This window comes from Sorghum bicolor, chromosome 1 (assembly GCF_000003195.3).
Source record: "Sorghum bicolor cultivar BTx623 chromosome 1, Sorghum_bicolor_NCBIv3, whole genome shotgun sequence".
In the NCBI taxonomy this organism is placed as follows: domain Eukaryota; kingdom Viridiplantae; phylum Streptophyta; class Magnoliopsida; order Poales; family Poaceae; genus Sorghum; species Sorghum bicolor.
In genome coordinates, this window is record NC_012870.2 from 66,642,463 (window position 1) to 66,709,479 (window position 67,017).

Below are 67,017 nucleotides of genomic sequence, written 5' to 3' on the forward strand. Positions count from 1 at the left end.
GGAAGACCCTAACGTTCCTTCTAGACGCCACGCCACGCTTGCCTTCGCTTCCTCCAACAAGTCGGGCAGCGCAACGAGTTCTTCACTAGATCCGCTGACTCGCGGGACCCACGCATCCATCCACGGCCTGACGCGCGGGGGCGGGGGGGCACACGCACACTCGTTCGCGGTGGTCGGGGCCCCTCCTCTCCTCGCCTGCTACGCGTCCACAGACAGGGCGCCACGCCGCTTGCCCGCTTGCCTTGTATAAAGTCGCGTGTCTTCTGCTCCGTTCTCGCATCTCTCGCCACGCTTCGCCAACTCGCCAGTCGCCAGTCGCCACAACACAACCACACCACACTCGCGGCCGCGGGCAGGAGCACGCGCCGCGCGGCGGAACAACTCACCGGCGGCGGTAGCCATGTCTGCCCCGAAGCTGGACCGCAACGCGAGCATCCGGGACCGCGTCGAGGACACCCTCCACGCGCACCGCAACGAGCTCGTCGCTCTCCTCTCAAAGTAAGCGCCGCCTCCCCTCCCCGATCGACCCCGATCGCCACCCCTCGCCGACCTCTGATTGTTTGCCTCTACTACCGCCGCGGCGGGTAGGTACGTGAACAAGGGGAAGGGCATCCTGCAGCCGCACCACATCCTCGACGCGCTCGACGAGGTCCAGGGCTCCGGGGTCCGCGCGCTCGCCGAGGGACCCTTCCTCGACGTCCTCCGCTCCGCGCAGGTGCGCCGCCGCCCATCGCGCTCCTTCTCCTTTCCTCGGCTTGACGATGAATATTTGTTTCGTTTTTTCCCCTCTGTGGAGGCTGTGCTGAGTTGCTTGGTCTTGGTGTGCGTGTATTTCGGCTCCGCAGGAGGCGATCGTGCTGCCGCCGTTCGTGGCCATCGCGGTGCGCCCGCGCCCGGGGGTTTGGGAGTACGTCCGCGTCAACGTGCACGAGCTCAGCGTCGAGCAGCTCACTGTCTCGGAGTACCTCCGCTTCAAGGAGGACCTCGTCGACGGCCAGTATGTGCTGCTTGACCCCGCGTCCCTGTCCTCTGCTTTTGCTTTCGCGGGGATTTCTAGTACCAGGTTTATTTTATTTTATTTATTTATTATAGGGGGTATTATCCAGTGGAGCGTTTACCTGCTTTTGCGGCTTTAGGTTTTCGCGTCTCGTGGGTTACTTGCTGTTCGATTTGCTCCCCACGCCCGGTGAATTAATTTGGTGGGGGTACTGTGGGGAGCAATTTTGGTGGTTAATTGTACTTGTGAGTGGTGTACATCACATAATTGTTGGTCAGGCGATTACCTTTATGAAGCTCAGTAGCTGGGCTTGTTGAGTTGTTGGGGTCCAGTCAAGTTGACACTCCAATTGGGTAAACATGACACTTTTGTACACATTCCTTTTAATGTCAATACATGTGTTTGAGGACAAAGTAAGCTCCGTAGTGTTAATAACTTTTCGACTAGGCCCTGTTTGGATCCATGGGTTAGAGTTAGATTTAGCTATTGGGGGCTCAAATAGCTCTAAAGTATCCAAACATGAGGGTTAGATTGGTGTTATTTGTATCTAACCCACACCAAAAAACTATCTCCCCAAAGAGGTGCTTATTTGGGCTATTTGGGGCTATTTGAGGTGGGGCCCATAGGAATTTTGCCGCACGGGATCACCTCCTGTCGCACGATCGGTTACTCTTCCCCACGCGTGACGCAAACCCGCAGCTGCGCCGCCTCCTCCCAGGAACCAACACCGCCGCCATAAGCCCGCCTCGCCGCCGTCTCCTAGCTGCGCTACTGCCTCCCATCGATGGACGGAGATGGCTTGCGTGGGGCTCACAGCCATCGTTGAGTGGCCCTAAACTCGCGGATCACAACCTTAACTTGCAACCACCGGCGGTAGAGGGGTTCCCGGGGCTTGGGCTCTACGGAGCCGTCCTCCAGGGCGACGGCGACAAGCTCCTTCCTGGCCGCGTGAGAAGCTCTGGCCTCCCTCCCTATCGCCCACCACGAGCCGGAGCCATGAGCAGAAGGAGGCCACACAACAGCCGACCACACAAAATCCGGCTGGGAAGAAGCTAAATGATTGGGAAAGTACATTTATTGTCAATCTAACCCTTGCATCCAAACACCTCTTTGGCTAGAGTTAGTTGAGGGCTAGTCATGAGCTAGAGAATAACTCTAGCCTCTAACTTAGTTGAAGTATCCAAACAGGGCCATTGTTTCCTAGATTGATGTATGCAATAAGCTAGATGAAGTACTTTTCAGGGTTGCCTGGAGCTTTGCTTCGACACATTCCTCGTACAGTATAAGCGAACATTTTCCTCAGACTGTTTTCATGTTTAGCCGTAGTTTTCTTATGTCACTTCAATATAAGAACGTCTTTAATGCCCTGTTTAGAGTATATATATATATATATATATATATATTGCCAAAAATTTAAACTGTATCCAAAATTGCAGGCACAACGATCCCTACATTCTTGAGCTTGACTTTGAGCCATTCAATGCCTCAGTCCCACGCCCAAATCGATCATCATCTATTGGAAATGGCGTGCAGTTTCTCAACCGGCACTTGTCGTCAATCATGTTTCGCAACAGGGATTGCCTGGAGCCCCTGTTGGATTTCCTCCGTGGCCACCGACACAAGGGTCATGTGAGATTTTCGATTTTTTAAACAAAAATTGGTCTGATGTTATGTATGGTGTTGAACTGTTGATACTGAAGCTATACATGTGTCGTTATAGGTTATGATGCTAAATGATAGAGTACAGAGCTTGGGGAGGCTTCAGTCTGTGCTGACTAAAGCTGAAGAGTACTTGTCAAAGCTCCCAGCTGAGACACCATACGCACAATTTGCTTATAAGTAAGTCTGATCTACCACAATGGGCTTCTTGCTCCTTCCTGTACTAGTGTAAGGCATTTTTTTGTTGCGTCTACTTTGGGGCTTGAGTTTGTGAATAAACTCTGAGTTGGCCAGATGTGTACTATTTTAGCTTGCAGTTTGCAATTTAATTTTCTCAGAGCTGATTTAAAAAGTTCTTGGATGAAGAATACTTTCAATAACAAAGCTCATGTTCATACTTACAGAATTAATTTTTTCAAGAAGGCATTTAGTTGCTCTTGTGTAAGCATTTTATGCTGCTCATTTTGGCATGCTATTAATCTGGCTTTTCATAACCAACACACTAGAAAAATAGTTGACTTTAACATACATTTTTTTTTTGTTGGTAACATTCAGATTTCAAGAATGGGGCCTGGAGAAAGGTTGGGGTGATACAGCAGAACATGTTTTGGAAATGGTTCATCTCCTTCTAGACATCATTCAAGCGCCAGACCCATCAACCCTAGAGAAATTCTTGGGGAGGATCCCCATGATTTTTAACGTTGTTGTGGTATCCCCTCATGGATACTTTGGTCAAGCTAATGTATTGGGCTTGCCAGACACAGGAGGACAGGTAATTAGGACATTGGCTGAGACGTTAACAAATCTTGAAACCAACCATTTTCCTGACCCTACACTTATTGCAAGTCATGAGTTTACTCTGTTGCTGTCCAGATTGTCTATATACTGGACCAAGTTCGTGCACTAGAAAATGAGATGGTTCTTCGTTTGAAGAAACAAGGGCTTGATTTTTCCCCAAAGATTCTCATTGTAAGTGCATTTTTATTTTAATTCTTTCATTTTTAGCATCTGTTAGGATTGTATATTCTCTCTGTAAATGCCGGGCTGTTCTGTTCATCAGTCCCATTCTTTTTTTCATGCTCTTGTATGCTGGTTGAGTTTTAACTCCTTACAGGAAACATAAGAGCTTTTAATTATGGGTTTTGCTGTAGTACTCTGAAATAACCGTGAGCTGTTAATTTAATTAGATCTAGATGATTATGATCACATATGACCCTAGGAGGTAATAGGCGAAATATATATATATATATATATATATATATATATATATATATATATATATATATATATATATAATCTTTTGAGATTACAAAAACCTTTCTTCAAGATCTAATTGTTGCATCATTGCATGGGTGATTTGTTGGATGTGACAAATCTATTTGTTCTGGAACTTTGGAACATGACTAACTATGATTAATGAAAGTATGTGTATGATGGCCTGCTGGTCATTTGGATGGCAGTGCTGCTGGCAGCACCGAACTTGAAATGAGGGCCTATTGTTGCCCTTCTTTTGTTCTCCTGTCACCAGGCTATTTGATTTTTGAAGCAAAAAAAGAAAAAAAAGAAAAACAATGTTAGCGTCATGTTCTAGTATAGATTAACAAGAAAAAAGTCAAAAAAAAGATGAACTCATAAAGCAATGGTGGCAGCATGTTCTTGTATGGATTAACAAGCAGAGTAGTTGCACAGAACACTTAGTTCAACTCACAAAATGTCAAAACAATGTTTTTTTTTCCGGTCACATGCACGGAAGTGCATGCACAAACTGGTCTAACCTTGCGGTGGGATGAGATGCCATCCACCTGAAATCAGGGGATTTGTTTATCTTTATTTGGTATTTCTCTTTCTGGTAGTTATTTTGTTTTGTAAATTTCAGAAATCAGTGGCCATGATTTGTTCAAGATATTACATTTTATGGGGTAACTAGATACTATAGCAAGGCTCATTAATTATTTATTCATTGTTTTCTTTCCCATGTGGTTAAGGTTACTCGGCTGATACCAGATGCAAAAGGAACATCATGCAATCAGCGGCTTGAGAGAATTAGTGGAACACAGCATACTTACATATTACGAGTTCCCTTCAGAAATGAAAATGGGATACTTAAGAAATGGATATCAAGATTTGATGTGTGGCCATACTTGGAAACATTTGCTGAGGTGAATATCATTGGTTTCTTATGGTTCTTACCTTAACATAGACCATGAGATGGCTCTGGATTGTCTTCTTTTAATGGAAAATTTTTTTTCTGACGAAAGTAGGTAGTTAGGAGCCTATATTTGATACTCCCTCTGTTCCAAATTGCAAGTCATTTTTGGTTTTGTAGATTCATAGTTAGTATGTAACTAGATATATATATAGGTGCATAGCAAAAACTATATGCCTAGAAAAGCCAAAACGGCATACAATTTACAATTTGGAATGAAAGGAATATATTAAGAAAAGGGCCCGAGACTCTAAAGGTAAAAATCCAAATAATTTCCAGCAGAGTTGCATAAAAAAGGACCACTTTTGCTTTTGCAAGCATCCATTTCTTATATGCAAAATTTCTCTGTGTACTGATTCTTTTTCTTACCTGACACTTTCTACTTAAATGATGTTTACCATTTCCTATTTGAAAAAAATCTGTATTTTCCTTTTTTTTAATACAGGATGCTGCTGGTGAAATTGCTGCTGAATTACAAGGTACTCCGGACTTCATAATTGGAAACTATAGTGATGGAAATCTTGTGGCATCATTGCTATCTTACAAGATGGGAATTACCCAGGTATGCCCTGTTAATAACTATACTTGAGGTCTTGCATTTGTTTCATCACTAACCATATCTGCATGTTCCTTGCAGTGCAATATTGCTCATGCTCTGGAAAAGACTAAATATCCAGATTCAGATATATACTGGAAGAAGTTCGATGAGAAATATCATTTCTCCTGTCAGTTCACTGCTGATATAATTGCTATGAACAATGCTGATTTTATCATCACCAGCACATACCAAGAAATTGCTGGAAGGTTTTATTCCACTTCCGGCCATTGTAGATTTTTTTTTTGTGAGCATTCACCAATTAATTAGCAAGCATACTGAATCATGTTTACCTCACTCATGCATTTACTGTTCTGTTGTTTGCAAACTTTTATCCTCTTAATGAAATACGTGTGAATGGCGATTGGAAAAAAAAAGTTAAGTTATTGTATTGATTGTAATTAGGGTAACATGCAATCCATGGCTTTCATGAATTAATCTTGCATGGATTGTGATCACATATGGATAATAGCTATTCTTAATTTCATATAAGACACTATACTTACTCTAATTTTTTCCTCTTCCTCAGCAAAAATACTGTTGGACAGTATGAGAGTCATACTGCTTTTACTCTGCCTGGACTGTACCGCGTTGTCCATGGGATTGATGTCTTCGATCCAAAGTTCAATATAGTCTCTCCTGGAGCTGACATGTCCATATATTTTCCACATACCGAAAAGGCCAAGCGGCTCACTTCTCTTCATGGTTCAATCGAAAATTTGCTTTATGACCCAGAGCAAAATGATCAACACATGTGAGTACTTTCTGTTATCCTGGTCCTTTTTGAGGCACTTTGAGTTGACATGGATGTCCTTTCCAGTATTCTCTTCTAATTTGAACTCTGAAATCTCTGCTGATGATATGGTTACCACTTTGGCCATTTGGTTTTTATTTGGTGGGATTGTGGATAGTGCTGACATGTGGCTATTCGATTATTTCTAACTGTGACAATTGTTTCCCTAATTCGCAGTGGGCATCTGGATGACCGATCAAAACCAATCCTCTTCTCAATGGCAAGACTTGACAGGGTGAAGAACATAACAGGACTAGTTGAAGCTTTTGCTAAATGCACTAAGTTGAGGGAGCTGGTAAACCTTGTTGTTGTTGCTGGGTACAATGATGTCAAGAAGTCCAAGGACAGAGAAGAGATCGCAGAGATAGAGAAAATGCATGAACTTATTAAGACCTATAACTTGTTCGGGCAGTTCCGCTGGATCTCTGCTCAGACAAACAGGGCCCGTAACGGCGAGCTCTATCGCTACATCGCTGATACTCATGGTGCTTTTGTACAGGTATGGCTCTGAATTATAATCTAGAATTCTAGATAGAGGTTCCATACTTGACAATGTATGGTCTGGTGGTCCAGCAGCTCACCTACCAACTCAAAATTTGTCATGTTAACTACAGCCAGCCTTTTATGAAGCATTTGGTCTCACTGTCGTGGAGGCCATGACCTGTGGACTTCCTACTTTCGCAACACTCCATGGAGGGCCAGCTGAGATTATAGAGCATGGAATCTCGGGCTTCCACATTGACCCATACCACCCCGAGCAGGCTGCTAATTTGATGGCTGACTTCTTCGAGCGATGCAAGCAAGACCCAAATCACTGGGTGAAAATATCTGAAGCAGGACTTAAGCGCATATACGAAAAGTCAGTGCTGGAAATCCTGTTTTACTCATGCCTCTAGGAGTATAGGAAAATATCTGAGGCATGGGTGCATACCTTTATTTTCCTCATTGGTCTCTAGTGTGATGCTTATTTTCTTTGTGTTGCCTACCAGGTACACATGGAAGATATACTCTGAGAGGTTGATGACATTGGCCGGGGTCTATGGTTTCTGGAAGTATGTGTCCAAGCTTGAGAGGCGGGAGACAAGGCGCTACCTTGAGATGTTCTACATATTGAAGTTCCGCGAGCTGGTGTGCTGTCTTCTCAACTCTCTTTGTTTACAAAGTTACAATATGAAATGAAATTTTGTCGCAATATGTTAGGAATGATATATGCCATGATATATATGCCGTCACAAAAGGTCTCTTGTAAGATTGATTGGCTTCTGTTTTCCGTGAATGCAGGCGAAGACCGTGCCGCTTGCAATTGACCAGCCACAGTAGCTGGTCCTCGCCTTGGTGCTCGTAGCTTGCTCAACTGTTACTGTGTACCACTTGGTACAAAACTGAACCTTATCGCAGGGAAGGACCTTCAGTAATTTAGGTGCGGCAGACGGCAGCTAATAAAATGTGCATATGCGCTCGTTTGTCTTGTGCTCAACTGAACCTTGTGCCTCCCTGGCTATACTGGCTCAACATCTAGGTTTATGTACATAAGGCAGGCTATGTGATCCACCTGTAGCGTCAGGCTACAGTTTTCTGTACTTTGTGGTGGGTACTATTTTCTGTAATACACTAATACTGTCAAGCTGTCGGCTGCAATTTGTCTTCAGGCAGGCCGCAGGCACTGGTAAAGTGCTGATAATACAGCATATTCTGTTGACAGTGAAGAAGCATGTTCATGGTATAGATTCCAATTTGCTATGTTGCTCAGCTTCTTGTTTGGGAAAATTGGGGCGCGTTTGGATGCTGTGGCCATACTAAATTTTGGCTGTTAGCCCGTTAACTGACGATAGTACTGCTGTATGGATTGGTGACAAATATTAGCAAGCCTGCACGTATGTGAGAAAATGATGTTGGAACAATATAGAAAACGCGCCCACACTTACCTGCCGTGGTCACTGGTCCGCTGTCCTCGGTACATTTTCTTCTCGCTGATGCCGAGCAGCATGCCTCGACTCGGCAATAGGACGATGATTGGCTGGGCCTTATCGGGGGCACGGGGCACGGCCTGTTAATTCCGGCCCAGAGAGCTTCGTACCCGTGCCGGCCTGGCTCGCAGCCTAGTGCCGTGCCTGGGCCAGACCCCCCCCCCCCCCCGCTGGGCCAGCACGACCACGGCCCGATATGAGAATCGTCCCGCTAAGGTCCACTCCGGAGCAATCCCAAACTGGCGCAGATCGTCGGGCTCCTCCTCTCCCAGTCTCCCGTCCCCACACGCCGAGCGAGCTCGAGTTCGCCGTCTGCAGCTGGAAGGCGCGGCGGTGGCGCTCTCGGACTCGGAGGCTTCTCTTCTCCCTTCCGCGTCTGCAGCTGGATGGCGCGGCGGCGGCGGCGGAAGCTACTTCCTCCCCTCCGCTCCTCTATGGGCCGGCACAGGCACGTCGTGCCTTGCGTGCCTGCGTGCCGGAGGTCACCTGGTGCCGTGCTTGGGCTGGAGTCTTGGCACGGCACGGCTAGGCAGTGGTGCCTTAGCGTGCCGTGTCCGTTCGTGCCGGTGCCCGTGTCGTGTCGGGCGGCACGAATGGCCATGTATCCCAATCTGAACTCCTAAAATTTTTTAGGATAGAATGATGGTTGTTTAGTTCTTATGATGACAACGGTACCGAAAAGAGGATTCACATCTGCGCCAGGCGAGAGCCGAGATATGAGAGTGTTCAAAATTTCGCTCGTGGCAAGGCTCTCTATTCACTGGACCTTGCTAAATGGGAGTGCCAAGTGCCAAGTGCCAACTGCCAACTGCCAAACGGTTCAAGAAAGAAGAGCACAATTGCAAGCTCTATACCCTCATGACTGAAACTAATCTTCATTCGTACTGACATTTTTCGCGGACGTATATAGTACAAACGCAACGAGTCGTTGTCAGTTCGCCAGACGGGGCAAAGAACCATAATAATAGACTATCATACGCTGCTGTCGTACTGTGGAACCTCTCCGCGGCCTTGACCTGCGCCGGCGGCGGCCACCGCGGCGCGGCAGAGCGGGCACGTTGAGTTCAGTCGGAACCACGCCTCGATGCACTCCGCGTGGAACCCGTGACCGCAGCCCGGCACGAGCCGAACAGCGTCGTCGCCGTCCCCGAGCTCCGCAAGGCACACCGCGCAGTCGACCTTCTCCGCGCCGAAGCGTGCCGCGGGGGCCACGCGCACCAACACCGATAGCGGCGACGTCGTGGTCGTGGTCGTTGTGCGAGGCGGTCCGTAGGCCGCCGTCGCGTCCCGATCAGGCGGGCAAGACGGCGGCCGAGCGGACGAGGTGGGTGGTGAAACGGTAGCGCCGCCGGTGGAGTTGCTTCTGGTTCTTCCGTGCTTCCTGCACTGCCAGATGAAGCGCCAGAGGAGGTAGAGCAGGATGACGAGGATGCTCAAGGCAGCGAGCGCGGACGACGCGCGGCTGCTGGAGACCCGCCCGTGCGGCGACGGCGCAGTGCCGGTGCCACCGCTATCGGTGTCCATCTTCGCGTCGTGTATCGGCCTAGGCTGTGGGCCACCCCCCGTTAGCTGACAAAACTAGCGGGTACGTCTGCGTACGCAGCGGCCCGCATAACCGGTAGTAAGCAGAGTGTAGAATGGAGACATAAATAGAAGTCTTGTGGGGTCCAGATCAGGTCATCAAGAGAAGTAGGAGTAATATCATATGATCGCGTCCATAAACGGTAGTTAGCTCACTATGAGTATTAAATTAAACACACCATGCCGTTAGGTTGGAATAAATGAATAATGCCGTCATTTGTTGCAAGGGAGTGTCATGCACATTTAATAGAGTGACAACTCAGCAAAAAGAGAATCTTTGCATGAAATGGAGAGGAGAGAGAATGAAAACGTTTCACCATGCTGAAACGCAGAAGCGTTATTTCCAACATCTTGGAAATAGTGTGAAACAGAGTGAAACCGGCGTTGAGGGCGACCATCGTTTCACCAGCGCCAGGAGCCGGATCCTGTGCGCCTTCCCTCTTCTTCCCGCGCCATCGCCGTCTTCCCGCGCCATCCCAATCTTCCCGCGTGCCACCAGCATCCAGTCCAACTCCCTCCATCCCGCCCTATCCACCCCATACCAAGCAGTCACGGCGTCTCAATCCCAATCCGCCCCCTTCTCAATCCTTCTCGCCCCCAGCTGTCCGCCGGTAGTTTCCCGTGAGCCGAAGCCCTGTCCGCCGTCCGCAGAGTCGGGGATGCGCCGTCGCTCACCGTCCACGGACCCCACTCCGCCAGCCATGGATCCGCCTCCGCCGGCCATGGATCCGCCGCCGGGAGGGGATTCTCAGCGACGCGGTTCTGGCAGAGGAGGGCAGACGCGCCAGACAAGTCTTGGACTGAAGAAGCCTCGACGTTCGTCGGTAGCGCCACCACCAATTTCTTCCTCAAATGCCCCACCTGCCATGCCTGCTGCGCCACCTCCCTCCTCAGTTGCTCGGTCGGGCGCCCCTGGTGTGCCTACTTCCTCCCCTTCTGCAGCGACTTCGTCCATACTGCCACAGCCACCGCAAGGAGCAGGATGGGGGACCATGTTCCCCAATTTTCCATCTCAACAGGGAAACCAACAAGGCTCAAATCCATGGTATATTTGATTTCAATCTCTGCAAATACTTGATTTCTATGTCTGCAAATTGTTAATTTGAGTAGGTTTTGGAATGCCTGGTGTTCAATTAGTTTACAAACTGTTCAGTTATTTGATTTTGAATATCTTTGCAAACTAGTTTACATAGCAGTGAAGAAAAGAAAGAGAATGCCTACTAGTACAGCTTGATGCACATAGCAGTGAAGAAATTTTTACTAGTTCAATTAGTTTGCATGCCTACTGTTGAATTAGTTTTCCAATGTACAGCTTGATGCCCCGAGCAGTGAAGAATTATTTTACTAGTTGGCTGCTTCTTTGTGTCAAAATTACAGGATGTATCCACCAGGTGGTTTTCAGTATATGCTGAATCAACAACACTATCCGCCGCGACCGCAAGTACCAGAAGAAAATTTTCATCTAGTTGGTCAGAATATGGCCTTCAACCCAATCTCTCCACCAGCAAGTGCCTACGGAACACCAGCACCACAAGCTACGAGACAAGGCACGTCAACTAACAATATTGTGATTGATGACGATGAAGACAGTGCCACAAACAAGGCAGTAAAAAAAAGATATTGGACTCATGAAGAAGAGGAGCGATTGGTAAGCTATGATCAGTTAACCATTTTGTAGACCACTGTTTGGTACCAAACTTCATTTGTTCTTATATTCTTATTATCGGTTTTGTAGGCAAGTTCTTGGTTGGAAGCTTCTAAAGACCCAATTCATGGAAATGACAAGAAGGGTGACACATTTTGGAAGGAAGTCACTGCTGAATTCAACAGGAAAGGGAACGGGAAGCGTACAAGGGAATTCAACCAATTGAAGATTCATTGGTCACGCCTCAAGTCATCGATTGGTGATTTCAATGACTATTGGACTTCGGTGACTCAGATACATACAAGTGGTTACTCCGACGACATGCTGGAAGAAGAGGCACAGAAGATGTATGCAAATAGGTTTGGAAAGCGTTTTCAGTTGGTGCATTGGTGGAAGATACTCAAGAACGAGCCCAAATGGTGTGCACTGTTTGAGAAGGAGAAAGACAAGACTGAGGTAGATGATATTCCAGAAGAACAGATGCGTCCCATTGGTAGAGAAGCTGCGAAGGCTGAGCGCAGTGGGAAGCACAAGAAGGCAAAAGGTATGGAAGTAGTTGTCGGCCTTGGCGACACCATTGAAAAAATTGCCAAGGTCCAGCAAGATAGGAAGGTGGAGCTCGAAAAGGCCACAGAAGCACAGCTTCTGATATCAAATACACAGTTGAAGGCAGCACTAGAGGAGAAGGAAGCAAAGATGTTAATGGTCTACAATACTCTACTTACTAAAGATACAAGCAACATGTCTGAAGGTGAAAAGGCTAACCATGCGAGGGCAATACACAAGTTAGAAGAGAAGCTATTTGGAGACTAAGGTGAGTTCTGAAATTGAAATCTGAAATTTATTAGTGTGAACTGCAATATTTATATTTATTAGTGTGAACTGCAATATATATATTTATTAGTGTGAATGGTTGCTCACGGCCACCCATTAGGCTTCCTGAAATTTATTAGTGTGAATGGCAGTTTCACATTATGTTTGAAAACTCATCAGTTTCTGGCTTCAGTTTCATATTTGCATGCCTGTTCACCTATATAACTACACGAATGCCTCCTCTCTTTTTCTGATTGAACACGAAGGACTCTTCACTTCTTCATATTTTTTCCTTCTCGTTCTTCATCTTTGAGGTGACCATATTTTATTCAAAACTTCTATTCTATTTTCTTATGCATCGATTGGTTTCCCTCCTCACCTTCTCTATTTCCTCATCTACAAAGATGTCTGACCACCCTGATGCAAGTCGGCGTTCTCTGAATTTGTTGGAGATAATGCTCTCGATGAAGCCACGACAGTCATACAGTCCACAATCGAGGATCTTCAAAAAGAGGCTTCTGACCATAGAAAGAATCCGAGGAGGCACATCAAGAGGCCACGAGAGGAAGCAAATCAAAAACTAGTGGATGATTATTTCGCAGAAAATCCTCTTTACCCCTCTAATATTTTTCGCCGAAGGTTTCGTATGTCTAGGCCGCTGTTTCAACGCATCGTTGATGCCTTAGGACAATGGTCTGAGTATTTTACTCAGAGGGTCGATGCAGTTAATCGGCAAGGACTGAGTCCACTACAGAAGTGTACTGCAGCTATTCACCAATTGGCTACTGGTAGTGCTGCAGATCAACTAGATGAATACTTGAAGATAGGAGAGACCACTGCAATGGAGGCGTTGAAGAATTTTGTGAAAGGTGTTAGAGAAGTATTTGGTGAGAGATATCTGAGGCGTCCCACTATGGAAGATACAAAACGTCTACTCAAACTTGGTGAGAGACGAGGTTTTCCTGGTATGTTTGGCAGCATTGACTGCATGCATTGGCAATGGGAAAGATGCCCAGTTGCATGGAAGGGTCAGTTTACGCGGGGTGATCAGAAAGTGCCGACGCTGATACTTGAAGCTGTGGCCTCACATGATCTTTGGATTTGGCATGCGTTCTTTGGAGCAGCGGGGTCTAACAATGATATTAATGTTTTGAACCAGTCTACTGTATTCATCAATGAGCTTAAAGGACAAGCTCCTAGAGTCCAGTACATGGTGAATGGGAATCAACACAACATTGGGTATTTTCTAGCTGATGGAATATACCCTGAATGGGCAGTGTTTGTGAAGTCGATACGAATCCCTATCACTGAGAAAGAGAAGTTGTATGCACAGGAACAAGAAGGGGCAAGAAAGGATATCGAGAGAGCCTTCGGTGTATTGCAGCGTCGATGGTGCATCTTAAAACTACCAGCTCGTCTATATGACCGAGCTGTACTTCGTGATGTCGTGCTAGCTTGCATCATCCTTCACAATATGATAGTTGAAGATGAGAAAGAACAACACATTATTGAAGAAAATCTAGATCTGAATGTGACACCTAGTTCATCAGCCGTTCAAGCACCGGAGTTCTCTCCGGAACAGGATGCTCCGTTAGAAAGAACTTTAGAAAAAGATACTTCTATTCGTGATAAGTCGGCTCATCGCAGACTTAAGAATGATTTGATCGAACATATTTGGAATAAGTTTGGTGGTCGTGCATCTAGCCGTGGAGTTTGAGAAAAAAATACATGTAATTGTTTTATATTTTGTATCATTTATATAAATATGCATGTGCTCTTGTTAATGTATGACTGCTAATTGTCAATTATTTTGGTTTCTGCAGGGTAGGAATCTGGCATGGATAAGTTATATAAAAAGTCATCTTGCGGAGTAAGGTTAGTTCTGGGAACTTGATCACTATACTTAATTGAAAAATGGGTGTATAGCTTGAACCACATAGTAGTATATCTCTATTAGAACATGTGAATGAGCTTGAACCTGAAAAATGGGTGCTGAGTACAATTTTTTTCGTTTGGATGAAGCTGATAACGCTGTATGTGTATATGATCATGTTAATGAACCTAAACCTGAACCTGAGCTCATGCCAAACTATTGTTTTCATTTACAGGATGAAAGCAACTTTGTGGTGAAACTACTGAAGACTATCTGCGTTTTCTGAATTTTTGTGACCTGAACTACTGAAGGCTATCGATTATCTTAGTTTAGTATATGCACTGCTGAAGGCTATCTGCTGGAGTTATCTGAACTTTTTCTTATATCGATCTTAGTTTACTATATCGTAGTTCCATTGGTAAATAACCTTGGCTATCTTTGTTTGACCTGAACTGCTTTATGCTGATGCCCATGTGCTCCAGTCACAAATTGTTGCTTCTATCGTTCATTTTTATGTGCGTTGGATGCCCATGTGCGTTGAACTGCTATATGTTCAGAAAAGTTTAGGCTGATGTCATCTCCAGTATCGAATGTGTGTGTACAAAAGGCTACATGGCAGCCGGTGCATATGATCTGATCGTTTTGCAAATGGTTCTAGTAATTTAATGCTTTAGTTTGTTTTGGAAACTGTGAGATGAAACAAAGCATTGTGGAGGGTAGTTTCATCAATTATTTCATCCCGCAAAAGCTGATGTGGCGTTTTGGAAATCGTGTAGTGAAACAAGCACCGAGACTGGCCTTATATTAGCCGCAGCAGCTACGAAAGACTATCCGGTCGATTTCGGTACCGCGGTGGCACACCATGCATGATCCTAATAAATAGGGCTTGAAGGTGCCCTAATCTAGGAAGCACTCCCACATGTGCTGCATGCCTGTCTGCCCCAGGTTTCACCCAAAATAGCACCATCTTATTGTCGACAATTAAAAATGGCAAACAAGGATCCTGCAATTTGTATATTTCAGTGCCTTAAGTACCAAGAGGCCTTGTTTACTTCCAAATTTTTTGTAAAATAAGAATAGTAGTACTTTCGTTTGTATTTGATAAATATTGTCCAATTATAGACTAACTAGGCTCAAAAGATTCGTCTCGTCAATTCCGACCAAACTGTGCATTTAGTTTTTATTTTTATCTACATTTAATACTCCATACATACGTCTAAAGATTTGATGTGACGGAGAATCTGAAAAATTTTGCAAAATTTTTTGGGAACTAAACAAGGCCCAATAAGTCCATAGACCTCACTACCACACACTTTGTATTCAATGTGGACTTTAGAGTTTTGATTTAGTTTTCCGAGCAATCAGGAAACTTGGTTTTTAAACTAACTTTCTCCATTATGTTGTAAAACTTTTGAAATGCCTATTCATCCCCTCCAAGGTGACGTCCTCGACCTTGTTCATGTACAACAAATTAATTTCACTATTTTATTGAGATAATGGTGTGAACATGAGGTTTTTAATTCTAGGTCCAGTGTTCGACGTGAAAATTATTTATATATTTGATGACACTAATCTATATAAAATAATGGTTAATCACATTGAATCATCTCAACAAATTTCAATCAATTTTGCTCAAGTTTTAAGGTCTAAACACAAGATTTTTTTAATTCTAAGTCCATCTTTTGACGTGGGGTCCACATACTACACAATATAGTGCACAATTATATTGAGTCATCTCTAACAATTGTCGGTTAAATTCACTATTTTAAGATGTGAACTCGAGATATTAAATTGTAGGGTCTAGCTTTTGACATAGAATCAATGTGGTACTTATAATAGTTTTTTTTATTATTCAATCATATGGGATGGGTTTGGATTTGAAACTTGAAAGCAATTGGGTTGGATTGGATTGTACAATAGTCCTTTTGTAATAGGATAGGATTGGACTTGGATTTTTTTTTCTTAAATTTTAATTGTATTTGGATGCTAATCCATTACCACGTCTAAGCATGGGGCGTCCAAGCCAAGTTGGAGATTTATAATCCATATTAAGTTCGATTTCACCTCAGTGTCCAAGAATATCGCGCACTAAAATTGTCATCTAGATCACATATGTACTCCTATTTTCAACATTCTATATATCAAGGAAAGTTAACGAGATAATCTTTCCAATAAAACCAGTTCCACTCCAAATTTGTTATTAGTCAATGCAAACAATGAAAACAAGTGCGTATACATACATAATCTGTGAGGGTGCCGTGTCACTATAGTTTTAGCTATTGGGCCCTGTATCATGTTGAAGTCCATTAGAGACACTGAGTCTTTGGACACTCCTAATACTATGTATTCAGTAGTCGTCATCTAATTTAGGGTTTAAATTTTACTTAGATTAATATATCATTAAATAGTTTATTTGTTTATGGGTTTGTGAGACTATCTCATGAGTTTAATCTATTGGTTGTATTCTTTCTTGTTCTTCGATTTGCAGGCTATATTAGCGCCTTTATGGAGAGATTAATTGGATAGCTAGTGCAGTAGTGCATGATTGATAACTAGCGAAGACGTTGTGTCATGATTGCAGAGTTAAGATCTTTGTGATTAGAAGTCGAACTCGAACCGTGTGTCAACTCTCCACCAATTTGAATGTTATTTTCACTTCACAGAAGATCAGATAGCTATAGTGTTCTCATCATTTAGTACGGTACATATGACCGAGGTGCATGCTAGGTAAGCACGTGGAGTACAGTTACGCAAACGGAGCTAGTCTCTCTCTTTGGCTTGACGGTTGACAACTTCACCCATTCTTTCTTTAATCGAGATGGAAGATACCATGACATCTCTTGTTGATTTTCTCTGCATAAATGCATAATGGGTCCATCATCCATGGACCATGGAGGTTTTACGTATTTCGTTGTGTTCCAGAGCTTGAAATTATTTTTATAGTTTCTATATATGACGATAAAATGGAAAAGGTCAGCTGCAAAAGCATCACTATCACCAAGTTATTTAAGTTATACATCTAGCAATCGAATATATAATTAAACTGGTAAAAGTCGCAAGTGAACCTAGCTTTCGTCGTCAGGACATATTACCATCAGTTCTGTCATGATTCGCTAATCTCTTCCCTCCCCTTACAAGAAAGTGGCATTTTACCATATGTGGAGTTTTTTATTAAAAAAATTGCAATATTGAGTACCATTTGGATTTAAAATACTCCATCCCTTCCAAATTATAAGTCACTTTGACTTCATTGGTATATCCATTTTGCTAGATGTATCTAGGTATAATATGTGTCTAGATTTATTTATTTTTTGATAAAGGAAGTTTTTATTAAAACCTCGAAAGCAATACATCGAGTTGATACAAAGCTAAAGAGAGCAACTTCCGATCTCTGCATAACATGAGGCATGCAACCAATATATATACGTCTAGATGTGTAACAAAATAGATATAAAAAAGTCAAAACTTATAATTTGGAACGAAGAGAGTATATATCAAACATTAAAGATTCATAACGAGAAGACATATAGAGTTATTGATAACTAAAGCCTATCGTAAGTTATGAATGAGAATGAAAAGACAGTACTTGATAGAAGCCTATTACAATCGAATCTAGTTATGTTAGAGCATCTTCGGGAGCTTGGTATAATTTACTTGTTAAACTAATTAATTTAGCAAGTTAACAAAAGAAACATTAACCTTAATTTTTGTTCTTTTTCAACAGTCTCCTATAATAACATTCTAAAAGTTATAGTAGTGCCCACATTTAATATTTTTTGGTTCATTATGTTGTTCATAAAAAAATGAAAAGAAAATTATATCTTTTGTCGGCACTGCACTGAAACGAGCACTAGCTCTGTATGGTCAGCAAGGCGTGCCTAGCTTCCATGCCTTCCGACCAATAATGCAAGTGATGAGCATATATAAAGATAGTAGGCTACGCATATGAGAAGGCAACATGCCATGCTTTCGAACCAAAGATCAATAACACTTGCAGAGGCAAGCACGGAACGATAACATTGACGTATAGGGGCGGCGGCAATAGAGACCGGTACATACCGACGACGGTCGGACCAGAGGACTGTACGAGAAATGACGTGAAAACAGATACAAGGAGGAGAGATAGGGAGTTCTCTCGACTTTGAAAATTTATGAGTTGAAGAGGATATTTGACAATTTTTTATTGGTAAGGAGCTATTTTACTAAACTACTGGAGAAAGCTTTTTTCTCTTTTTGCTAAAATATTAAGATAGAGATTTTTTACCAAACTCCTAGAGATATGCTCTTAGAATATGAATAAATGAGAGAGCAAAAGATAATGAACTTCAATTAGACGGGCCTAAATTAGTAAATTTACTGAAAACCCTCTTAGACTTATGGTTCTTTAAATTATTAGCCCATACAGGAGCACTCGCTGATTGCAACTTTCGCTTTCAATCAGCCAGCTACTTCTGTTGAGAACTTTTTCTCAAGGAAATATAAGGTAAGCCTTCCGGTTGTACATATTAAAATTAGGAAGAAAGGTATAACAAAAAGAGGAAGGAAAGAAATAGACAACAAAAGAGAGTGTATCCATCGAATATTCTGTGGAAAATGTTTCTTCTCTATTGTGATGGATAATCATCGACTACTAATGTTGAAGTATCTTAGGTTTGAACTGATTTCTAATTCAATATGTGCCCATTTCGAACTGATCATATGCTCCAAGACATCTGAAGGAGGCTGTCACACCCGGTTTTAAAGAACAAAACCAGGCTAGCCGTATGTGTGCCCAGGAAGTCCACACATACAACAACAGAAGCAATAGTATCAAAAACAATGTTATATAGCGAAAACATACTTATAATTAACACTTACATCAGAGAATCATGGAATGGTAACTAATCTTCAGGCTCAATCTTCACAGGGACGGTTGACTGGGGGTAACATATGCCTAGCACTTCTTGTATCTTGAGAACATCCTTTATGACTCCATCCTTCTAATCAACTCTTTCTAGTGGACTGGAGTGGTGGGAAATAGCAAGAGTGAGCACATATCGTACTCAACAAGTATAACCAGGGGTTCATGAGGCTCAAAAAGCTGACACTGGTTTGACTGCATTTAGCTTTTATACGTAGATATCATGTTTATATTTAGATAACAAATATCAAGGTAGAATAATTAAATCCCATAACCACATGATCAATGTACACAAGAATTAAGAATAACACATATAAACAACATAATAAACCATCATTTATTATCATTATTCACGTTCATCAGTGTCCATCTATTCCGTCAGTTTTCCGGGCCGCCCGTATCCGTGGGCACGGCTAGTATACCAGATTTAACACTCTGCAGAGGTTGTACATCTTTACCCATGAGTCGTGATTTACCCTTTCGCCCGAGGTGATCAGCCTCTTAACCCACTACCAAGGAAGGTCGGCAGGGTTCACTATGAAGTCTTTCAAAGGTTCGTCTAACAAGTTAGGGCCGCAAGGTTTCCTTTGCGCGCAGATATAGATACCCCCCTTCCAAATGGCACAATGACGCGCAGCCTATACACATAAGGACAGGGGCTCGCACTATACCCAAAACGGTTCAGCCCCTCCGCCCTTTCGGGTAACCTCTAACAAGCTAGAAAAGCTTACTCATACTTGACTAAAGCCAGAGCCATATAGCCCTCATGGTTGTACGAGTTGTCCCAGCTTTTGCCAAGGGATAAGTCCTTATGGAGGGTCAAGATCAATCCAGCAAAAGCCAGAGTTCTTTCCACCCTTTATATTCAAGTTGCTAGAAAGCTTATTTTATTGTTTATTGTATATTCAAATATTCATGTTACAAGATCATGGATTAATAATCAAGCACTAGCAAGAACTACCAAATGCATATCCCAAAATAGGTAACAAGGAATCCAGGATAACAATCATCTATGATTTTGCTAAGGTCATCAAGGTGAAAGCATGCATATGATATATATTGTATTAATTGTGTATAGGTAACAAGGATAGTCCCAAGTTATACTTGCCTTAAACACTTGCTCAATTCTCACATCATCAGCTTCATCACCTTCTGATCTTCAGCGCTCACAAGCGGTTCTCGTCTACTCGTAGCAAGCACCACACAAGGCAAACATACAAGCAACAAATAGAAGCAACTAAGACAATACACCACACAAGAGAAAATAGCGTACTAAAAGAGAATCAACGCTACGAAATCGCAAGAAGCACTAGAACCGAACCTATCGTTAAAAGAAATGATTAACGATAATTTTATATTATAAAAGAGAAGCTTACATATTTTAAGTAAACAAAATAATATATAAGTTATTAATTCAGAATAATGTTAACATATTTATTTTCAAAAGTCAAGCTAAAACTAATTATATTTTATTTATAAATATTTAGCTGTCATTTATACCAATTCAACACTAACATGTAAATACCAACTGACATATGAGATCATCTAAAATCTAATCGAATTTAACATACATGTTTGGACTGAATAGATTATAATTTAGAAACATAATTATGTGTAGAATTTAATCAGTTTAATATTTATATATGAAATACATAAATATAAAACCTATATTGATTTTTATTTATAAAACTAGATGCAAGTGTATTAATCAATTTAATATTTAACTATGTATAGAAAGCACGTGGCAATTAAACTAAAGCACTTATGTTTTAAGGTTGAACTAAATATTTTATAATGCAAAAGATATCATGGTTAATATTAGTTAAATTAACATTAATTTATGAAGGACCAAAATATAAATCTTTTATGCTTTTAATTAGAAACAGTGTAAGCATATATTAAATTAATATTTAACTTATGAAATTCAATGATTTACATGTTAAAAGTTCTACTCATATAGCTTATGGTTGACGTGATCGTAACGCAACAAGAACGGAGTTAAACTCAGATTGCTTTTAATTGGCAAGCTATTAAATAAATATTAATCTAATTAGTATTTAAGTTAATAAATTTATAATTAAATGACATGTTAAAAAAATTAGAATTACTGCATAGGGCGTATCGACATGAATATAATACAATTGAACTACTGCATAGGGCGTATCGACATGAATATAATACAATTGAACTACTCGAAACCGACCTAAACGAATTAACAACAGGAATTAAACGAACAATGACAAATCCGTAATTACTGTCATCTTTTACCTTGGCCATCTTGTTTCCCATCGTGGCCATGGCAGACCTGCAACTGCTGCTCATGCTCGTGGAGGGATAGAGTAGGGATTTTCGTAGGAGCAAGGCACACGGTTGGGCAACACGGCAGCCCAAGGCCGCACGGCACAGGGACCACGCGGGTTAGGATGTGGCCGGCCTCGCTGCCAGTGACGATGGTCGTCGACCGAACAGCCAGGCTGCGGCGGCGTTGCTGCTTCCTGCAGCGTGCTGGCTCAGGAGGGGACGCGGGGTGGTGACACAAGATCGGGAGATGGCCGTGATGGCCTGGGCCGAGAGTACGTCGGCCATGACCGCTGTAAAAACAAGGAAGAAAAGAAGCTCTCACGGTGAGTTCGCCGGAAAAGAGAGATGTTAGGGAATCCATCAAACGATATGAATTCGCAAAAAGCCAATAGCATGCCGGTGTAGAGAACCACGACACAAACCTCGGGATGGAAGCAGAATTCGCCATAGATGCGAAACATGGCCGAAAAAAACTCGCCGAACTTTCACCGGAAGTTCGTCGGAGCTCTAGCTTTTGAAACTTCGGCTTTAGATCTAGGACGATAGAAGCGGCGGCTCGAAACACCGGCCGTACTTTCGCAACCAGCGCGTCAAGGGCTACGCCGGCATATATATAGTGTTAGGGTTTTGGGTTGATGGAAAAACGAGATATTTTATTATTTTCGGAATTAATTAATTTCGTGAATAAAAATAATTCTAGAAAGTCCAGAATTAATATTTAAGGTCCGAAAAATACTCCGAAGGGTCCAAAAATTATGAGAAAATTCTTAGAGATATTTTAGAACATGAGGAACCCAAATAAAGTATTTATAGCTCATAAAAGATATCTAGGAGTATCTAAAAATTAGATTATGCTCACAGAAAAGTGGAACGAGTTTCAGGAAAATGCTGAAATAATTCCCGGTAACTTTTTAGAGATTGATTGACGGGTGAGGAACTGAAAGGAGTGATTTGGGTTACCAGAAAAGATTTTGGGAAACTCGAAACGAAAGCATAGGCTGTAAAACAAGGAATAAAGATGTGCCGAACAAGGAGCAAATCTATTTTTTTATATTTTCATGAGCACTCAAATACAAAACTAAATCAATTTTCATCTATTTTAAAAGGAGCAGATTTTAGGGTGTTACAATTCTGCCCCACTTAACAGGAATCTCGTCCCGAGATTCGAAGAGACTAGAGATAATGATAAAGGTGATCATCAAGGTTGCTTTGAGACTTTTGACAAGATGATTTAGGGATTAATGATTAACAAAAGTTGACAAACATATCAAAGATTGTCTCTCAAGATTAATTCAGGATTTATGACATGAGATCAAAGGATTGAAGATCAGCATATGTGGAGGAGAAATATCAACAAAGGTTAAAAAGATAGATAAAAGTTGATCACAGGGTCTTCACATTATGAGGTTTAAAGACAAGAAGTGAAGATTAACAAGAGTCTTCACATTATGAGGTTTAAAGACAAGAAGTGAAGATTAACAAGAGATAATATGAAGATAATGTACATCTTATAGTGCGCACAATTCCTTGATTTGAGATTCATGAGGTGAAAGAACTTGCATGATAAAAGGAATTCATAAGACCTAGTGGGTTGCAAGGAAGATAAGGAGCAAAGATGATCTACCGAAGATGCTACCCCACTTAACAAGAGCTTTGCTTAACTTCAGAGCTTTATCTTTAGGGCCCTCTTTGTTATAAAGATGAAAACAACACACAAGCAACACACCAAAGAAGACAAGCACACAACACATCATTGACTGTACACGTGTTTCTTTAACAATGGTGGTCATCCTAAAGGGCAGATTAGAGATGATAAAAGGCAATCGAACTTTTGAATGAAGTAGGATCAGAAAACTTTTAATAAACTTACATAGGACAAAAACAAGGGAGTAAGCAGTAATAGCTCAAAGGAAGCTATCAAGGAGGGGATACAACGGGACAAGGATTGAGAAATAGTCAAATCATAGAGTCAATGGATAAAAAAATAGTTTTATAGCAAATTAGACTTTTATAATCGACCAATGCTATCTAGGCATACGTCCTACAGTCAACATTGCTTTGATACCAATCTGTCACACCCGGTTTTAAAGAACAAAACCAGGCTAGCCGTATGTGTGCCCAGGAAGTCCACACATACAACAACAGAAGCAATAGTATCAAAAACAATGTTATATAGCGAAAACATACTTATAATTAACACTTACATCAGAGAATCATGGAATGGTAACTAATCTTCAGGCTCAATCTTCACAGGGACGGTTGACTGGGGGTAACATATGCCTAGCACTTCTTGTATCTTGAGAACATCCTTTATGACTCCATCCTTCTAATCAACTCTTTCTAGTGGACTGGAGTGGTGGGAAATAGCAAGAGTGAGCACATATCGTACTCAACAAGTATAACCAGGGGTTCATGAGGCTCAAAAAGCTGACACTGGTTTGACTGCATTTAGCTTTTATACGTAGATATCATGTTTATATTTAGATAACAAATATCAAGGTAGAATAATTAAATCCCATAACCACATGATCAATGTACACAAGAATTAAGAATAACACATATAAACAACATAATAAACCATCATTTATTATCATTATTCACGTTCATCAGTGTCCATCTATTCCGTCAGTTTTCCGGGCCGCCCGTATCCGTGGGCACGGCTAGTATACCAGATTTAACACTCTGCAGAGGTTGTACATCTTTACCCATGAGTCGTGATTTACCCTTTCGCCCGAGGTGATCAGCCTCTTAACCCACTACCAAGGAAGGTCGGCAGGGTTCACTATGAAGTCTTTCAAAGGTTCGTCTAACAAGTTAGGGCCGCAAGGTTTCCTTTGCGCGCAGATATAGATACCCCCCTTCCAAATGGCACAATGACGCGCAGCCTATACACATAAGGACAGGGGCTCGCACTATACCCAAAACGGTTCAGCCCCTCCGCCCTTTCGGGTAACCTCTAACAAGCTAGAAAAGCTTACTCATACTTGACTAAAGCCAGAGCCATATAGCCCTCATGGTTGTACGAGTTGTCCCAGCTTTTGCCAAGGGATAAGTCCTTATGGAGGGTCAAGATCAATCCAGCAAAAGCCAGAGTTCTTTCCACCCTTTATATTCAAGTTGCTAGAAAGCTTATTTTATTGTTTATTGTATATTCAAATATTCATGTTACAAGATCATGGATTAATAATCAAGCACTAGCAAGAACTACCAAATGCATATCCCAAAATAGGTAACAAGGAATCCAGGATAACAATCATCTATGATTTTGCTAAGGTCATCAAGGTGAAAGCATGCATATGATATATATTGTATTAATTGTGTATAGGTAACAAGGATAGTCCCAAGTTATACTTGCCTTAAACACTTGCTCAATTCTCACATCATCAGCTTCATCACCTTCTGATCTTCAGCGCTCACAAGCGGTTCTCGTCTACTCGTAGCAAGCACCACACAAGGCAAACATACAAGCAACAAATAGAAGCAACTAAGACAATACACCACACAAGAGAAAATAGCGTACTAAAAGAGAATCAACGCTACGAAATCGCAAGAAGCACTAGAACCGAACCTATCGTTAAAAGAAATGATTAACGATAATTTTATATTATAAAAGAGAAGCTTACATATTTTAAGTAAACAAAATAATATATAAGTTATTAATTCAGAATAATGTTAACATATTTATTTTCAAAAGTCAAGCTAAAACTAATTATATTTTATTTATAAATATTTAGCTGTCATTTATACCAATTCAACACTAACATGTAAATACCAACTGACATATGAGATCATCTAAAATCTAATCGAATTTAACATACATGTTTGGACTGAATAGATTATAATTTAGAAACATAATTATGTGTAGAATTTAATCAGTTTAATATTTATATATGAAATACATAAATATAAAACCTATATTGATTTTTATTTATAAAACTAGATGCAAGTGTATTAATCAATTTAATATTTAACTATGTATAGAAAGCACGTGGCAATTAAACTAAAGCACTTATGTTTTAAGGTTGAACTAAATATTTTATAATGCAAAAGATATCATGGTTAATATTAGTTAAATTAACATTAATTTATGAAGGACCAAAATATAAATCTTTTATGCTTTTAATTAGAAACAGTGTAAGCATATATTAAATTAATATTTAACTTATGAAATTCAATGATTTACATGTTAAAAGTTCTACTCATATAGCTTATGGTTGACGTGATCGTAACGCAACAAGAACGGAGTTAAACTCAGATTGCTTTTAATTGGCAAGCTATTAAATAAATATTAATCTAATTAGTATTTAAGTTAATAAATTTATAATTAAATGACATGTTAAAAAAAATTAGAATTACTGCATAGGGCGTATCGACATGAATATAATACAATTGAACTACTGCATAGGGCGTATCGACATGAATATAATACAATTGAACTACTCGAAACCGACCTAAACGAATTAACAACAGGAATTAAACGAACAATGGCAAATCCGTAATTACTGTCATCTTTTACCTTGGCCATCTTGTTTCCCATCGTGGCCATGGCAGACCTGCAACTGCTGCTCATGCTCGTGGAGGGATAGAGTAGGGATTTTCGTAGGAGCAAGGCACACGGTTGGGCAACACGGCAGCCCAAGGCCGCACGGCACAGGGACCACGCGGGTTAGGATGTGGCCGGCCTCGCTGCCAGTGACGATGGTCGTCGACCGAACAGCCAGGCTGCGGCGGCGTTGCTGCTTCCTGCAGCGTGCTGGCTCAGGAGGGGACGCGGGGTGGTGACACAAGATCGGGAGATGGCCGTGATGGCCTGGGCCGAGAGTACGTCGGCCATGACCGCTGTAAAAACAAGGAAGAAAAGAAGCTCTCACGGTGAGTTCGCCGGAAAAGAGAGATGTTAGGGAATCCATCAAACGATATGAATTCGCAAAAAGCCAATAGCATGCCGGTGTAGAGAACCACGACACAAACCTCGGGATGGAAGCAGAATTCGCCATAGATGCGAAACATGGCCGAAAAAAACTCGCCGAACTTTCACCGGAAGTTCGTCGGAGCTCTAGCTTTTGAAACTTCGGCTTTAGATCTAGGACGATAGAAGCGGCGGCTCGAAACACCGGCCGTACTTTCGCAACCAGCGCGTCAAGGGCTACGCCGGCATATATATAGTGTTAGGGTTTTGGGTTGATGGAAAAACGAGATATTTTATTATTTTCGGAATTAATTAATTTCGTGAATAAAAATAATTCTAGAAAGTCCAGAATTAATATTTAAGGTCCGAAAAATACTCCGAAGGGTCCAAAAATTATGAGAAAATTCTTAGAGATATTTTAGAACATGAGGAACCCAAATAAAGTATTTATAGCTCATAAAAGATATCTAGGAGTATCTAAAAATTAGATTATGCTCACAGAAAAGTGGAACGAGTTTCAGGAAAATGCTGAAATAATTCCCGGTAACTTTTTAGAGATTGATTGACGGGTGAGGAACTGAAAGGAGTGATTTGGGTTACCAGAAAAGATTTTGGGAAACTCGAAACGAAAGCATAGGCTGTAAAACAAGGAATAAAGATGTGCCGAACAAGGAGCAAATCTATTTTTTTATATTTTCATGAGCACTCAAATACAAAACTAAATCAATTTTCATCTATTTTAAAAGGAGCAGATTTTAGGGTGTTACAGAGGCAAATCGTCAGATAATATATTTTATACGCTCTGTATGGAAATTACAAGATAATTCCTCGAATCTTGGAAATTTCACAAATATACCACTGTTGTCAATCATAGGACAAAATTAAAGTTTTCACCATTTGGAGCGATTACAACAGTACGTTTACGTTTTTTCCTAAATTTGAGGAATACTTTTGAATTTCCATACAAAATTATTAAAAAAACTAGAAAAAAGCCTAAGTTACTCATCCCAAGAAAGTGTTTGTGTCTGAACAACCCTCAAACAAGTTTTGGTTTGATTTACTCCCAAATACACTTTTAAGAAGCCTTGTCTCATTCGAAGTGTATTTGTGTCTGAACAACCGTAAGTGTTTGAGCGTTGTTTAAGTAAGCCAGACAAAAACACTTTTAATAGAAGCCTTGTTTAAGTTCAAATTTTGAAGGGTGACAGTAGACATCATAATTTATGGCCCAATGATATATATTTTTGTCATTGTAATCATTTTAACATTTATGAATGTACCTGGTAACAATGCATATTATATATGATTCGTGTTATCAACTTTTATCATCCCCGCAAATGTTAACTTAAAACTCAACTTAAGGGGAGTAAATTGAACCAGAATTTTTGTTCAGGGGATTGATGCACATGGTTTACCGAGAGTTTTCCTAGAGCATAAGAAAAATTCAATCATCAGGCACATATAGATCAATAGAACTCCAACAAGGTGTTGAAAAAGGACAGTGGAGGAGAGATGCTCAAGTATCTCCTCACTGGCATTTGGACATAGAACAAAACTATAGCTTGGAAGGTCTATGTCAACAACTCTCTGGCATTTAATTTAATTCTTAACAAAAGCTACACAAGAAGACCTTCTGTTGGGATTGTCCGTAGTTTGCGATAGATTATTTAAATATCAGTCCTCATTAGTAGTATATATATAATAATGCCAGAGTCCTAATGTAATATTTTGCTTAGTCAGCGTGTGATGTCTCATTCGAAGCACTGCTGAGTTGCTGACAGCAAGAATAAATTGACAGCTTATGCACGTGAAATCATGTTGATATCTGAGGGTGTTTTAGGTGCTCGTTGGGTGTAGTATCTTCTCTGTGGCAGTTGACCATACTTTCTAAAATCGATGGAGGGATTCCCATGACATTTCTTGTCGGCCTGCGTTCTCTGCACATTATGACTTTATGAGTGGCTCCATCATCTATGGAATCGTACTTTCAGGCTTTTCAGTGTTCCAGCTCCAAGTTGTTTTATACTCCCTCCATCCCAAATTGTAAGTCATTCCAAGAATCTTGGAGAGTCAAAGCATTTTCATATTTGACTAAAATTATAGGGTGAAATACTAGAATTTTTTTTTATTTTTAGCCTATTTTTAAAACAAATTTCAAATTTAGACTGCTTCTTAAAAAATTTTCAAATCTAGGCCGTTTGGCCCCGCCACCATGCATGGCGGGGCAAAAACACTGCACCGCCATGCATGGTGGCGGGGTAGACCCTGCCACGTGGCGCTGCATGGCCGAGGTGGCTGACCTGGACCTCGCCATGATCGCTGGCGGGTTAGGGCTACCCCGCCATGGATCATGGTGGGGTACGTACCAAGCAATGCAATGCACACGAGGCAGAGAGCTGGACTTGTTTAGTTCCAAAAATTTTTGGGAAAGTCGATACTGTAGTACTTTCGTTTGTATTTGAAAAATATTATCCAATCATGGACTAACTAGGGTCAAAAAATTCGTCTCGTTAATTTCGACTAAACTATATAATTAATTTTTATTTTTATCTATATTTAATACTTCATACATACGTCTAAGATTCGATGTGACGAGAAATCTGAAAAATTTTGCAATTTTTTTTGGAAATTAAACAAGGCTGACAAGACATGTTTGTCCTGTGGTCTGCTCACGTATGAATTGAGCACATCATGGAGTCTAGGGTCACATCTGTAGTCTAAGGTCTTGTTTAATTTGCGAAATTTTTTTGGTTTCGCTACTGTTACATTTTCGTTTTTATTTGACAAACATTGTCCAATCATAGAGTAACTAGACTCAAAAGATTTATCTCGCAATTTACTGGCAAACTGTGTAATTAGTTTTTTTATCTATATTTAATATTCCATATATGTGCCGCAAGATTTAATGTGATAAAAAATCTTGAAAAGTTTTTTAGTTTTAGGCCTTGTTTACTTCCACCCAAAAACGCAAAATTTTTCAAGATTTTCTGTCACATCGAATCTTTAGACACATGCATGGAGTATTAAATATAAATGAAAATAAAAACTAATTGCACAGTTTGGTCGAAATTGACGAGACGAATCTTTTGAACCTAGTTAGTCTATAGTTAGATAATAATTACCACAAACAAACGAAAGTGCTACAGTGTCACGAAAATTTTCATTTCGAGAAGTAAACAAGGCCTTAGGGTCATCATGTCGCTTTGGACAAAGCCTAGCTCTAGCAGCAGCCGTAGTCATCATGTCCATAAAGCTGCGCCCACAGTTCAGGCATTGTTTAGTTCCCAAAACTTTTAAGATTTCCCGTCATATCGAATATAGTGGTATATGCATAATACATTAAATATAGATAAAAATAAAAACTAATTATACAGTTTATCTATAAATCGTGAGATGAATCTTTTGATTCTAGTTAGTTCATAATTAGACAATATTTGTCAAATAAAAACGAAAGTGCTACAGTAGCAAAATCCCAAATTTTTTCATAACTAAACAAGGCCTGAGTGGTCAGTTCGGCCACTTTTCCCGAGTCGGTCGTGCATGTTCACGTGACCAGACTTGTCAGCCTTGTTTAAATTTTTTTAGATTTTCCGTCACATCGAATCTTTAGACATATGCATGAAGTATTAAATATAAACAAAAATAAAAACTAATTGTACAGTTTGATCGAAATTGACGAGACAAATCTTTTGACCCTAGTTAGTCCATAATTGGACAATATTTGTCAAATATAAACGAAAGTGCTACAGTACTGATTTTCTAAATTTTTTTAAACTAAACAAGATGCGGGCACGGGCGCGGGTAGGGTAGGACAGAGGGAGAGAAAGAGCGGGAGCGGCGGCTTTTGGTGGTCCTGGGCGTGCCCCGCCATGATCCACGGTGGGGTGCGCAAACCCGCCATCGGTCACGGCGGCGGTGGGGTGCACAAACCCGCCATCGGTCACGGCGGGGTACACGTCAGCGTACTCTGCCAGCCATGCGCCACGTCACCCGTGCACCCTGCCGCCATGCATGGCGGGGTCATGTGTATTTGCCCCACCATGCATGGTGGCGGAGCCAAACGGTCTAGTTTTGAAATTTTTTTTCTAAGCGGCCTAAATTTGAAATTTGTTTTAAAAATAGGCTAAAAATAAAAAATATTCGAAATACTAAGATTTGTAATGTAAAGTGAGTATACTATGAAAATATAATTAAGAAAGAATCTAATGATATTTAGCTGGTATCATAATAATTATTATTTTATCATATAAATTTGGTCAAACTTTGAAAAGTTTGACTCTCCAAAATTCTTGGAATGACTTACAATTTGGGATGGAGGGAGTAGTAATTTATGCTTTGTTTAGTTCGCAAAAATTTTCAAGATTCATTGTCACATCAAATCTTTAGTCGCATGCATGAAGTATTAAATATAGATAAAAATAAAAACTAATTGTACAGTTTATCTGTAATTTGTGAGATAAATCTTTTAAGCTTAGTTACTTTTTGTTTGGACAATGTTTATTAAATAAAAACGAAAGTGCTACAGTAACCGAAAACGTAATTTTTTGCGAACTAAACAAGGCCATTATTACGCGCGCCGAAGTCAGAAAGAGCAGCTAGCTGCAACTGCAATACACGACCTTCTCAAGTTATCTAGCGCTTGAATGAATGCATAGAAGTCATAATTGGATCCATCAAAAGGACGTGTCGTCTTTGATTACAAAATTTTAGAACAATTTTTGTTTCCATCTAGCAGTACAAAGATAAGGCAAGCTAATGTAGAATAATATACGACTAAAGTTTTTTATATTAGTATGAAGATTGCTTCTACAAGATAACATTTTAACTGAAAATATTGAAAACTAGGTTGGACATACTCCCTCCTGCACCCTAACAAAATGTAAATTATAAATTTAGAGTCGGTCAGCCTTTTTTTTTTAACTTTGATCATAATTTATAGAAAACAATATCAACAATTATGTCTCCAATATAGGTTTGTATGGAAATGTATTTCATAATTAATATACTTATTTTGTGTCATAAAATTTTAGTAGTTTTTATAGATTTGAACAAGCCTGAACAAGTTTTACTTCTTGAAAAATAAGAATTGCATTTTTTTTCTTGGGACGGAAGGAGTACATTAATGCTGGAATCTGAGTAAATGCTTGGGACGTAGAGGGCCTATTTAGACTTCTCCCTCAAAGGCGGTTTTTTGCCTTTAAGGACACATGCCCTCACTCTAATGGATTCGCTTTGAGAAGTGTGCAAAAACACATCCCAAAGCATTTTCGCATTGAGATGTGTGTTTGCACACTTCTCAAAACGAATCCAATAGGTGAGAGAGTGAGAGCACATATGCCCTTGAGGGCAAAATAAACTTTACCTTTCTCCCTATGTTTGCTTGTCTAATCGTAATAAATTATAGTTTCTTAGGTAATATATGTGGTTGGATCGGAGCGTCTCTCCAGATCTCATTTTCCTTAAAATCTACTAAATAGGACTAAGAAAAATCTCTGGTAGAGTTCTTTTTTGGCCTTAAACACCCTTTATTGTTGGTCCTAGAGAAAGTTAATTACATTTGTTCAAGGAAATACTGTTTCATATCATCCATTTATCCTCAAATTCTCGTCCAATTTTGCTTAACATCAGATATCATTTTTCGTATCACAAAGTCATTACTAAGGCTAGCCAATGTATCCTCAACTCATGTTCTCTGTTTCAAGAAAAAAATGGCGCGTGTAGTTATGTGGAACAAATTAGACCGAAATCTACAGTTTAATGAAACAGTTTCTTACTGGATATATCATTTTGTTTGTGTAGTTTGATCGAAAGGTATATGTGCTTTTACTCTTTGTGCTAGAAAACAGAAAAGTTGATTAGTTGGGATTTTACAGGAGTTGTTCAAGATTTTCATAGGAATCAGTTCATTTTCACAGAAAAACACAGGAACAGAAAAAATTTCCTTGTGTTCCAGACAGGCCTAGAATAGGAGGAAAAAAGGCAGAAAGTGCTAATCATGTACAGTTGAGCACCACATATATACTGAAAATGCTGAAATTGCTAGTAAAACAGAAGTGAGATGACGGCACCATTTTCATTGCGATGCCATTACAGCTGTGGACTAATCAAATGACAGTTTCATTCATAGACGAGCCAGTGAAACTCCCATCACTGGTCTACTGCCATATGCAGCCCGCAGAGCAAGGTTAGCTAATGGAAAAGTCTACATCACCCCCTGAACTATGGGGTGGTGTCTACTTTACCCCTCAAACTATGAAATGGTCTAATTTACCCTCTGAACTATCCAAAACCATTCAAATCACCCCTAGGCGGTTTTTGACGGCAGTTTTGCAAAACCATGGTTACTGTAGCAAATCAGCCGTCAAAAACCGTCCAGGGGGTGATTTGAACGGTTTTGGATAGTTCAGGGGTAAATTAGACCGTTTCATAGTTCGGGGGTAAAGTAGACATCACCCCATAGTTCAGGGGGTGATGTAGACTTTTTCCGTTAACTAATAATATAGCGAGCATCCGGATGGGGTGATGTAGACTTTTTCCGTTAACTAATAATATAGCGAGCATCCGGCTGTAAGGTTTTCTTGCAGCCTTCTATGTATTTACTTATATAATAATTAGTTCATCCTTATTAATATATGGTCTACATGTCTTTTACACAAATTAATTTTTTTTGGTTCTTATGCCTAAGCTGGTTGTAAAGTTGCAATATATTTTTCTTCTCTTTTCTCTTCTTTTCTTTACCTTAGCATTTAGCCATGGTGGGCAGTTTGGCACTGCCGCTGCTGAGGGTGTCGATTGGCTAGTGTGTACTACGTTTTTTTTTTTTAACTCTTCGGGCTACTACCGCTTTTGGCCATGCAAGGGACATGATTTTAATCTCCACCGTAAAGAGAAGCAGGTGAGCATCATATGCAAAACAACACAATGTTATTGCCAAACACCGGCCGACTATATACATCGTAACCAAACATCGCCATACATATTGCATAAGGTGCGTTGTATTAGGCTAACATGCATTAATCCTTGCACAGGCAACCAAACACAACAAATAGCAGAGATTATATGTAACTTGACAACGTACCTTTTCATGTCAAACTAAGAAAGGAGTAACAGAAGTTTTAAAAGAACACTTTTGCAAACTACAAATGCCGCACACTATGTATATATGGACATGCATGTTTGGTTGACACATTGATGAGAAAGTTGTCTAATCCAAAACAACAATCTCTCAGACCTCCGATTTTGACGCCGGCCAGCTCGCTCGCTCAGCTTTGCACCACCACCGCCACCTGTTCCTGTGCCGAGGCGGCGGCCTTGCACGTCTCCACCGCGCCCTGCTGCTCCCCGACGGCCGCCGCGCGGCAGAGCGGGCACGTGGAGTTAGCCCTAAACCACCGGTCGATGCACGCGACGTGGAACCTGTGGCCGCACCCGGGCAGGAGGCGGCCCGTCTCCCCGTCGCCTATCTCCGCGAGGCACACCGCGCACTCCACCGACGGCGCGGCGGCGCAGCCATCGTCCGCTCCGGCTCCGCGGCCGCGCACGACGAACACCGGCAGTGCCGCGACGTCCTGCTGCCGCAGCGCTCCCGTCTTGAGACGGCCGGCATCGGAGGTGGTGGCGGTGGCGGTGGCGGTGGGCATCATGTCCTGCGGCCGCGCGGACACGGTGAGCTTGTACAGGCGCCAGAAGCACACCGCGAGGAAGCCCGCGAGGCCGAGCCCCACCAGCACCGCGTACAAGTCGAACCTGAGGTTGCTGTCCAAAGACGACGACGACGACGACTCCATTGATCTGTGGATCAGAGCTCGAATGCTCCAAAAGTATATACCTGCTTAATGCACGTAACTGAGAACCAGGAGGTGTTGCTGGAAGCTCGAGCACAGCTAGCGCGCGGTGGTGTTTGCATCTGCTCGACGGTGTGAGCAAATATATAACACGAATATCTCACTATTTTTATTCTTCGCAAGACGAAAAATATGTTATCTTGGGCAGTTGGGCTCGTACGGTGTGACGAGTGTGCACACCTCCAAGCATATATCCAGCATATTCGGCACATGGCGACAGGCCACGAGACGAAAAATATGTGGGATGAAGGGGTATTAAAATCTAGGCTCGATCACGCGTGTAGCGAGGATCCGCAGCAATGGCGACTTTCCATTCAAGCCATTGAGACTACCTATGTTTTTTAACCAGCACAGTAGTAGCATGTGTGAGAGAGGAACCGTACGTCCGGTAAGTGAACACAAACCCTACTCGTTTAAAGCCTCGGGGAAATTGCAATTTGAGGCCAAACAACATAGTATGCTCAAGGGAATGGCAAAGCTAAAGCAAAATAGAGAAATATATATATGTTTGCCTTGTGCGTGCATAAACTTCTGCAATAGGAGATCGGTAATGATATACAGTGGACGCCCGTTCTCGTCCGGACGGACCTGCATACGGAGAGAAACATCTCGACCAACTTATCCTTATCCGCTACTGCTCTGCGCTCCCTCATCCTCATCTCCAATCTGCCGTTTGCTCTCTCATCCCCACACCCCGCCTCACTGCCGCGACACACTCGACGGATGTTGCGCCCGCGCCAGCTTGCTGCCATCTCACCTGCCCACTGGCGCTCCCTCCCTCCCTTCCTCCCCATCCGTGACCTATATTATAACTCCGCGCTCTCCGATGACCTAGAAATCGATCTAGTCACCGGAGATGAGGATGATGACGGTGCGGGGCGGCAGCTCTGACGAGGTAAGCTGGTCCTTTTGTGGGTCTGAATCTTCTCCCTCCTCCACGTCCTCGCTCCGGTGAGCTCTGGTCCTATTCCCTCCTTCCAACGAGCTCGAAGTTGATGGGTCAGGGCTGCACTTCATACTCATCCCCTTGTTATTTTGTACGCTTTTTTTCTCTGTGTTGTAATGGTTTTTTTTATGTTGCAATAGATAATTTTCGAATGTTGTTGTAATAGGGTGATTCGTTTGTTGCACAAAGAGAGTCCTAATATTCGGATTGTTGCAATAGGGGTTTTTAATTGTTGAAATTATTTTTTTCAAATGTTGCAGAAGGTGATTATTGAGTTGTTTCTATTTTTTCTTGTTCCCTACTGCATGAGATGTTGTACTACATAATTTTCAAATGTTGCAGTATATAATTTTTTAATGTTGCAGTACATATTTTTTAATGTTGCACTACATAGTTTGCGTTGTTGTAGTATTTTATATTGCGATGATGCACTGCACAGTTTACAATATTTTTGCAATGTTTTAATTTTAAATGTTTTGTAGTTTTGGGACTAAGGAGTAATGGAGAACAGACGTGATAGGAGAACAGGGTGCGTTGGGGAACGGAGACGGGGGCACGGTGCAGAACAGAGGACAGGATTTGGGAAGGAAAATGGCGTACTCAATCTATTCCATTCCGATTTTGCAGGGCGGGCAGGTTTAGGAAGGAAAGCACCGTCGGTTTGGGAAGGGGAGCGGCGTCCGGACGCATGTCGCGCGCCGGACGTCAGGGCGCTAGAATAACCGATAGGAGATACATATATAGTGATTTTTTTGGTTAAAATCACTATTTTTCTACTTTTGAGGTATATGTATCTTTGCCCCTGATTCAAAGCCATAAAAATCAGAACCACCCATATATGTCACATTGATTTAGAGAGGCCCATAATTCAATTTGCTATGCAATGTCTCATTTGTAATTTTCATGATCTTTTTCCTCTCTTTCTTTGTTTCCTGAATCCCCCCTCCTCCTCTCCTCTCCTCTCCTCTCTTCTTTTGTCTTAACTGTATACTTTGTTTATTTCCTTTCTAGTAAATTACAGTAGGAGCTCCTAGCTGCTCCTGATTCCTAAAAAAAAGTAGTAAAATACGTCACTAACACATTGTTAAGACCTTTCTCTCCATGTTTATCTAGATCAGCACACTAGAAGAAAATAGAAAATACATATGCATAAGGTAGGAGAATTATTCTTTAGTTATCTTATTATTGATTATTACAATATAGCGCATACTTAGAGAACAGAGTAGGATTACAATTCCAGGTCATCCTTTCCTTTCGGTCTGGATTTAGTGTGTTTTACAAAACTCTTCTTGGACGATATCACGACATACAAGTCTCATTAAAAACTCTATCCGAAAACCTAGATCACATTCATAAGTTGAATTAGCATATATTGCCTCATAAAAAACTTTGTGTGAAACCTCATATAAAACCTCACATGAAAAAAGTACACTTGACCTTCTTGGTCCTGTATACTTCATGATGTTCTATTTTTCATGAATAGATATTGATCTTTATGATTTATGCACATCTAGGCCTTTCTCGCGCCACTGTCGCAAGGGAAGCCAAGGGCCACACGCGTCGCCACCCCTATCCATCGTCAAATTGATCGGATGGTGAGGGAGAGGGAGGTGACATATAGGCCGTGCCACCACTTTCAGCTAGGCTGCACCATCGCCACATGGTGGAGGAGGAGGGGGCTATGGGTGGAAGGGAGGAGGGGGGCACAAGAGTGAGGGGCCATTTGGTACGTATTCTTGGACAACTTTAGGAACTATTTTGTAGCATTTTCTACAAAACTAGGTGGTGCTCCTCACACGGAGTCGTAGGAAATCATGTTGAGACAAGTGCACATGCTGAAATAGGTAGCTTCCACTCACCCCGTCTGCCAATGCACATGCCTAGACTCTTTTCGCCTCGGTGCGGGTAGGTGAGGCCGCTCGGGCACGACGATTAGGCAATGCATGGGTGGAACAACAATGTAGAGGTAAAGGTGGAGCATGGGCTCGCTGGTGAAGGGAAGCGTAGGCTGCATGGTCATGATGGTGAGGAGGGCCTCAGTGCAGCTATGGAGGAGGAGGAAGGGCATCAGCGGATGGCAAAGCATGTGTGTGCTAGAGATGTTGTGCGCATGCGCGGCGACAAAGAGAGCTCCAGTGCGGTTGGGGAAGAGAAAGGGTGGCATGGGTTGGCGGTATACATGGCCATGTAGTCGTGGCTCGGCCCATGGCTCGTCCCGAGCATAGCCCGTCACGGTGGCCACCGGGCCCGGGCTGGCCCGGCCCGAGGGACCAGGCCGTACCTGGGCTGCCACCTAGGCACGAGGCATGGCATAAGCACGTCTCGTTCCAACAGTTGGCCCGGTAGCAGTCCGGTAAAAATAAACTATTGTGTAGTTTTGGCTTATACATATGTGTTGCTAATTGTTATAAGAGTAAAAATAATGAACAATTGGTGAACATGATGAAATATTTCAGTATTTGGTGAAAATATTAATGAAAATGAGTTGTTATCGGCTTGATGGGCCGTGGGTTGGTACGACACGACGTGCTAGACGGGCCGGCACGACACAAAAATCGGCCCACGACCCGTGCGTTGGGCCGAAGGCTAGGCACGAAGCCTGTAGAGGCACGACCCGCTAGGCATGACAGCCCGCAGTGGCCCGACAACTTACGACACGACATGGCACGACGTCAAGCCGTGTCGGCCTGGCCTAGCCTGTTGGACATATATAGTTGGCGGAGCTTCTTCTAGCCGGCGGCGAGAGAGAGAGAGAGGCTAAGGAAAGAAGAAGAGTTGTGTGTATGTGGTTAAGATGAGGAGAGAGAAATCATGGATAAAAAGAGAGAAAATATAAATAAAGGAAGAAAATGGAAAAAAAAGAGAAGGGTGTTATTATCATTTCACTTTTTTAATGTACTAGGAGGAATTGTTTTACTAAATGTTTTATCAAAACATCTTCAGCTTGACCGAAGAAGGTGCTCAAGGAGTCGAAGCAAAAAAGAAAAAAGAAAAAGAAAACAGAGTACCGTGAGAGAGGTTCAAGGTTAGAGCTGTGGTTGGCTGAAATAGCTTTATGGGTCTAATAGGGAAATCAGGGATAAAAAAGAGAAAATATAAATAAAGGAAGAAAATAGAAAAATAGAATAGTATTATTGTCATTTAAGTTTTTAATGTACTAGAAGAAATTATTTTACCAAATATTTTTTAAAAAAACACCTTCAACTCGAACGGAGAAGGTGCTCGAGGAGTTGAAGCGAAAAAAAGAAAAAAAACAGAGTTGTACCATAAGAGCGGTTCAAGGTTAGAGCTGTGGTTGGCCAAAATAGTTTTATGAGTCTCATTTCATTTTCATTGTTGGTTTGAGAAAAGCATCGGCCGTGAGAATTGATTATCACCGCCAATTCATTTGTCAAATGTTGATGATCTTTCCTCAGACGTCTCCCTTAGCGAAACTAATTCCCACAAACTCAGTTAAAGAATATAGTTAATATAGCGAGTTAATTAAACTAGAGCAACTAATCACCAAATCATTTTAACAGTTAGATTTATTTTGGCTATATTTGCTCATGTGAAATACGACCCGATCTAATTTGAGTGTCAGACACCCTGCCAGGCCGACGCTACTTGTAGCTCGTGTCGCACATCGCAGCCCACGACGGTACGAATGGTACCCCCGATAGCAGCGGCAGGAGAGCGGAACGGCAACGCGAGTGCGTAGGCAGCTTGTGTCAAGGTCGGGCAACTCTCTTTGCACATCGCGCTCACGGCACAGAACGCTGGTCACGGAGGGCGTCGTTGGCGCCGAGGACAGTCAAGTCCATATGCATGTAGTCGAAGTCGACGACGATCGGCTCCGTTGCTTGTCTGGCCCGCCCACGTATGCGCCTTTATTTAGATTCTAACAAAATATTATACTGAACTTTATTAGCTATAATTTTTCTATTGGTTGATAACAGTATTTTTCTTTTATAATAAATTAGTGAATAATACTTTAAGCCATAACTTTTTAAACAAGCTCTATATCGTCCTGTAGATCAACCTTGTCCGCGTTCACCTATGCGCCAGCTGCCTAGATGTTGAGGGGAGGGTGACGACGACCCGTGGTGGCAGCATCACTCTCCACTTTATTTTGTCATTCAGATAGTTGCACCTATAGTTTGCTCATTCTCCTCTCTCTTTTCTCTCTTTCCGTGCAATGATGCTCCTCAGTCCACACTGCATAGTAGTCCTCACCCTGCAGCCGCATCTTCTCTGCCGCCTAGAAGCCACTATGGCATCTCTCTTCCAAGTTCAGCAGTGGACCATGGATTTGTCAAACTTAATCTGCTAGAGTTCGGCTGGTGAGCCGTGAGCCAAAATTGATATGTTAGAGTTTGGTCAAAATTAAGAGTTGTGAGCCGACAATACAAATAGGATCGGATCCGAAATTTCATTCAAACTGGTTTTTAACATGTGACATCCGGAGCTTATTAAATCGTCCTCTCTCTCCCTCCACACCCTCCCTAGAATCCACATTCATCCTGGTGTGTTTGGTTTGAAGAATGATGTGATTCATTATCTTCTCACTCCTTACTTTTTGTATTTGGTTATGGAATGGAATGAGTTGATCCATCACCATCTCATCGCTCACAAGCTAGTATATGCATGAGAAATAGGTTGATTCCATCAAAATTTATGGGATAAACTCATAATATATCACCTCATGAGGCATAGGCGTGGTTCCACAAAACAAACACACTTAACTCTCAGCTTGTGGGACTATGGTGGGGGATGTGGACGTGTTGCAGCATCGGCGGGCTGCTTCGTGCATGGCATGGCGGCAACTGTAGACGACAAGCGGCTAAGGGTGTGGCTGCACAGGCGGCTACCGACGCATGACACGGGACCGCATGAGCGTGAGTGACTTTGGCGGTAGCAGCAGGAGTTGCATATGACGGCCGCTACTGACACACAGTATGGCAACTACGATCGGGTTCGAGGCAATGGCTAGTGACAGCAGTCACGGGGTGGTCAGCCGCAAAGCTTAGAAGAGTCTGGGTGTAGTCTATTTTTTTCTTTCTTTTCATGAAAAGAGTAATACTAATGGTTAAGGTATTGACAATGATAAATTAGAGAATCACTATCACTTTGTGCATTGACGGTTGGAAAAACCGGTAGTGACAAGAAACTATCACCCAGCAGTATGATCACTGATTATGTAGTAGTGACATGCACAAGCTACAAGAGGATGTGCATGAGGCCATAGAAGGGGAGGCAGAGACAGGAAAAACTTAGTGTGAACGATTCTCGTAGATATGTATGTTTACCTACTGTGGATTCACGATATGAGTACATCCAAAATCATCTAACACATGAGAAACATATTATTTTTTTAAATATTAAGTCGTGTATTAGATGACTTTGCAAATACTCATGTTATTAATCCGTAGTAGGTATCCATGGATGCTCCATGAAAACAGTTAACCAGAGCCAAGAGAGGTTTGGAGGCTTTAGATACAATAGAAACCATACAAAGACCATTAGGTGGGAGCGGTCCCATAGAGTAACCATGTACACCCACCATGGATTTGTAGTTTTTCTTTCTAACCTTACTCGTAAATGTAAGCAATAGTTCTACGTATTGGATGCATGGGAACGGACATGTGTCGTAAATTCATGGTGGCTATCCACATATAGTCGCTCTATGGGACCGTTTCCATTGAAAATTTTACCCATTGGACAAAGTTCTCTTTTTAAGCAGTAGAGATAAAGATTTGTGTGCTCTTGTAATTAGTCAAGTTCCACTAAGTCACTAAGAGCAACTCCAAAAGCTTAGCTAAAATTAGTAATCAAATTTCATTCTTTAGGCATTTTATAAAATAAAAAACTTCTTAAATAAATATATCTACAACAGTCTTGCTATTTTATAAAATTCAGATAGCGGTTGACTATATATGACCACCGAAAATCAAGGAATAACCAAGTTTCTATTTTACAAAACTAGATCATAGCACATATGTTGGAGTCTATTTCATGTTATGCAAATTCTAAAATAGTCTTTACAATAAAAACAAAAGTTATTGGAGTTGCTCTAATACCTAGCTAGGTACGCTCTTTATAATTAAAATAATCAACTTCCACTAAGCCACTAATCCCCTAACTGTATCCTGCAGCATGTCTGGAGATTCCTTCTAGATTCTAAAGAACTACTTGATTAGTAAACAAATGAAATGGATATTAAAGTGGCACCACATGATGGTTGTCATATACCTTGCTTGATTCCTGATCGTGGACTTTGTTACGTGTTCAAATTAACATGTGCATATGTCCAAAGTTGCCCTAATATTAGTAACTTTTTCCCCAAAGAAAAGAAAAGTGCAAATTGCCCGGCCGATAGAGTTTTTATGTGCCACTTCAAGTATGAAATTTAGTTCAAGCTTGCTGCCAATCAGATGCGAGTTGACTTACTAAAGTATAGGAATAATATAATAAATTGCTTAATTTCTTTCAGGCGGTCTTACTAATCGGTGAACGTTCGCTCGATAAAAAATATCCAGCGAACAAACTGACTGACTAGTTCTGTGACTTCCTATTCACAACCAGAATTTTCAAACAACCAGAATTTTTAACATCTCCTAGTGATGTAGGTTTTTCTTAGTATTTTAGCATTCAAAATTTAGTACAAACTTTTCCTACTAAATATCTCCTAGTGAGAATTCCCTAGTGTTATGACTATAGAGGTAGTGTTTTATTACTAATTAAAAACAATAGAAGAACTTCATTATTTTAATAGTGATTTTTTGTTTTTAGAAAGCTACAAAAATAACTTTAATTTTGATGTGTAACATTTTTTCGGATAAAACTTATCGTCATAGCACCTTATAGTAAGCATTCTAATATAAATTTGATATAATTTAAAGACCAACTTGTCAACATAATCCTTTGCTGGCACCGGAGAGGATATCACTGGAGCTTTGCATTAGCTGAATGGCTACTGACACAATGTTAGATATAACCGTTCAGCGATTCGGTGATATGATCCGGTGCTACCCGGTGGGCACGCAAAATGCACATCAAGTACATAAAGGTTAGTTTTTCAAGTGGGCTTATAAATACAAGGTGTGATCAGGCTAATTTGCTCTCTTGGCACTCCCAACTGATAACCACACATACTAGAGCACTCAAGAAACAGTTTTTACTTACATTTGCTTAATTGAGATTACATTTAGGTGAGATTGGTGTTGATATAGTGCACTTGCTTTGAGAGTTAGCATCTAGTGGGACTAGTGATCCTTTTCACTATGAGATTTTTGTTACCCTTAGTGTGGTTGTTGCCACCTAGACAACTTGATGTAGCAGGACTCCTAAAGCACTCCTTTGAAGATTGCGAGAGGAGGATTTGTTAGAGACTGTTGTGCTCATTCTTGCCAGAGAGGCAAAGAGTAACTCTAGTGGATATTGAGGCTTGTGGTCTACCTCGTGATCGTCTGGCTCATACACGAGTGCTCATGTTGGGCATGATCTTAAGGGATCATTGAGCTTGTAGAGGAAAAGTAATCTATGCACACGTCTCAATGGGGGCGTAGCTTATCGACAAGTCATTGAATCCAGGGAATATATCTTCATCCCTTTTGTATGGTTTGCTTACTCTACACATGTGGTTTACTTTATGCGTTTCAATTCAATAGAGTAGAGCTATTAGTCATGGTTCACTATAGTTTGCTTAGTTGTGTAGTTGAACTTTGCTAGTGTTTTTGCTTAGTATATTATTTCTACTTTGCGAGCTTAAGGTGTTATCCTTGCTGCTAGAATTGTGTGGGGCTCGTTGATTATCTTGTTAGACTAAGCCTGTCATTGTTTTTATTAGGGCCATTTTAGTGTCTAACTTGTATTGCCTAGCGTTGTGCTTTGCAAAAAAAGGTTATTCACCCCTCCTCTAGCCATCTAGAGATACTTACACACATCATCCAATACCTTGGCTTCACACTGTCCCACAACAGCTTATCACCACCCTAGCCATAGTCGGATGGGTGGAAACCTTCCTCCATTGTTCGATGGCAGCCATGTAGCCATTCTGCTGGCCACCACCAGCAACCTAGCTGGCCGGTGAATCACCCATAACCGTTTACACCATGAGTTGGGCCTATCACAATCATCACTGAGAGATCACTAAGCTCTCAACAATCGCTACCAAGTCGTCTAGGTGATGCTGATTACCAAGGGTAACAAACACAAACTCTCAAACAAGCCTAATGAGAAAGGTAGATATACACTTGCTACTCCATATACACGAACAAGGTCGATCACCAGTTCATGGACATTATAACTTAATACTTGTCTGAACAGTTATTCACCAAGTTTAGATCCAATCTTTGCGTCACTGGTCCTACAGCTTAGACTGCGGGCAGGTATTACATACGCAAATGATACTGTGCGGGCGTCCGCCCCGTCCGGACACCGCACACACGGACCTGCGGCCTAATTAAACCAGAATAGATGCTACCAACGCCTTGTTATTTCCGTCCATCTCCACATACACCACCGCTCGCTGCTCTCGGTACTTACGCTCGCTGCTGCGCTCGCTTCTACTCTCTAGGATAGACGACACCCTCGCATCGAGGCTGCTGCCACGCCTCCTATTTGCGCTCCCTTCCTTCCTCCTCCTACCAGCAACCTCCCTGCTCCTCGAAGACGAGGACGATGGCGGCGGCTCTGACGAGGTAGGTCGGTTCTTCTCTAGATCTAAGCCTCCTCATCCTTCTCCTCCTTCTCCTCATATGGATCTCAGCCCCCATCCTCCTCCTCTAGATCTAAGGGACACTCCTCCTCCTCCTCCTCCTCCTCCTCCTTCTACTATGGATCTGAGCCCTCGTCCTCATCATCTTCATTCTCTTCTAGATCTGAGGGACATAGTGGTGGCTAGGGGTCTGGTGAACTCATCATTCCTTCAGTAAGCTCGAAGGTGATGGGTCAGGGTTGGAGCAGAGCCCATCCCCTTGCTACTTTTGCACGTCCTTTTTTGTTTGTTTCTCCATGTTGCAATGGTTCTTTTTAGATGTTGTGATAGATGACTTTCGAATGTTGCAATGAGATTTTTGGGTTGTTGCAACAGATGACTTTTCGAATATTTTCTCTCCATGTTTCATGGTCAATTTTTGTGATGTTGCAATACTACCATTTGAGATGGTGCAACATATGTTGCAGTACATGTTTATTCAATGTTGCAGTACATATTTTTGCAATGTTGCAGTACTTTGTTTTTGATATTGCATCATATATTTTTTGATGTTGCAGTACATATTTTTCGATGTTGCAGTACATGTTTTTCGATGTTGCACTACATATTTTTGTGATGTTGCACTACATGTTTTTCAATGTTGCACTACATATTTTTACGATGTTGCAATTTTTATATTTTTGATGTTGCACTTGCGAACGGATTGCGTTAGGACCAGGGGATAGGGGCGCGATGGGGAACGGGACCCAATGAATGAACAGGGCGCGGTGGAGGACAGGGTGCCGTGGAAGAACTGGGTGCAATGGAGGAACAGGGAGGGAGGACGCGGTGGGAAACGAGAATAAGGGCGTCATGGAGAACAGAGTTGGGAGCGGAGGTGGAAAACGGGATGTGGTGGAGGAACAGGACAGAGAGAGCGCTATTTGGGACTTGCGTACGGACGCTGCCTACTTTATTTTCTTTTTTCCGTGTGATGCGGGTGGAAGCCTCAGCGTCCGGACACGCTGCTAGCGCCGGACGTCCGGGCACTAGCAATACCGTATTACATATGTGCTATATTTACATTGGTCATGTAACTTGCAACAAGTCAGTTCCTAACCTATACTTTAGACATGTTATATTTACATTAGACATGTATATATGAAAGGTTAGCTTTCTACATTTTTCGATCGATGCCGGCCCAATCCTTCCGTAGTTTTGTCCACGTTCTTCTGTGCAATTCCACCTCCGGTACTACGGTGACACCCAACAAGCTGAAAAATACCCATGATTAAAAAAATGTGGTCTGCAGGCATCTTAGCTTGCCACTCTGCTACCTGTTTTTTCTATTGGATTGTTGATCGTACCAATCAGAGATTCAGAGTCTTGAAACAAAAATAAAATTGAACGATACCGCATGATTAGTGAAAAGAATACTCCATTTATGTACGTATACACGTAATCCTTTTGTTGATATGTTTGTTAATGACTTCGGCATTTGGTCTTGCATCTTTGGTCATACTTTGTTTATAGGTAGTAGTACTGGAGGCGACCAACTTACACTATCCCAACTGGACACGCCGGCGCGAGTTTAGTTTACGTCCAAACTGATGAACTAATAATGTTATACAATGTGATCCTAGTTTAGACAGTATCTGCTCTTTGATTCTCTCCATTCTCCACTTGTCAAACTGGTCCTAATTAAAGTATGGGGGAAATTGATTTTCAGATAATTTATGGGTAGAGGTTACGATGTTAGGATTCTTTTTTTTCTGCACGAAGTGCTGAGTTGCAGAATAGTTGATTGATTCACTGCTCGACGTCAAAAGCAATATAGTCCTCCACATTTTCCGATTTCTACTCGTTTTGTGGATTACGTTCAAAAAAAAGATATAGTTGAAAAACGACAACAAATAGGTTTTGTTCTATTTGGCTTGTCTAAATTGTAATTTTACTAATCCATCAATCTATGCCCCACCATACGTACCCTACTATCTTATATATGTTACTTAATTATTAATATAAAACTTTGAAGATAAATTGAATTTAATAATTATCTTTACTCTATTGTATCCATTTCCTAACACAATATCTGCTTAGATATTGTAACACCCTAAAATTTACTCCTTTTGAAATATAGATAAAATTATTTAATTTTGTATTTTTGTGCTCATGAAAATATAGGAAAAATAATATTTTTTATTAAATTAAAATGTATCATAAGGCTTAGCAATACTATTATGCATACATGCTGGTACATATGTTTTGATGTGATGCTTGTTGCTCCTTTATGTGTTGATAGTAAGAAAAATATTTAAAATATGTTTCCTTATTCGACACGTATTTATCTTTTATTTACAACCAAATTCCTTGTTTCTAAGCTCAAATTTTTATTAGGACCTTTCTAAAATATTTTCTTTGTCACTCAAAGCACTTCTTTTAGTTCCTCGTTCATCAAGCACTCTCTACAAACTTTTCGGGAATTTTTCCATCTTCTATTCTCACTTTTCTCTGAGCATGATCTAATTTTTAGATGCTCTAAATAATCTTATCATGAGCTCCAAAAACTTTATTCGGGTTCCCCATGTTCTATAATATCTCTGAGAATTTTTCCCAAATTTTCAGAGCTTTTAGAGTATTTTCGCAGTGTAAATAGTAATTATGGACTTTTCTAGGATTATTTTATTAACAAAAATAATTAATTCCGAAAATAATAAATCCTTCATTTTATCTCAACGCTCAGCCCATGATTTCAAAGGTCAAATGTTTTTTTTACTAATGGGCTTTAATAATTAATTAGACCTATTAGTAAAGATGAAGGTTGCAAATCAATTAGTACCATATCGCTAGTTGACGTGGATGTGGGGAGTTTTTCTCCCTATATATATGTACCAACCCCTTAGGCAAAACACATCAAAGACTATCATATGGGAAGCCTCTAATTTGAGAATTCCTAAGGTAGTAAAATAAAATTTATATTTTCTTCTCTACAACGTGATCGCCATCGTCTCGCCTATACACGACATCTACGAACGATCGGCTGCTCCGGCGTTGCGTAGCTTCAAGAAAGCGTCACTGCCGGTGAACCTACTCCCTGTCCACCAACGTAAGCACCAATCACTTTATCTTTCAGTTTGGAAAATACAAACAGCTCGGTTTTAGATTAAAAATACGTTTTCACTATTTACAGAATTGCCACTGACTTTCTTTTTGCCATAAAATATTCATTGTAACTCCGATTTGACCCATTCAAATTGCGTTAGGTTCGTTTTAATGAGCTCTACTTGTTAGTAACATTGTTTTCTCAGTTTGAAACTTTTTATTTTCGTGACACTAATTAATTAATTAATTACTTTTCTATATAAAATCTTAGAAAATTCATATCTTCTTCGTTTTAGCTCTGATTTTCGTGATCTTTACGTCTATAAAATCGTAGCGATGCGTAGAATCATTTTATAAACTTTTCATACTGTTTTTATATGATTGGTGTACTGTTCTAATTGTAGCATTGTTTGCTTCGTGTATGTTATCTCCGTTTGTTGTGTGATCGATGATCGAGTTTAGACGGTGAATAATCTATGGTGATCAAGAGTGCTTCAGTGATCAAGATCAGAGCCTTGGACAACCAGTAAGACCAACAGAACCAAAAGGATAAGCAAGAGCAATTGGATTAAGGCAAGTATATCATTTGGATTTTATTTCTGTGACCCGTGATCCTGTGACTAGATTAATGTTAAGTAATAAATGATAAGAATGACTTTTTAGCAACTTGATGATTTGTCTGTACGTGATCACCCGGGATAACAGTGCAACCATGAGGGCTATATGGCTCTGGCTTTAGCCCAGCATGAGGACCTTTTTCTACCTTGTTAGCGGTTACCTTAAATGGCGTAAGAATGGCTAGACACGTTGGGTATAGTGTGGCCTCTGTCCGTGTGTATAGGCTGCGGGTTATGTGCCATGGAAGGGGGGCTCTATATCTGCCTGCCGAGTGAATCTAATGGCCCTAACTTGTTAGACGAAACCTTTGAAAGGCTTCATAGTGATCCCTGCCGACCTTCCTTGGAAGTGGGTTAAGAGGCTGATCATCTCGGGCGAAAGGGTAAATCATAACTCATGGGTAAAGATGTGCAACCTCTGCAGAGTGTTAAAAACTAGTATACTAGCCGAGCTCACGGTCAGGAGCGGCTTTGGGGACATCTACATTAAGGGTGATGAATCTTGTGTGTTAAATATGCTCATTATTTATTGTTTAATGCTTTACATTATTTATGTCACATTGATCATGAGATTGTGGGAGCTATACAATCTAGTTGTTATACTTGTTGAGTTCGACATGGACTCATTCTTGCTATTTCCCCCAAACCTCAGGAGAAGTTTAGGCTTGTGATCAACCAGTCAGTTTGGATCCTGTAGAGTGGAGTTAATACCCGAAGTTTGGAGTTATCTTCCGTTGTTTGCTCCTTAAGATTATCTCTTTTCTTTTATATGATGTACGTTATATAATCTATGCATTGTCTTTTGATATTACCCCTTATTTGTAGCTATATGTGAGATTTGGCTTCTAAGACTCACATATGGTGCATATCTGATTTTGTTCTTAAAATCGGGTATTACAGATATTCTATCTATAATCTATATATCTGGTTGTGTTAAAGTTACCAATTATTTCTACATATATTTTCATGTCTGTGTTGCACCTCTATGTGTTTTTAATATATATTTTGTTTAGACCTTAGCTTAAGTGACATCAACTACTTTAGCATATTTGTGCAACATCATGAATCTATATTTTGGTTTTCAATTTTGTATCTTATTAGTTGTTGAAAATTTTCTTGCCACACGTTCTAGTGTTTATTGTATTTTTATTTAGTTTTTTGTATTTTATATAAAAAAAAGAATTCTAGGTCCTAGACTCTAAACTTGTTTATTGTAATGGCAAAAATGGTCATTTTAACCTACACAGTTGTATTCAAGATGTTGAATTTGTTATATCAAAGAATTGTGTGTGGATTAATATTGTTTTATTAAACATACAATGGCTAAAATTAAACTACAGTATTGAGATGCCATATGTATTCATCAAAATTCATAAACTTATCTAAAGTACTAACTTACAAAAAGTATCGTCACTGAGGATTAACATAATTTAAAGAATTCTTAGTGCTATTAGTAAATGATTGTGAAGGAAACATTTGTCATAGCTAATAAACTATTAAAACAATTATTATCCTAATACATACATGTTTGCTTGGTCAGCATGGGGCACATAGCGTTTATGTTTACTTTTTAACTTAAGTGGTACAAATGTGTAATTTAGAAATATATAGTGTACTTTATGGTTATTAATTTTTCCATAATATCTTATATTGGTATTTAGTTGTATATTTGAGAGGCATTTTACTTTTAATATTATAGATGTGGGTAATTTAGATACAAATTAAAGGGGTACTTATATCATCTTTCATAATGCTAGATGTGGGTAGTTAAAAATTAATATTAGGGGGGTATTTCAAATGACTTTTTAATGATAGAGGTGGATAGTTTAGACCCAAATTTAGGTGATTAATTTAAATTATCTTTTATAATGGTGGGTGTGGGTAATTTAGATTCAAATCTAGGGAGTTACTTTATTTTTTATAATGACGGAGGTGATTTTTTTTCAAAAATGGGAGAATAGATGCAATGGTTATTGCTAGTGACAATAAGAGTCTAGTAAATTAAAGACTAAACGCTATGATTGTTGTGAAGATTTCTAGAATTTATCCTTTTTTCTAGCAAGTATCGTGAGGATTAATGTTGAAGCTCTGTTAGAGAGGCCTCTAATTAGTAATAAGATTCTTGAAGCTTTGAGATTCAAGACATTGTGATATGTGGACATCTAATCTTTAGATTAATGGTCATTAGTGTGTTCTGTTTTCCTATTAAACTTTGGTTGGATGTATGCTTTTGCTGCAGAAGCCAGGCAAGCTTATGAACGATTATAACAACTCAATGTGATTGTCTTGAAAGCATTAATCAACTTGCATGAGAAATAATTTAGAACAATGGCATTTGGTGTTGAATCATTCAGATCCATATTTCTAACATATTTCTTTTCTATCTAGTACTTATGCACTTAGAACTTACTCCCTCCGTTCCAAATTATTATGTCTAGGACGTACCAAAAAAGTCAAAGTGACTTATAATTTGGAATAGATGGAGTATTAACTTACACCAAGTTTATTGTAAACCCATAATGCACGCCGAAGCCTATCTCAGATATTTATTAAGAGTTGGAAATGACAAGTTACACTAATTTTTCACCCCAAAGAAGAAGTACCAGTTGCTGAAGTGCTGGCATTTTGTGTGTTACTTGAAGTAAGAAACTGAATTCTGTTGGCACGCTGCCATATGAGTTGACTTTGCTCTGATTATTTCCGAAATGAGCCATGTGACTTCGCTGTGATTGTCTTCGTCTTTTGTTTTTATCTGCAAGACTGCAACTTGGTGCTACTCAGGAGTACTACTCAAGCATTTATTAATATATATATAAAGCAACCATCATAGTTGATTCTGCTTGCGATCAAGGCCAGAATTACCAAGCCACGATATGCTTGTTTAAGTCCTGTCCTATGCTTTCCAATTGTCATTTGTATAAGCAGAGTCAGCTCTACCGATTACTAACTACAGTCTCTTGATGTGTATGCTGTTGCGAGAATGCTACTTAGGCACTTAGTACAACAATTATTAGATATTATTGGATTTTTTTAAGGAACCACCTCATTTTAAATAAGACGATGCACCTGAGTTCATTCGTCCTTTAAATTCAGTGTAATGACTTCAATCCTCATTTAAGTACTAATTATTACCTTGTGACAAATAAGATAGTGATGGAATGTTTTTTTTTAAGTAGAGAGCAAGGGAATGATGTACTACCACATTCCACAAACCAAGCATCCTATATATATATTTCTCGTATAATAGTTCAGAGTTGGAAGAGGGTGGCACAGACACAGCTGCACTCCAGAAACCGTCATTGTTGCGCAAGTGCAGCTGTGTCTAGAAGCAAACACCATCCGAGTACTTGTCAATACTGGGGAAAATGCATTTTTTTTCTGCAAGGATTACGTGGTCAGGCCTAGCTCTGATTGTTGACATGCACTCATGCAGAGGTGGGGAAAACCTTTGAGTCCGTACCTGACTGTGGCTCCGTACGTCTCAGCTCAGGAGAGGGAAAAAAGAAACATGGTTAATCCTGAACATGTTCAGCTCTGCTACGGGCTACGGTGCTACACTTTGAGTTCTGTGGAAGCTAAGGATCTCTCTGTTTTCAGAACTGCAGAGATGGTGCAATGCGCAGCAGGTATATATGCATGGTGGCTCGTACCTTGGATGCTCAAAAACTGGGCTGTACTGTGCGAAATCCGACACCCTGGAGGCGATGACGGCAAGACTGAAGGTCATATCATGGAGGGATGGTGTTTGCGATGGTCGAGCTGGCTGAACGGGTTTCAGGAGTAGGTTTGATCGAGATGGGTGTGCTTTATTCCCAGGAATGCGCTGTGGCACAAACCCCTTGCTGCGTTTTGCTGCGGCCTGCGATGCATCTCGATCTGGACTTATTTTTGTTTTGGTTTCGCGCTGGTCTAGGCGTGTGCGCATAAACTTTGAATGTATACTTCTGTTGGCTGCTGCAAACTTGCAATTGCAATGCATATAAACGACAAGAAATGTTGTCATACGCTGATTCAGGAAAGCACTTGTGCTCGTTTGTTTCACATCAATTTTTATCCACCATTTTACATTAGTACTAGTAGCATCATTGATTTGCCCTCGTTTCTTTCCTACATCCAGTCAGTCTCATTGCATGTATTTCGTTTCATGCCCGTTTAATGGATGATCTGTGCCTGTGTATTTTCAGAGAGAGAAAAAAGGAGCCAAAACACGCTGTATGTACAGAATGTCATCAATCCAAACATTATAATACAAAATACAACACACTTGCAAAAACGGTGCGTTAGCAGCAGGTTCCAATTCCAACTTATTATGTTGGAGAAACTGTCAGCTACCCAATATTACACCGTAGCAAAAACACTTGTGCTTTCTCTAACCTCACACACCCGGACCCGGCGGCACCTTGGGGGACTTGCCGGAGCCGCCGTCGGCCGCCACCACGGCGCGGCAGAGCGGACAGGTGACGTGCGACCGGAACCACCTGTCCACGCACTCGGCGTGGAACCGGTGCCCGCACCGCGGCAATACCCGGCCGGTCTCGCCGTCCCTGAGCTCGCCTAGGCACACCGCGCACTCCACCGTCGTCGTCGTCCCCTCAGCGCCGCCCACCTGATGATGAGCCTCATCAGCGGAGGAGCCGTGCACGTACACCGGCAGCGCCAGGAGGTCGGCCTCGCCAAGGCCACCCGACCGCGGTGACGCGCACGCCGGCGGCGTGCTGCTCCTGCTAGCCGACGATGAGAATAATGCCCCCTCCGCGGCACCGTGTGCCGATGCGCCCTCCACCTGCGGAGAGACGGCGGCGCCTTCCTGGGCTGTCCCCGTGAAGAAGACGCGCCAGATGACGGCGGCGAAAAAGAGCACCGCGACGACGACGTTGCCCGCGATGGCGACCTTCGCGGCCGCCCCATGCAGGTGCCACTGTACGACGTGAGACGCGGGAGGGGCGGCGGCGCCGTTGCCGCCGTCCGCCGCCGGCGTGGTGGTGTCCGGCGTGAGGAACCGCCTGGCCATAGACTCTTATTATTGGTGCTTTATGTGGAGCGTTTGAGATTGGATACGAACACGAGTACACGTCGACGTTGGAATGAATAGATGCTGCCGCCGGCCGGCAAGAGAAAGAGATTCCTGCGACCGGCCGTGTATCTGTGATTGGCTCGGCGCGAAGCAAAAGCTGCAGTGCTTTATATCTATTCTCTCGCTTCGGGCGGGAGAAGGAGCCGTGCATGTCGCCATCGTGCACGGTTGCAATTTACAAGTTTATTTCATTCGGTGCCTACTACTTACTTCGCCCTAAATTAAGTTATTAGTATTCCAGGATTTGGCCAAAAAAAAAAAAGAAATGTCGGTGTTTTCCCCCGGGGGGTCACACCAACGAGTAAATTTGTATGCGTGCTCCTTTTCCCGGATGGTGATGCAAGAAGACACAGAGATTTATCCTGGTTCGGGCCAGAGAAGGCCCTACGTCCAGCGGGGGGGGAAAGTTTGTATTATCTTGCACCAAAGTGCTTATACAGGGGCGAATACCAGCGTGGTATGAAGTGTGGAACTCTACTACGTATGAGTGTGGTCTTGTGTCCTGATGCCCGTTCTATTCCTGAGTCTCTCCTTTTATAGCTCCAAGGAGAGACCCAGGGTACATGCGTAGATGTTAGAGTAGGGGTCGATAGCCGCATGGAGCGCTGACCTACTCGAGGCTTCCGTACGGCATGGCCTCGAGCCGTCCCATCTTGATAGCCCGGTGATGATTACGCGTGCTCCTGCGTTCGGCCCTGCCCGCCGCCTCGCGCTGGTTCTGAGGTCGCATGCTTGTACGGTATGGCGGCGGATCCGGCGGGGTAGCTGTGGTGTTGTCAGTCGACGCCCAACTCGCCCCTAGGAAGGGACCCTGTTCGGTCGAGGGTCAGACGCCGTGTAATGTGCTGATATCTGGAGCGCTGACCTTGGAGGTCTCGAGGGGGTCCCGATTAGACGTTCCATCCTTGTTCCCTGCGTCCTGACACGCCCTTGATCGTTCGGTGGGAAGGCTGCAAAAAGAACGATGGGACAGAAGCCTCCCGTGACCCGTGTGTTAGGTGGGGAAGCGTCAGGTGCATTAAATGCCCTGGCTCTCGTGCGCGCGTCAGGCGGCGGACAGTGTCCTTGCGCTCGATGCCTCTCGGTTCGCTCGAACCCGCTTCCGTATTCGACGGCAGTGGTCGCTCGAGCCCTGACCGATTCGCTCGACGGCATTTCCGTCTTCGAGGCTGCGACCGTCGATGGCCGCGCGTGCGTACGGATGGCCTGGTTATACGCATTGGTGAGGGTACCCCTTGTTGATACCCTCGACAGTAGCCCCCGAGTCTTCATTCGAGCGCTGGCGCTCGAATGGAGACTTTCGTTTTTACGGTCGAGCTTCCACGGGGGCGCGCGAGCGACCCCGCGGGGGTAGCCCCCGAGCCCTCGAGGGAGTATTCAACTCCTTCGAGGGTTATTTTGCCAAAATTGCAGAAACGCTGTCAACACCCGTGGTGGAAGGTTCTGTTCGGCTTTGCCTTGCGTGGAGGTTTCGACGTACTCTCGATAGAGCGAGCGTCTTCCACCCCAGATTGAGTTCCTAGCGGGTAGTCCAAGTGAGAACCTGTGCCCCTTTCGAGGGGGTCAGCTGTAGCCCAGAGGCGTCCTCATAAAGCGGGGTCGACGTGGTCGGGGATACCGGTCTCATTCGATAGAGTCCAGCGGCTCGATGCCTCCCTTCGGGGGGATTCCTCTCGACTGTCTCGACCCTACCTTGGACATCGCCAGCGAGTCCTCGAGGCGGGCCTCGATTTTCGACCGCTCGCTGGGGATCCCTGACTCTTGGTGCTCGAGATCGGCTGTCGAACCCTTTCGACGGGCCAGCCATCGACCTCTCGAGAGTATCCTAGGCGCATACCTTGGCTTACAAAGTAAGGAAACTGCCGTGCCGGTTCGTCTTTCTGCCCGTTGGGCGCACCTTTTGAGGTAAGTGACGTTGCGACACTGTATCGGCGTGGAATTCGGAGCGTCCGGCCTGTGTGGAGAGAAAGGACCGTTAGACGGCGCATTTATGGGAGGGAGTTACCTTATTTCTCGGATCTGTCCGTTGGCGGACTGCTGCCTATAAATACGTCGTGGCGTCGCCGCCGTTCCTCTCCCTTCCGCCTTCTCGCTTTTATTCTCTCGTTGCCTTTGCTTTCTCGCCGTCTCACGCGCACACGCCTCCTCGAGCTGTAGTGAATCTACCGTCCCTCCAGCCGAGATGCCTGTAAGACTCGTCGCCGCCGACGACTGGCGCCCATCGTCGATGACGGAGCGCCGGTTGTTAGAGCTTGAGAAAGAGGGACTGCTGCGCCGCCGTACCTCGCTATCGTCGCCAGAGTGGATCGCGCCGCCAGCGAGTCACAGGAGGCCTCAGCCGCCCGAGGGCTACGTGGTGTCGTTCGCCAAGTTCCACCGCCACGGTCTGGGCGCGCCCCCGAGCCGCTTCATGCGGGCCCTCTGCTTCCATTATGGGGTGGAGCTCCAGCACTTCTCTCCGAATGCCATCACCGTAGCGGCGGTCTTCGCCGCCGTATGTGAGGGCTACTTGGGGATGATGCCGCACTGGGAGCTGTGGCTCCACCTCTACAGGGGCGAGCTTTTCCATGCCCCCACCGGAACCACGGGCGTAAGGAAACCCGTGCGGGCGGGATGCCTCAATCTGGTGCAGAAGACGGGGAAGACGGACAGGCCGCGGGAGTACATCCCGGTAGGGTTATCGACCAACCACGCCGGCTGGGACTCCCAGTGGTTTTATCTGCGGAACGATGACAACCTCCTGCCTTCCTACTCGGGCCGTCTGATCATGGAGCGTCCAGCGGATTGGACATACGGCGTCGTCCAAGCTCATCAATCTCGGCTCGACCCCCTCCTCGACGCCCTGAAGAAGCTTCGCCAGGAGGGTTTGACCGCCGCTCTCGTCCTCTCGGCCGTCCATCACCGGAGAGTTCTCCCTTTGATGTCTCGACCGTTGAGGATGGACGAGATGGGCCCTGGTGTCTCATCTCGGGACCTTGAGGCGTGTCGGATGTCCAACGAGGCTCCGGCGGACGACGAAGTCGCGGCCCGAGTCAGGGCTGCAATTGCCGGTGATTTTCAGCCGGAGCATGTTAACGGCTTCCCCATGAGACCTGACGCAGGCTCGATCGATCTGGTACGCCTTCTTCTTGCGCGCAGCCTCGATTCTGGGTTTCCTTTCTCCCCTCTCTTTTTTCTAAGTCTACCTTAGTTTTGGCAGGGTCGGATTGATGTCCGGTCCTCGAGGCCTCCGGTAAAGGAGGACGAGGTCGATCGTGACAAACGGCGCCAATCTGCCAAAAAGCTAAAGTCTGCGAAGGACTCTGCAAAGAAGGGGGAGAAGAAGAAAAACCTCGACCGCCAAGCATTAGAGGCGCGTCGAGCCAAATCCAGGCAGAGGGGGGAGCCTGAGGAAGAATCCCCTAACGATGATGACGATGATGACGAGGACAGCGACGACTCTGAGGGGATGGCGTCGCGCCTCGATCGGATTCTCGAGGGCCCGCCTCGAGGTGACGTCGACGCCCCCCGGACGGAGGCGCCAGAGGAGGGTCCGAGCGGATCTCGTCGCCCCCGGGCCGACACCCCTCCCGCGCCCAAGGCGGGCCAAGACGCACCGCGCCCTCCCCCGGTGCCCAGGGAGAGCAGTCTGGCTAGGTCCCAGGCGTCGGGGCCACTAACTCGTGGTCGCGCCGCGGCCTCTGAGAAAGGAGATGCCGGCCGTAGGAGCGCCAGTCCCGGCGCCCGCCGGGCGGGGACCGACGCGCCTAAGCCAGTGCCTGCCCTCGAGGGGCCTGGAGCCCCGACGCAGGGTGGCTCGAGGCCCACTGGTCGGGGTAGCGGAAGGCGAGCCGTTCTCCCTGTGGGGTAAGCCTTTTTGATGTTGCGGTTTTTGTCTTCCCATTCTTCCACCTTTCCTCATATGCCAACCTTTTCTCAGGCTGAAGCGGACCCTTGAGCAGGCCCAACCGTCCATGGCAAAGAAGCTCAGAACGGGTGCCGCCTCCAAGGAACCAGGTTCGTAGTTTATTTCTGGGCGTTGCGATGTTCCTGTGTCTAACGTCTGACCCTTACCCTTTGTTTCGTAGGCTCCTCCAGCTCCCAACCTCCAGCCGGCGTCGAGAGGGCTCCGTCTCGTCCCGCGCCTACTCCGTTGCCGCCGACTCGTGATGAGGCGCCCTAGACGCAAGCGTCAGAGGGAGCCCCCGAGCCCCCCCGATTGGGGGTCGAGGGGGAACCCATCACCATCAGCGATACGTCCGATGGTAACGAAGCGTCTGGGGGCGCTCGCCCTATGGAGGAGGAAGCGTCGACCCCCAACGTCGCGGGATCGACTCCCTGGCCCGCCGGCCTCCGCACCCTCGTGGAGCAGAGGAAGAAGAGGGAGGAGGATGAACAGCGGGAGCGCGAGGCGGCGCGGCGGCCACAGGAGCATGAGGCACAGCAACAACAACAACAACAACAACAGCAACAGCAACAGCAGCAGCAGCAACAGCAACAACAGCAGCAACCACCGCAGCAGCAACTGCAGCAGCGGCAGGCGGGCCAAGAGGAGGGACCGCTCGAGCCTCTGCCCCAAGGTTCGGCCCAGCCAGTGCTACCGGAGCCGCAAGAGCTCGGCGAGGAGGAGGACCTGCCGGTGTACGGCCCCCCAACCCCGGCGTGGCTCCTCCCGGGGGCACCGGCTGCGATCCGGGCAGAGCCGGGGTGAGCGGACGGAGTGGTGGCGCTCGCCTGCCTGAAGCGCACGCCTCCCGACGCCGAGTCCGATATCAAGAGGACAATTTACGGCATGGACGGGATCGCTCCAGGGTTCCTCCGGGAACGTCGGGCGTGGGAGGACCGCTTTCCTTCCGAGGAGGATGAAATTGGGGCATCGGGGACCAAGGATGGAACCTGGAAGACGGTGGACGACGACGGACGGTTCCCATGCCTCGTCGACCTGTTCCTGCGCCATGGGGGCTCCCTCGAGACCGTCGAGGGCCTCATCCGCGGCGTTAAGGCGCGGGCTGACCGGGAGATGGAGCACTGGTGCCCCGACCGCATCCGTATCCGGGCCTCCCACGACCCGTCTGAGCCCGACATCTTCCTCGACGATCGGAAGGAAGCGGAGAAGTGGGAACATGTCAAGGAGCTCCGCCTTTGGATGAAGCATGTGGTGGGGCTCCTCTCGGACGTTATCAACAACGGGCTCGGCCCGGCTTATTTCGTAAGTGTTTCTCGAACTCCAATCCTCATGGTGCTTTCAGGTTTCTGTATTCTAATCCATCCGACTCTTGATTCGCAGGATATGAAAGAGACCTCCCGCATCAAGTCCAGCTTCATACACGCCACGAGGGGCGGTTGGGAGCAGCTCCCCCTCCTCAAGGATCAACTCCTCGAGTCGCAGGAAAAGCTCCTTAAAGCTTACAAAGATCTCATAGCGCTCGAGGAGGAGAAGAAGGCGAGGGAGGCTGCCCTGGCTGAGGCCCGAGAGGCCTCGAAGAAGGCGGAGGAGGAGACGATGCAGCTACGGGAGCGGGCTCTTACGGTCGAGGAAGCCGCGTCGAGAGCCCGGGAGGAGGCCCTGTCCTACAAGAGCGTTATCGCGGATCTGGACAAGGAGAAGGGCCTCCTTAAATCCGACCTGGACTCTCTCCGAGAGTCCTTCCGAAAGATGAAGGTGGAGCACGTGAACGGCGAGGTCGCCAGGGGCGCCGCGGAGGAAGCCAAGAAGAAGGCCCTCGAAGATCTCGAGGCGGAGCGGGCTCGATCCCGCAGTCTCTCTAACGACGTCGAGCGTCTGAAGGGAGAATTGCTGGAGAAGAGTGGGGCCATTGCTCAGGCTGGCAAGGCGATCGAGGATCTCCGCGTTGCCAACACCGAGCTGGCACGCTCCAACAAAGAGATCGAGGGGGCCAACACCAGGCTGGTCGGCGAGAACACGGCCCTCGAGGAGACCGTACGCGGTATGTTTCCTCTATCAGATTTCTTTTTCCGAGGTGTGCTTAGTTTTTCCTAAGGTTTCTTTGTATTGGCTTTTACAGGGCTCAAGGACGAGCTCCTGGCCGCCCAAGCCGAGGCTCGCAACGCCAAGGCTCAGCTCGAGGCGGAGGTTGCTTTGAACCGTCGAGTACGGACGGCGATAAGTGATCTCTCGACCTCTTGGGAGGTCGAGCCTATGGATGAGTCGAGGGAGGACGCTCGAGGTGACGCCCTGGTCGACCAGTTGTGCTACATAGGCGCGACGCTGCGAGATCGGGTGCGGGACGCCCTCCATATCGGGGTGAAGCGGGCGATGGCGGTTGTCTGCTCGGGCTTCTCCTACGACATGGAGGTGGTGTCCCATGGCTTCGTCACCGACATCTCTAAGACCGACGCGGAGAACGAGGAGAGGCTCCATGCCTTGATCGACGATGCGGAGGCTCCTGGGGAAAGGTTGGCCAAGCTTTTCGAGCCTGAGGTGCTCCCTCCTGAGGCTAGCTCGGGCGGAGGCGAGGGCGGTGAGGATCGTGCCGCGGACTAAGGCCTGCGAGCCTGCTCAGGGCGCCTGAGGCCCCTTGTACAATACTTTGTGAATTCTATGGTTAACTGATGCTGTATCACTTTCGTAATTGTCAGATACTTATTTTGTCTTTCCGCTTGATGCTTTCGTCTCTCTTTGCGCCTACGTTTGTATCCCTTGCTCGATTTTTCGTAAAAGACCACCTCGATCACTTCAATGGTGGGGAAGCGAGTAGAGTTTCCGTAGCCCGGGGGCGTAGGAGTTCTCCAGCTCGTTGTCCCTCGGCCTTTGAGGGGCTCGAGGTGCCTTAGCAACTTGAACCGTGCAAGGTTTACTACGTAAGAAAAGAAAACTTCTCGGTTTTTTCGATACTCGGGGGGGGTGTCGTCCCCCTGGTAGCCCCCGAGGGGGTGCTGACTATGATGGGTCATAGTCGGCGCCCCCTTCGAACGTCGAGATCGTGATTTATTAATCTTCTCGGCGCAAAGAAAGAAGAATTGTTTCGAGGGAAAGACTTTATTTATTCATTCATTCGTTTACAAAGTCTTGGTACAAAACATAAGCAGGAACATAAGTTTAGAACTTCTAGGGGTAGAATCGACGTAGCTGTTCGATGTTCCATGCGTTGGTGAGAATTGCCCCCTTTTCGTCCGCCAGCTTGTACGTTCCCGGCTTCAGGACCTCGGCTACCACGTACGGACCTTCCCAAGGCGGAGTCAGCTTGTGGCGTCCCTGATTGCTTTGCCGGCGTCGTAGGACTAGGTCACCCACGTTGAGGTCCCTCTTGCGCACATGCTTGTCGTGGTAGCGTCGAAGCCTTTGCTGATATCTGGCAGAGTTGAGGAGGGCCATGTCTCTAGCCTCCTCAAGTTGGTCGACCGCGTTTTCTTGAGTCTCTTTGTTCGATTGCTCGTTGTAGGCCTTGAGTCGAGGTGACCCATACTCGAGGTCTGTGGGCAGGATAGCCTCAGAGCCGTAGACCATGAAGAACGGGGTGTATTTTGTGGCCCTGCTTGGTGTTGTCCTAAGGCTCCATAGGACTGAGGAAAGCTCCTCGACCCATTTTTTGCCGAATTTCTTCAATCGATTGTAGATCCTTGGCTTGAGTCCTTGCAAAATCATGCCGTTAGCACGCTCGACTTAGCCGTTAGTTCGAGGGTGGGCTACTGCAGACCAGTTCACACGGATGTGATGCCGATCGCAGAAGTCCAAGAACTTTTTGCCGGTGAATTGGGTGCCGTTGTCGGTGATGATGACATTGGGGATCCCAAACCGATGGATAATGTCGGTGAAGAAAAGGACGGCCTGCTCGGAGCGGATGTTGGTGATGGGTCGAGCCTCAATCCATTTGGAGAACTTGTCAATGGCCACCAGCAAATGGGTGAATCCTCCTTTTGCCTTTTGTAGAGGTCCTACTAAATCGAGCCCCCACACCGCAAACGGCCAGGTAATGGGGATCATCTGAAGAGCGTGGGCAGGCAGATGCGTCTGCTTGGCGTAGAACTGACACCCGTGACATGATCTTACGAGCTCGATGGCGTCCGCCATGGCCGTTGGCCAGTAGAAGCCTTGTCGAAAAGCGTTCCCTACAAGGGTCCGTGGAGCGGCGTGGTGACCGCAAGCCCCCGAGTGCAGGTCATCGAGGAGTTTTCGGCCTTCTTCCATAGTGATGCAACGTTGCAAGACCCCCGTCGGGCTCCGTCGATATAGCTCATTGTCTTCGCCATAGATCACATATGATTTGGCCCGCCGAGCGATACGACGAGCTTCTGACCTATCTTCTGGCAACTCGCCGCGGATAAGGCAGTCGAGGAACGGTGTGCGCCAATCGAATGGTCGGCCTGGTCGTCGTTCTATCTCCATCATTTCTTCCACCATCAAGAGCGTATCGACAGCGTTGGTCGGTTGGGCGGTGGTGGCGTCGACGCCAGCCCCCGTGCCTAGGTCGATGGAAGGCTCATGAAGATCTTTTAAGAATGCATCAGGCGGCACCGTGCCTCTGGTCGATGCGATCTTGGCGAGTTCGTCGGCTGCCTCGTTGTAGCGTCGAGCGACATGGACAAGCTCGAGACCGTGGAACCTGTCTTCGAGTCGGCGGACCTCCTTGCAGTACGCTTCCATTTTTGGGTCGTGGCAGCTCGAGGTTTTCATTACTTGGTCGATGACGAGTTGGGAGTCTCCTCGGACGTCGAGGCGTCGGACTCCTAACTCGATAGCGATCTTGAGACCGTTGACCAGGGCCTCATATTCTGCGACATTGTTTGATGCGGCAAAATGAATCCTGATTACATACCTCATGTGGACGCCTAAGGGTGAGATGAACAGCAGGCCGGCCCCGGCCCCAGTTTTCATGAGTGACCCGTCGAAATACATTGTCCACAGCTCCGCCTGGACCTGAGTCGGGGGAAGCTGGGAGTCCGTCCATTCCGCGACGAAGTCTACCAGGGCTTGCGATTTGATGGCCTTCCGAGGCGCGTAAGTGAGAGTCTCACTCATGAGCTCGACCGACCATTTTGCTATTCTTCCCGTGGCCTCTTTGCTCTGGATTATTTCTCCTAAAGGGAAAGACGAAACCACCGTGATGGGGTGACCGAGGAAGTAATGCTGCAGCTTGCGGCGGGCAAGGATTACGGCGTAGATCAGCTTCTGGATTTGGGGATAACGCGTCTTGGTCTCCGAAAGCACCTCGCTGACGAAATAGACTGGCCTTTGGACCGGCAGCGCATGACCCTCCTCTTGTCTTTCGACCACCACCGCCGCGCTGACGACCTGGGTCGTCGACGCGACATAGAGGAGCTGCGGCTCCGCAGGTTGAGGTGGAACCAGGACTGGGGCCGAGGTCAGCGTCTTCTTCAGCCTTTCGAGTGCTTCCTCGGCCTCGGGGGTCCAAGAAAAACGCTCGACCTTCTTTAGGAGTCGATATAATGGTAATGCCTTTTCTCCTAGTCTCGAGATGAAACGGCTCAGAGCCGCCAGGCACCCCGTGACTCTCTGTACACCCTTGATGTCTCGGATCGGCCCCATTTTCGTGATGGCCGAGACTTTCTCGGGGTTGGCCTCGATGCCGCGCTGCGAAACGATGTAACCTAGGAGCATGCCTCGAGGCACACCGAAAACGCACTTCTCAGGATTGAGCTTGATCCGGCTGGTGCGTAGGCAGCTAAAGGCAATCTCGAGGTCCTGGATCAGGTCTCCTCGTCGCTTTGACTTGACGACAATGTCGTCGACGTAGGCCTCGACCGTGGACCCTATATGTTCGCCAAACACGTGGAGCATGCAACGTTGATACGTGGCTCCCGCGTTTCGAAGCCCGAATGGCATGGTCACGTAGCAATACATCCCAAAAGGCGTGATAAAAGAGGTCGCGAGCTGGTCGGACTCCTTCATTTTTATTTGGTGGTAACCAGAATATGCATCAAGGAAAGAAAGGGTTTCACATCCCGCGGTAGAATCGACAATCTGATCAATGCGTGGCAATGGAAAGGGAACTTTTGGACATGCTTTATTCAGACTAGTATAATCGACACACATCCTCATTTTCCCATTCTATTTCTTAACTAATACAGGGTTTGCTAACCAGTCAGGACGATGAACCTCCTTGATGAATCCGGCCGTCAAAAGCTTGTGGACTTCCTCGCCAATGATCTTGCGCTTCTCCTCGTCGAATCGGCGCAACCGCTGCTTCACTGGCTTGGAACCGGCTCGAATCTCCAAGGAGTGCTCGGCGACTTCCCTCGGTATGCCTGGCATGTCCGAGGGACTCCATGCAAACATGTCGGCATTTGCACGGAGAAAGTCGACGAGCACAGCTTCCTATTTGGGGTCGAGGTCGGTGCTGATCGTCAGCACTTTGCCGTCGGAGTTGTTGGGGTCGAGCGGGATCTTCTTGGTTCCTTCCGCCGCCTCGAAGCTGCCCGCGTGGCGCTTAGGCTCTGGAGCCTCAGCGGCCAGGGCCTCGAGCTTCGCGACGAGCTCGATGGAGTTCTCGACCGCCTCCCCGTACTCGACGCACTCGACGTCGCACTCGTACGCGTGCTCGAAAGAGGAACTGACTGTGATGACACCTTTGGGACCGGGCATCTTCAGCTTCAAGTAGGTGTAGTTGGGTATAGCCATGAACTTGGCATAGCCCGGGCGCCCGATGATGGCGTGGTACGTGCCTCGAAACCCAACCACCTCGAAGGTGAGGGTCTCCTTCCTGAAGTTGACCGCCGTGCCGAAGCAGACCGGTAAGTCAATCCGACCTACTGGCAGCGCCTTTTTTCCTGGCACGACGCCATGGAACCCGCCGGCACTTGGTTGGAGCTTCCCTCTATCTATGCCGAGGAGGTCAAGGGTCTCGAGGTAGATGATGTGGAGGCTGCTACCGCCATCCATCAGCACTTTCGAGAGCCGGGTGTTGACGATGATGGGGTCGACGACGAGCGGGTAGACGCCTGGGGCGACTACCTTGTCGGGGTGGTCTTCTCGGTCGAAAGTGATAGGAGTGCTTGACCAGCTAAGGTATTGGGGCACCGCCATTCTTGCTGCAAAGACTTCGCGACGCTCCCTTTTGCGCTGCCTCGTGGTCAACTGAGTCGAGGGCCCGCCATAGATCATGTAGCAGTCGTGGACGGCGGGGAAGCCGTCGTCATCGTTGTTGTCCTCCTTGCTGCCAGCCTTCTCTTTCTTGGAGTCATCACGCGTATCTTTTTTGAACCCCTGACCGTCGAAATGCTTTCTCAGCATACGACAGTCCTTGAGCTTGTGGTTGGCGCCTCCCTTATGGTAAGGGCATGGCTCCTCCAACATCTTGTCAAAGATGCCTCCATCCGGAGGGCCTCGAGGCTTCTTTCGATCCATGGCGGCGACAAGGTTGTCATCGGAATCTTCCCGGTGGAACTGCCGCACTTTCTGCTTCTTTTTGTTTTTCTTGAGGCCTCGACTGGGGGTCCCATCTTCGTTGATGGGCTGCTTGCCTTTCCTTTCTTCCGAGCTGAAGAAGGCGCCGACTGCCTCCTCCCCTGCCGCGTAGTTGGCTACTACGTCCATCAGCTCGTCGACGGTCTGAGGTCGATTGCGACCTAATTCCCGCACCAAGTCTCGACTGGTGGTGCCCGAGACAAACGCCAAGATGACGTCGTGGTCAGGGATGTGCGGCAGCTCAGTGCGCTGCTTCGAGAAGCGCCGAGCATACTCCCGAAGAGTTTCTCCTGACTTCTGCTTGCACTTGCTGAGGTCCCATGAGTTCCCTGGTCGTATGTATGTCCCTTTGAAGTTACCCTCGAAGACTCTGACCAGATCAACCCAGTTGTGGATCTGATTGGCAGGGAGTTCCTCGAGCCATCGACGGGCGGTGTCGGAGAGGAAAAGGGGTAGCTGTCTGATGATGGCTCGATCATCACCTCGAGCGCCACCAAGCTGACAGGCCAGCCTGAAGTCGGCCAGCCACAACTCTGGTTTGGTCTCTCCATTGTACTTCGCGATGCTGGTCGGGGGTCGAAATGGATTGGGCAGGGGCGTGCTGCGGATCGCCCTGCTGAACACCCGTGGGCCTGGTGGCTCGGGGGCCACCCGGTCCTCGTCGCTGTCGTATCTCCCACCGCGATGCGCGCTATAACCGCGCTCTTCCGCGTCTCCGTGCCGGCGGCGTCGATTTTCTTTGATGTCGTGCCGTGCGTCGTGTCGACGTTGACCGTCGACGGGGAGGATGAGAGCGGTCTTTCTACCTCGAGGGGGAGGTTGTTGTTGGACTGACACCTCCTCTTCGTTTAGAGGCTGTTCGTCGCGCTTCTCCGTGGCAGCTCCTCGCCGTCGAGACGCCGAACTTTCGGCTTGTTGAACCGCCGCCACCTGGAGCAATGTCTGTACCTCATCTCGAATGCGTCGGGCCTGGGAATTCGACGGCTCTGGCATGTTACGTAGCAGCATCGTCGCTGCCACTACATTCTGGCCTGCTCGAGGGAAACGGCTGACAGGTTGCTCTGGCTCTGAGTCGCCGACGATCTGTCGATGTACCTCTCGAGCGCGTCTGCGGACACTTCCGCCCGGCGGGTAGGGCAGGTCTTGCTCGAGGATTTGCTCGAGCAGGACGAGGCGCTCGCGGTCTTCGTCGAGCTTCATCTTGAGCTCCCGCAGCTGCGCGAGCTGCGCGGTTCTGTCTTCATGAGGAGGGGGGTCGACCTGTCCGTCGTTCCCAGGCGTCCTGGGGTCTTCTCGCGCCGCGGGGGCTCGACCTCCCGCAGCAGCATCCCGGGTCTCGTCAGTAGTTTCTACCGCCCCGTCGATGTGATAGCATTCCCTCGTAGGGTCATAGCTGTCCGTCTCGGAGTCGGAGTCCGGTTCGGCGGCGTAGAAACACCAACGTCCTTCCTCCAGCAATCGTTGCCTGAGGGAGGTGATCGAGTATCGTCCGGGGCCTAGACGACGGAGGCCTTGTACTCGGGAAAGGTCCGGCAGCTCGGACGCCGACCGCCGCGCTTCAGAGCTACGTGGGAGGACCATTGGTCTTTCTACGTACGTCTGGGCGTTTGGGCATATCGTCCTGGCGAGCGACGCCGCGGCGTTGTCCAATCCGAACGGCAGTGCCGCTCTTGGAGTGAACAACCCGTGTGGAAGTAGCCTAGCAGCGGTGGGGGAGAGCGCGCGAGACGTGTCACCTCCCGTCGTCGCGCGGTGCTGAGTCGTCGCGCTTGTTGCTCCGTCCCACGGTGCCGCCGACTTGTGGCCTACGCCCTGCCTCGCACGAGTTGTTGGTCGTGCTGAAGCAGAGGGGCCGCGGTGGTGCTGTCCGCGCCTCTTCTTAGGCGGGGAGGCGTGGTGGTGAGGGCGTCTCGGGGCCTTCAACCGTGCTGGCGTAACGCGGGCTCCTCCTGGTCCTTTGACTGAGAGCAAGATCATGTCGTAGCCGGAGCCCGTAGACATGAACTCGAGGCTCCCAAACCAAATCACCGTGGAGCGCGGAAACGGCGAGGCAAGAGTAGCCATCCGGAAAGGAGTGGGAAATCGATGAAAAACACGCAGGACCCCTACCTGGCGCGCCAACTGTCGGTGTTTTCCCCCGGGGGGGTCACACCAACGAGTAAATTTGTATGCGTGCTCCCTTTCCCGGATGGTGATGCAAGAAGCACAGAGATTTATCCTGGTTCGGGCCAGAGAAGGCCCTACGTCCAGCGGGGGGGGAAAGTTTGTATTATCTTGCACCAAAGTGCTTATACAGGGGCGAATACCAGCGTGGTATGAAGTGTGGAACTCTACTACGTATGAGTGTGGTCTTGTGTCCTGATGCCCGTTCTATTCCTGAGTCTCTCCTTTTATAGCTCCAAGGAGAGACCCAGGGTACATGCGTAGATGTTAGAGTAGGGGTCGATAGCCGCATGGAGCGCTGACCTACTCGAGGCTTCCGTACGGCATGGCCTCGAGCCGTCCCATCTTGATAGCCCGGTGATGATTACGCGTGCTCCTGCGTTCGGCCCTGCCCGCCGCCTCGCGCTGGTTCTGAGGTCGCATGCTTGTACGGTATGGCGGCGGATCCGGCGGGGTAGCTGTGGTGTTGTCAGTCGACGCCCAACTTGCCCCTAGGAAGGGACCCTGTTCGGTCGAGGGTCGGACGCCGTGTAATGTGCTGATATCTGGAGCGCTGACCTTGGAGGTCTCGAGGGGGTCCCGATTAGACGTTCCATCCTTGTTCCCTGCGTCCTGACACGCCCTTGATCGTTCGGTGGGAAGGCTGCAAAAAGAACGATGGGACAGAAGCCTCCCGTGACCCGTGTGTTAGGTGGGGAAGCGTCAGGTGCATTAAATGCCCTGGCTCTCGTGCGCGCGTCAGGCGGCGGACAGTGTCCTTGCGCTCGATGCCTCTCGGTTCGCTCGAGCCCGCTTCCGTATTCGACGGCAGTGGTCGCTCGAGCCCTGACCGATTCGCTCGACGGCATTTCCGTCTTCGAGGCTGCGACCGTCGATGGCCGCGCGTGCGTACGGATGGCCTGGTTATACGCATTGGTGAGGGTACCCCTTGTTGATACCCTCGACAAGAAACAAGACAAAAGATGAAATGATTAAACTACACCTATGAAA

The 67,017-nt window shown here is 45.1% G+C and overlaps 5 protein-coding genes and 1 long non-coding RNA gene across 6 annotated transcripts; 3 read left to right on the forward strand and 3 right to left on the reverse strand.

Annotated features, from left to right (window-relative positions):
- On the forward strand, positions 287-7,999 carry LOC8082319 (sucrose synthase 4). Its single transcript, XM_002465258.2, has 15 exons — positions 287-498; positions 589-715; positions 846-997; positions 2,434-2,626; positions 2,718-2,836; positions 3,212-3,428; positions 3,530-3,625; positions 4,642-4,815; positions 5,308-5,424; positions 5,500-5,666; positions 5,987-6,211; positions 6,428-6,749; positions 6,865-7,109; positions 7,240-7,378; positions 7,532-7,999. Exons 1-15 carry the CDS (start codon positions 401-403, stop codon positions 7,568-7,570), a joined length of 2,430 nt encoding a protein of 809 aa, XP_002465303.1. The 5' UTR covers positions 287-400; the 3' UTR covers positions 7,571-7,999.
- On the reverse strand, positions 9,190-9,741 carry LOC8083656 (RING-H2 finger protein ATL39). The gene has a single exon (XM_002467842.1). The coding sequence runs from the start codon at positions 9,739-9,741 to the stop codon at positions 9,190-9,192; it is 552 nt and encodes a 183-aa protein (XP_002467887.1).
- On the forward strand, positions 10,177-14,637 carry LOC8082320. The gene is made up of 5 exons (XM_002465259.2): positions 10,177-10,843; positions 11,176-11,446; positions 11,534-12,257; positions 14,080-14,131; positions 14,365-14,637. The coding sequence occupies exons 1-3, from the start codon at positions 10,458-10,460 to the stop codon at positions 12,254-12,256; spliced, it is 1,380 nt and encodes a 459-aa protein (XP_002465304.2). The 5' UTR covers positions 10,177-10,457; the 3' UTR covers position 12,257; positions 14,080-14,131; positions 14,365-14,637.
- On the reverse strand, positions 33,420-34,054 carry LOC8083657 (RING-H2 finger protein ATL2). The gene has a single exon (XM_002467843.2). It carries the CDS (start codon positions 34,024-34,026, stop codon positions 33,502-33,504), a length of 525 nt encoding a protein of 174 aa, XP_002467888.1. The 5' UTR covers positions 34,027-34,054; the 3' UTR covers positions 33,420-33,501.
- On the forward strand, positions 34,664-35,936 carry LOC110431816. The gene is made up of 2 exons (XR_002449281.1): positions 34,664-34,978; positions 35,512-35,936. It is a non-coding gene; the product is annotated as an uncharacterized LOC110431816 (long non-coding RNA).
- Positions 51,792-52,436, reverse strand: LOC8082321 (E3 ubiquitin-protein ligase EL5). The gene has a single exon (XM_002467844.2). The coding sequence runs from the start codon at positions 52,434-52,436 to the stop codon at positions 51,801-51,803; it is 636 nt and encodes a 211-aa protein (XP_002467889.1). The 3' UTR covers positions 51,792-51,800.

Coding starts and splice junctions, on each gene's coding strand:
- LOC8082319 (XM_002465258.2), top strand. CDS start 401: ATGTCTGCCCCGAAGCTGGACCGCAACGCGAGCATCCGGGACCGCGTC. Junction 4,816..5,307: donor ACTTGGAAACATTTGCTGAG/GTGAATATCATT, acceptor TTTTTAATACAG/GATGCTGCTGGTGAAATTGC. Junction 7,110..7,239: donor CTTAAGCGCATATACGAAAA/GTCAGTGCTGGA, acceptor GTTGCCTACCAG/GTACACATGGAAGATATACT.
- LOC8083656 (XM_002467842.1), bottom strand. CDS start 9,741: ATGGACACCGATAGCGGTGGCACCGGCACTGCGCCGTCGCCGCACGGG.
- LOC8082320 (XM_002465259.2), top strand. CDS start 10,458: ATGCGCCGTCGCTCACCGTCCACGGACCCCACTCCGCCAGCCATGGAT. Junction 10,844..11,175: donor CAACAAGGCTCAAATCCATG/GTATATTTGATT, acceptor TCAAAATTACAG/GATGTATCCACCAGGTGGTT. Junction 11,447..11,533: donor ATGAAGAAGAGGAGCGATTG/GTAAGCTATGAT, acceptor TCGGTTTTGTAG/GCAAGTTCTTGGTTGGAAGC.
- LOC8083657 (XM_002467843.2), bottom strand. CDS start 34,026: ATGGAGTCGTCGTCGTCGTCGTCTTTGGACAGCAACCTCAGGTTCGAC.
- LOC8082321 (XM_002467844.2), bottom strand. CDS start 52,436: ATGGCCAGGCGGTTCCTCACGCCGGACACCACCACGCCGGCGGCGGAC.